Source organism: Peromyscus eremicus, chromosome 23 (assembly GCF_949786415.1).
Source record: "Peromyscus eremicus chromosome 23, PerEre_H2_v1, whole genome shotgun sequence".
Lineage (NCBI taxonomy): Eukaryota > Metazoa > Chordata > Mammalia > Rodentia > Cricetidae > Peromyscus > Peromyscus eremicus.
The window spans coordinates 42,574,356-42,644,458 of record NC_081438.1 but is presented as its reverse complement, the minus strand read 5'-3'; the positions used below and the strand labels follow the sequence as shown (position 1 = coordinate 42,644,458).

The following is a 70,103-nucleotide window of genomic DNA, read 5'->3' as shown; positions in this document are numbered from 1 at the left end:
CAGCAGTTGCCTGCCCTGGACCCTGCAGGACTTGCCCTATCAGTCAAGTAATGGTCAGGTGCTATCAGGGCCCAATCCATGACCTTGGAACAGCTGTTAAGAGGTTCTGAGAGAGGAAGTCATTGTCCCTGGTTGTGTACTCCCTGCTGAGCCCACCAGTTTCCAGTGAAGAGCACCAGCTCCAGGGTCACACACATGACCCTTAGGTCACAAACAGAATAAACAGATGTGGGCATGGGTGAGGTTTGTTGGAGGGTAGGGAGTGTGTAGCTAGATTTTTTCTGGTCCTGCCTGGCCCACGGTCAGGACAAATTTCTCTCACGCGCCAGTCCCGCAGCTGTTCAGACCCAACCAAGTAAACACACAGAGACTTACATTATTTACAAACTGTATGGCCATGGCAGGCTTCTTGTTATCTAGTTCTTGTATCTTAAATTAACCCATATCTATTTGTCTATAAGTTGCCACACGGCTTGTGACTTTCTGGTACTTTACATCCTGCTTGTCCTGGTGGCTGCTGGCAGCATCTCTCTGCCTCAGCCTTCCACTTCCCAGAATTCTCCTCTCTCCTTATCCCGCCAATACTTCCTGCCTGGCTACTGGCCAATCAGTGTTTTATTTATTAACCAGTCAGAGCAACACATTTAACATACAGATCCTCCCACAGCACTAGTGGACAGAGGTGTTAGGGAGATGAACGAGGCTAAGGATCAGAGTGTGTCTGTATGCACTTTATACATGTGGGGAATTGTTTAAGAACAAATTTAATTAATAGTTAGAAGCCACTAGGGACTGGAGAGATGACTCAGTGGCTAAGAGTCTTATTCCTCTTGAAGAGGGCCTAGCTTCAGTTTCAAGTACCCACATTGGGTGGCCCCAAGTGACCTGTAACTCCAGTTCTGGGAGGTGTAACACCCTCTTCTGATGGTGGCAAGCATCCATGTCATGTGGTGCTCATAAACTCATGCAGACACACATGTTTACACATGAATAGGAAGGGAGGGAGGGAAAAAGGAAGAAAGGCACCAGATGTTTTAGGCTCTGAAGGTCTAAAGAGACATTTTTTGGTAGTGAACATTTTAACGATTTAGGCCTTGAGTTATTTCAATTTGTCACTTTAGGAATAAAATTCCTGGGAGCCTTTTCTTTCCTTTTCAGATTACTTGACTCTCCTTGGTCCACAGTATCAACTGTGGAGGCTGGTTCTCTGTGTTCAGAAATCCCACTGCCACTGTTAAAAGGCTCTAACTTGGGGCCAGTGTTCCCAGAATTCCCTCCACACAGTATGAAAAAATGTCCACTGCTCCTCATTGGAAACCAATGACAAACTAAAGTATAGCTCCACAAATGTGTAACTTTAGGGTCAGTGAGTTTGTTGGGCTCACTTACATAGCATGGGTGAAGGGTTATCCACAGGAATGTGGGTGACCTCATGGCAGCAGCAACACTGGAAAGTCTCACCCCATCATGGCTGATGGCTTCCCCACAACTGCATAGGCAGACTTCTGTCTTCAGTCAACCTCCCACTGTCTAGAATCTACTGAAACTTTTAGTCTGTGTGCAGTTAGGGCTGTGATACTTGCAATGGACTAAGAGGTATGGTTAGAAGCTCCTGAATCCCAGGCATGAGCCCAATGACCTCCCCAACCCTTCCATCTAGGAGAGAATGTCAACAGTCACAGACTTGAACTTGAGGGTCTCTCTTGAGTAGTTACATCTGTTCTGATGAAGGTAGCAGCTGTTACACTCTGAGGATGGCATTATAGAACACGCAGGAGCCAATTCCTGTGCTGACATAGGTCTTCTCCATGGCACATGGATTTTAAATAGACAAGAGTATTCATAGCATAAAATCCCATGTCTGACAATAGCAGTGAATCCTTCAGTAGTTCGTTTCTACTGATGTGATAAATATACCCTGACAAAGGCAATGTACCAGAGGAGAATTCATCTTAACTACAACTCCAGATTTTAGTCTATCACTTCATAGAAGTCAGAGCAGCTTTAAGCAGTTAGTCACATCTACTGTCAAGAGCTAAGAGAATGAACGCTTGCTTGCTAACGATTTGGATCACTTATTTCTCCATTCTTACAGTTCAGGACAAATCAGGGAATGATGCTACCCACAGTGGGCAGGTCTAACCACTCAATTAACACAGTCAAGAATGTATCCCACATACATCTCTTGCAGGTTAACCTGAGTTAACAGTCTCTCACAAGGTATTTTCTCCAAATGATATTAGAGGTGCCAACCAGACAAAACCACCACTGTGTATTAAATATTAAAACCAGGAATTACTTTGGCTGAACACAAGAGTGACTATAAATCATCATGCCTGAGAACAATATTAAACCAAGGCAGTAGGCTTAAATCAGAGAGGATGCCATTTCTGCAAAGGCTGGGGCTGTTTCTGGCCCATCCCTATTTCAGTGGAGGAGACAGAGCAAGGCAACTTAAGTCTACATGTTATTGGCTTCATTAAAGGCTTCTAGAGGGTGGAAAAACAGCATGAGCAAGAGCACTTGCTGCCAAGCATGAGGACTTGAGTTCAAATCTCCAAAACCATGAAAAAAAAAAACAATATCAACAGATATATGGCTGCAGGCCTGTGGGGGTGGGGACAGGAGGATCACTGGGGCTTGCTGACTGACACTCTAGCTCCAGATTCAGAGAGAGACTTTGTATCAGGGAATAAGGTGGAGAATGATAGAAGAGGAGACCTGAAGTCCTCTGGCCTCTGTTCATGCACACACATGCAGATGTACCCTCACACACATAGATGTACAGTACAAATGCATATATCCATGTGAGTGTGTACACACACACACACACACACACACACACACACACACTTCCAATAGTCTACCACCGGCACACTGTATCTTCGTGTTGCCAACATCAAACCTTCCTGAAATTCATGGATGGTCTGATGTGCACCATGATGTGCCAGATGCCCAGAATCTTCCTCTAATTCTTCCAGTGCTGCTATCCAGGTCCCCCCCATTTTTCTTCCTGTGGGAGAAGTATACTTAGGAAATGAGGAACACGGATGACAGATAGAATCCATTATCTTCAGCAGTTCTGGGCACTGAGAACAGTAGCAAATGTGAGCAGCTCCAAGGAAGCAATTGTGCTGTCCAACCTGGAAGAGGCTCAGTTGAGCCTTTGAGCATCTTGTGGAGGTGGGGAGAGCATCTCAGGTTTCAGCATGCTGAGGATGCCATTTGTGCTCTTTCCATTCAGAGGAGAAGGTGATGACCAAAGACAATAGATACTCCATCAAAGAAATATATTATTCAAGCAGTGTCTGTGTTCAATAGCTTTGCAAAGAGAGCAGTATCTGGGTCTGAGGAGTTGGGGACACCTCCTCTCAGACCCTGTTACTGGCAATGTAAATTAGTGAAGCCACAGAGGAAATCAGTATGGAGATGCTTCAAAACACCCAAAGTAGAAGCACTATATGATCTAGCAGTGAGTGAAGGTATGTACCTGAAGGGATGGAATAGATGCAGAAGAGATTTGTGCATGCATACCTAATGATGTACTCATAACAAGAGCCTGAGTACCTAATGATGTACTCATAACAAGAGCCTGAGTACTTCCATGAAGAGATTAAGGACTTACAAAATAGGTGTGTGTGTGTGTGTGTGTGTGTGTGTGTGTGTGTATCACTCCATCATCAAGAAGCATTACATTATATCCTTTTCAGAAAAATGAGTTGTTTCTTGGTATCATCATATAAAGAGAAGAAATCATTAAATAATATTGGAGAAATAGAAAAGGTAGAACAGATATGTTTTGATGTAAAGACACACACACAATAGGCTCCTCTATACATACACTCAGAGAGAAACACAAAATCGTCTCTACTATAGAACACATGAAATACAGTTTTCTCAAGAACATGAGCATCATCCAGCAAGACTGACCATCTTAAATGGCACAAAATATGTCAATACATTTAAGGCTATAAAATGTGTTCATTTACTGAAATAGACCAACTAGAAATCAATTACGAATGTGATTCTCTAGCACTTGCAAATTAAACAATGTACTTTCTTTAAATTTCTTATTTCTTTCTTTTTTTTTTGTGTGTGTGTGTGTGTGTGTGTGTGTGTGTCTGTATGCATGATGGTGTGCATGCATGATGGTGTGGATGAAGAGCCCAAAGGACAACTTGTAGGAGTTGATTATGTCCTACCACCATGTAGATTCTGGAGTGGAAATCAGTATCAGGTAGCAGGGCAGGCATGTTTATCTATAACGGTTTTTGTTATCAACTTAGCACAAACTAGAGTCACCTGGGAAAAAGAAAACTCAATTAAAAAATTGTCTCGTTAGATAGGCCTGTGAGGACCTGTCTTGACTGGTGATGGATGTGGGAGAGGCCACCCCACTGGGAATGGCACCATCCCTAGGCATGTGGGCCTGGGGTGTTAAGAAAACAAGCTGAGCATGAGCCACAAAGCAAGAAAATAGTGGTGCTCTTCCATGCTTCAAGATCCTGCCTTGAGTTCCTGCCTTGGCTTCCCTTGATGATAGACCAACCAGAAAGAGGAAATAAACCTCCCTTCCCAAGCAGCTTTGGTCATTGTCTATCTCATCAACATGAAAGCTAACTAGAACATTTGCTGAGCCGTCCTACCAAGCCCCAAACAACATACTTCTAAATGATCAAGAGTAAGCCTTGAGAAAATACTTGTAAGTAGTATATCATAGAAAAGGCTGGCCATCCAGTACTGCTAGAACTCAACAAGAAGAAAATGAGAATTCTAACCTTAAGAGTTCTCAGGGTCTCAAGTTTTTCCAACCCCAACTCAAAAACACAAAGAGAAGAGGTCATTGTGTGGAAGGAAACCAGATTATCTACTTCTCCATAACAATGGAGGTGTTTTCAGACTCAAATCCACAGGCCAGCTGCTTAAACACTAATCCTCAAGAGATGAAGAGTGGGAAGGAAGGACATGTTTACCCAAGAGGATATCCTTCTGAAGAGATGGGAAGGAATTACTGTCCTGGGTGTCACCCAGCCTTCTTCTGCTGTGACAGAACACCTTCAAAAGTCAACTTAAAGAAGATAAGTACATTTGCTTTCCAGATGTTCAGTCCTTGATGGCTCAGGCCTGCTGCTTCTGGGCTCTGGTGAAGCAGAACATCATGGCAGAGAGCATGCTGATCCCTCACAGAGCCAGAGTAGAGAATGTATAGACAGTTCTCTCTAGAGAGTCAAAGCAACAGAATGATTTCTTAGATTGGCTTACGTGATAGGGCGTGGGTAGTGTTTTGATTCTGCCACTCCAGCTATATGACTGCACATGGGCAGTTCAGTAGCTAAGTAAGGGGTTTTACATCTTACATCATCCATGCGCTGTGTGAATATGTAATAGGCTTGGCATGGTCACGCAATCTGGGAATGCGTGGTGTAGCTCCATAAGCCCACCTGCGCATGTGCAGTGGAATCCTTAAAAGCCAGACGCAGACTCCTCCCCTCTCTTCTGCTCTATGCCCCCCTTACTCTGTCTCTCTGTGCACGTGTCTCTTCCCAGGCCTGGCCACTCCCTTCTGTCTCCCCATACCCCAATAAAGCTCTGATACTGGGTTTTGTCATGCCTCATGACCTTTTCACACTGTGAAAGAGCTGCATTTAAAACCAACATTAGTGCTGTGACAAAACAGGCTCTCCAGCGCTCTGCATCTGGGACCCTGTACTAAGGTTTCTTGGATGTTCTACTGCCTGTTTTTTTCATTTGCCCAGCCGGCGGGACTGTTCTGCACAACACACAGGCTAACCAGATTGGTGAGTTTTCCCTTTCTGATCCCTCACCATTTCCCACAACTGTAGCCTAAGATATATTTCTCATGTCCAGCCCCTGGGGGGTCCTCGGGCTGCATACCATGACACATTCTCTCTTGATGAAGTAATGAATGCTGTCTGGACTCCTGGGGGGGTCCTCGGGTACATATGTCCCCCCCCCCCCCCGCCCTTGCCTCTTCCGTGATGACAAGTGGGGTAACTTGTGCTGTTAATTTGTGCTGGTTCACAGATTACCTACCCTCAGGGACGCCTGGGATGGGAGTCTTGGATCCCATTTGTTATTTTAATTTTTATTTTTTTTCTCTCAGCTGCAGTCATGGGACATAGAGACTTCCTCATCTTGGTCCCACTCCTCCTCTGAGAAATGCCTTCAATATCCCCAGATACCAGTACATTTGGCCATGTAATGGCTGCTTGAACCCCGATATTTCACGGAAATTATCTAACTTCTGCCAGTAAACAGGCAAATGAAGAGAGTTACCTTATCCCCACACTTTTACTTAAGCTCTGAACCCTCCCTTTCTGAGTCTTTCTCTCCTGCCCATGAGCAACCTGAACCTAAGGAATCTCTGACTCTAAAGAACCTTCACCTACTGACCTCCGCTCTGTTCTCCCATAATGGGTGGGCCACTAAGCATGGACGGGTCTGGAAGCAGGCTAGGATACCTGCAAAAAGCTTTATAATCAGGACCCACATTGAGATCATAATCATCTGGATGGCTCTCTAGCCAGAGATCAGTTTACAGCCTGCCTCCTGGCAGGTATTCCTAAAGCTTTCCTCAAAGCAGTAAACTACCAAAAACAAAACAAAACAAACAAACAAACAAAAACCAACAAAAACAAAAACAAAACAAAACACCCAAACAAACAAACAAAAAAACCATAATTTAAGACATGGAATAAAATCTGTCTCTTGTCTCCCAGAGCTCCCTGACATCAGGGCTAAACTTAAGCATCTGGAGAGCAAGGCTCCTGACCCCACAGGTGGAAGTTTCAGCTGTGGCATTTAAGGTAGCATGGGAGAGATGAGAAAGCCTATGAACAGAACTGCCAAGTTCTGGCACACGCTATCTGAGTGGCTGCATAAAGGCTTCCAGGTCTCTGTTTTAAATGTGTGCTAGAGAAGGCCACACAGGCTTTCCTTACTCATGCTCTGCCTTACTCGGGCCATCAACTGAGCCCTGTTCAAAGTGCCACCTAGAGAGATAACCAGTCAGCCGACTGCCCTTGTGCACCTTGTGGCATGGGGACATCAAACAAAGCCCTGCAGCAGACCTCCTAGGCTTGGCCACGGGCTCACAGGGAACCCAAGATGCAGCATGGGGTGATCTGTTTGCTTCCTGTTGGACACTGAGCCACCTAATCAGTCCTGAGGGAGTTTTGGGGTCCCACCTCTCCTTCTCGTTTCGCTGTTGTTAGGGTAGGGGGACAGCCTTACCCACCTCACCAGACTTCATTGTACTTTTTAGGTTACTTAATGGGAAGAGATTTTCCAGCTAAGGTAGGAGCTTTTATTTCATTTGCTCCCTCCGTGTGCCTCACTCTAGACTGGTCAGTAGCGCTTCTCCTCCTCATGCTCAGTGACACAGAGAGGGCTCTGCTCTCTCTCAAGTTCCAGAGGACATCAAGATCCACTGCCTTGTCACCAATTCCAAAAAAATGAGGTCTTACCCCACAAACTTTTCTCTTCCTGGTTTTCTCTTCTAATTAACTACTCAGCTAATTGTTACAGGATCACCATAGAGCCGGAGTCCAAGGACCACCAAATATATACCCAGGTGGTAAAGGAATAGTAGCAATTAAAAGTTATTTACACCCACAGACCCAAAAGTGTTTGGGCTCTGCAAAAACAGACTTTAGTGTAACAATTTATTACTTTTAAATGGTCTCAACAATTGATCACCTGTGACTCCTGGATGCTAAACTAGTATAGGAAATAGGTGCCTTAAAATAAAATAATCTGTCTCTGATAAAGCTTATCTCAGGTAAAAATTAAAAACATGTTCCAATCTCTCTCTCTCTCTCTCTCTCTCTCTCTCTCTCTCTCTCTCTCTCTCTCACTAACAGTAACCAATATAAGCAGAATACTAAACACTACAATGTCATGTCATGGTCACCAGCCCAAGACGTTCAGTTTTTCATGGTTGCTTCTTAATACGTTCAAAATTTCTCTGAGCTCCAGAGAATCCACCTGGACAAGTCAGCAAGCTCCAGAACCAGCTTGAATCCACCTGGACAGCACCTTGTCAGATGATTCCCAAAGCAGCAGATGATGCCAGAATGGCTGGCTATCTCAGAAGCAGCCCCCTTCACTTCCCCCACAAGAGTCAACCAAAGCCCACCGAGTAAGCTGGAAGCATTTTTTTTCCAAGAAAAACGACACCCCTATTCCTGTTCACCCACTTTACTATAATAAGCAAAAAGCATGGAATGTTAGGATTCTGCCACTCCAGCTATACAACTGCACATGTGTGGCATAGCTCCATAAGCCCACATGCACATGTGCAGGGGAATCCTTAAAAGCAGACACAGACTCCTTCCCTCTCTTCTGCTCTACCCCCCCCCCCCCCGCAACAATCTCTCTTTCTTTCTGCACGTGTCTCTTCCCAGGCCTGGTCACTCTTCTGTCTCCCCCCCAACTCCTCCTGATAGAGCTCTGATACTGGGTTTTGTCCTGCTTCATGACATTTCCACATGGTAAAAGCACTGCATTTAAAACCAACAGGTAGTCCAACTCTGGCCATCTCCCACTAGAGAGACCTACAACCCAGTAGTTACCCAGTTTATGAGGCTGGGCGTCTCACCTGTCCCTGCCTGGCACCAAAGGCCTGGATGATCCCTGGAAAGTGACTGGTTTTTAGCTCACTTTGGAAAACTGGAAAAGATGGTTCAGCAAAGGAGTCAACAGGAGCAGCAACAGGGTAGCTGGACCTGCAGCAAGAGTCAAGGCCAACTGAGAAAAAACGAGGGAAAAGGGAAGGAATTTCCTTCTTCCAAGTCCTTTTACTAACAATATGTGACTGTGCGTGTGTATGTGTGTGTGTGTGTGTGTGTGTGTGTGTGTGTGTGTGTGTGTGTGTGAGAGAGAGAGAGAGAGAGAGAGAGAGAGAGAGAGAGAGAGAGAGAGATCCAAAACCCATGTATATCGGCAGTGACCTACTTCCTCCAAACGGGTCTAACTTCCAAATAATACATTCAAGTCTGAGCACAACAGTGGATGAACCTGTTGAGGAAGTGAAAACTCTCATGATCATCACTTCCCAAGGCCCCCCTTCTGCACTGTGATGCACTGAGGACTATGAAGGTTAATTTTAATGGTCCACTTGACCCAGCCTAGAATTACATAGGAAGAGAGTCTCAATGAAGGACTGTCAAGATCAGATGAGTCTGTGTGTAAATCTGTAGGGGCTTCTCTTGAGGTGGGTAGACCCAGTGCACATTGGGAGACACCATTCTCTAGGTAGGGGGTCCTGGAGTGCATAAGAGTGGAGGAGGGGAGCTGAACACAGACATGCATGCAGGAATCCATTCCTCTCTGTTTCTGGACTATGGATGTGAGGTGGCCAGCTGTCTTTACAACTGGCCAGTGTGACTTTCCTGACAAGATGGATGCAAACATTTTTTCATCTGCTTCTGTCAGAATATTTACAGCAGCAACAGGAAAAGAAACTAAAAAAAGAGCAAGCCTTCCAGTATGAGACACCCAGGTGAACCTGATCCCCTCTCCTCTGCCAAGATTCTTAAAACACTCAGAAGAGGGGAGGGAAGACTTAAAAATGGAGGACAAGAGCAGACAGACACACCATGTGACAGGGCTCATGCGGAGGGTTTATTAAGGGGGAGACAAGAGTTGAGAGAAGAGCAGAGAAGGAAGAAAGAGGGAATGATTGGGAGATGCACGAGGGGAGGGGAATGGAAGAGAAGGGAGAGAGAGGGAGGGGAGGGGATGGGAGAGGGAAAAAATGATTGGTTGAGGTGCAACTTAATTCTTTCAATCCAGGAGAATGGAAGGTCTTTCTATTGTCCTAATCTTTGACTTTCTTATTCAGTGTTGTGAAATTGTCATTGTAGAGTTCTTTCTCTTCTTTGGTTATATGTATTTCTAGGTACTTAACTTTTTTTTAGTGACTTTGGAATATTTTTCCTGACTTCTTTTTTGGGAACATGTTGTTAGTATATATGAAGTTTACTTTTTTTTTATATTGATTTTGTATCCTGCAATGTTACTACTATAAAGTAAGTCTAAGAGTTTTCTAATAGATTCTATAGAGTCTTTTAAGTAAAGAATCATGTCATTTCTAAATGAGGATAAGTTGATTTTTCATTTCCTACTTGTATTCATCTTGGGTCGACCTCTTTTCTAATTGCTAAAGCTAAGATTTCACGCACTGTATCAAAAAAGTAGTGGGATGGGAATCTTTGTTTTGTTCCTGATTTTATAGGAAATACTCTCAGTTTATCTCCATTTAATACAATACTGGCTATAGGTTTGTTTTATATTGCCTTTATTATTCTGAGGCATGCTCTGTCTTTTCCTAATGGCTCCATGACTATTATCCTGCAGGAACACTGGATTTTGTCAAATACCTTTTCAACATTAATTGAGATTATTATGCAGTTTATGTCCTCAAGCTTATTTATACAATGTATTACATTTATTGATTACATAAATTAAATTAAACCAATCTTGCATTTTTTGGGGTGAAGCCTACTTGGTCATAATGTATAATGTTCTTGCTGTGTTCCTGAATTGGTTTTTCAAGTGTTTTGTTGAAAATTTTTTCATCTGTGTTCATCAGAGAAACTGGTATGTAATTTTCTTTTTTATTGTGTCTTTTCCTGGTACTAGACCAACACCAGCTTAGTAGAATCAGTGTGACAGTGTTCTTGCCAGATGTGCCACACCTTTAATCCCAGCCCTCGGGAGGCAGAGGCAGGCGGATCTCTGAGTTCAAGGCCACCCTGGTCTACAAAGTGAGTTCTAGGACAGCCAGAGCTACACAGAGAAACACTGTCTCAAACCTTCTCCCCAAATTGGTAGTGTTCCTTCACCTGAGGAAAGAAATGATGAATAAGAGAAAAAGTCAGTGAACTTGAAAACAAAAAAATGAGACAGAAAATAAAACAACACACAAAAGAACTCAAAATGGACAGAGTTGGGACTTAACATGTGTGTTGCTTCATGAAAGGCATCCTGGGGCTGACAAGATGGCTCAGCAGTTAAGAGTATATGCTGCTCTTGCAGAGAAATTGGGTCCATTCCAAGAACCCAGGTGAGGCAGTTCAAAATACCTTGTAACTCCAGCTACCAAGGATCTGATACCCTCTTCTGAACTTTGAATGTACTGTACTCATGTGGCATTCCTTCACACAAACACACACAACTCTCTGGCCTCCACTTGCACCCATGAATGTGATGCACATAGACTCATGCAGGCACACATACACTCAAATGAAAACAAAACTTCTATAAAATTTGTTTTAAAATGGTTTGAATAGGAATGGGCCCCCACAGACTCATGTGTTTAAATGTTTGGCCCATAGGGAGTGGCACTGTTAGAAGGTATGGCCTCGTTGGAGGAAGTGTGTCACTGTGGGGGTGGGCTTTAAGGTCTCATACACTCAAGCTACACCCAGTGTGGCTCACAGTCTCCTTCTGCAGCCTGTGCAACAAGATGTAGAACTCTCAGCAATTTCTCCAGCACCATATCTGACCACGCACTGCCATGCTTCCTGTCATGCTGATAACGAACTAAACTTCTGAAACTGTAAGCCAGCCCCAGTTAAATGTTTTCCTTTACAAAAGTTTTCATGGTCATGGTGTCTCTTCACAGCAATAGAAACTCAAATAAGAACAAAAAATCAAAAGGTATCTTGGAATCAACATTGTGAAAAGGGGCTTGAGAACAGCCCTGCCCAGCATGACACCTGTGAACCATGACGATGATCAGCATAGCCCAGCTTGACACCTGTGAACCATGGCAATGACCAGCAGAGCAAGACCTCCACAGAGGGGCAATAGGTGGCACTCATGTCAGTGGAAACATCTCTTTAAGATCTAAGGCCCACTCAACTGGAGGGAAATAATGCCTGGTACTGAAAACTTAGCCAGCTTCCCAGAGCTAGTGAGGCCATGGATCTACCACAGATTTGCTAGAACACCATAATTCCTTGCTACATTCTAAATCTCATCCTTGTACCCAGAGATAAGTACCGCTATCACCCCTCATCAAAGATGTTTCCTTTTACAGAAAACAGAGGCCGTCCACAGGAAACCACAGCTGGATACAATTCAGAAGTCAATGGGCAAAAGGGAAGGCCGGCCCCAACAGACAGATCTACATCGCTGCTCCTGCATCTGTAGTTCAGGGAACATTGAGGAAAAGGGGGTGGAAAGATTGTAAGTGCCAGAATACCAGGAAGTCTGCTGTAAAACGCTCTCTTAGAAATGGCTGCATAAACAAGACTGGCACAAAGGCAAAGTCAATGGGCACATCAACATGGAAGGCGTCCGTGTTAGTAGACCACGTTAGTAGTCCCACCCTTAGACTGTGAACTACAGGTAACTAATGACTGCTGGGAGAATAATTAGCCACTCTCAAGGGATAATAAGAATAATAAGCCCCTTTACTGTCAAATACAGAGTTGTCAGTACTGGAACTATATACAAACAACAAAACATACTCAGCAGGTGGTAGCTATATATTGTGTACACTCATACATGCATATGTGTATAACAATAATAATCAAAGAAAAATAAGCTTGAGAGTGAGGGAGACATGAGAAGGTACCTGGCAGGATCTGGAAGTAAGAAACACGGTGAGGGTGTGGATGATGTAATTCTATTTCAATTAAAAACATACTTAAAAAATAGGAAAATCTATGGAATGCTTTTATTGTCTTTTTAGTAAGTATGTGTATAAAAAATATAGATTTCAGGCCAGAGCTGGGGCTCAGTTGGCAGAGTGAAAGCACCTAGCATGCATGAAGCTCTGGGTTCAATTCCCAGTATCCCATAAACCAGGTATGTTGATGCATGCCAGTATTCAAGGCACCCAAGAAATGGAGGCAGGGTGATCAGGAGTTCAAAGTTATCTTCAGCTTCTTGAGTTCAAAGTCAAACAAGTATATATGACATTCTATCTTATAAATAAATAAATAAATAAATAAATAAATAAATAAATAAATAAATGAATGTATGTTATCAAAATAATTCTGCAGGTAAAGGCACTTGCTGCCAAGCCTGATATCCTGACTCCAAACACACACATGATAAAAGGAGAGAATCAACTCCTGAAAGTTGTCCTCTGACCACACACTTTCCGTGGCATGAGGACACACATAGAGAAAAAACAAAAAGAAAAAGATACAAACAAATTTTAAGTAGTAAATAAATAGGACTGGGAAATGGCTCAGTGGGTAACTTGATTGCCATGCAAGCGTAAGGACCTGAGTTTCTATCCCTAGCACACACACACACACACACACACACACACACACAGCCTGTGTGGTGGTGTATATCCATAACTCTAGGGCTGAGGCAGAGATTGGAGACAGGGGATGCTTAGGGCTTGCTGGCAAGTTAGTCTAGCCAATAGGTTATGTCCAGGGTCAATGGCATATCCTGTCTCAAAAAAATCAGGTGACAATGTATTTCAGACATAAAACTCTGAAGATTCCAGCTGGATCTGACCTGAAGGCCTCCTCCTTGAGAACTAGCTTTCATAGTATTGAAGATACTATGTAAGACACCAAAGGGAGAAACCTATAAATTGTCCTACCCAACTAAGATGTCTCTGAACCACAACAATGACCAGCCCTGTAAGATACCCATAAAGGCGCAATAGTGGCACTCACACTTAAGTGCTCACACTTAAGTGCTCACGGTGCAAGTGTGAGGACCTGAGTTCATCTCTGCTACCCAAGTAAAGCATGGCATAGTAGTGTTCCTCTGTAATGCAAGGGAGATGGGAGGCAGAGACAGAACCTGCAGAAACTTGTAAACCAGCTAGATGGAGTACACAGTAGTGAACAGCGAGTGACCCTGCCTCAGAGGAGATGGAAGGCAAGGACCAGTATCTGAGGTTGCTCTCTGAATCTGAACTCAGAAAGAGAAAAGGGGAAGTGGGGACCAGCACCAGAAGAGACCAGAGGGAGGTGCTGAGCATCTGACATAGCAGGACTTCCCGTGAATTTAGGGGAGGGCTGTGGAGGTGTGTTAGGTACTTCCTTCATTGCTGCTACCAAATACCTGATGAAAACAACTCAGAGAAACACGGGGTTTCGGTTTGGGTATTGGCTAGCAGTGTGAGGGTGCAGTTCACCCAGTGTGGAAGTGAGAGTGACCACAACCTAAGGAAACTGCTCACGCTGACACCATAGGAAGCAGAGAGGGAGAAGAGAGTCGGTGTGCAGCTCACTTTCTCCTCTTCCTGCCAACCTCTGACCCTAGATCCAGGAACACTAGTGGGGACTCTGCAGCAGCTTTTCTCAGGGAGAAGTTTCTTTCTGGGCTCCTGTGCTGTCTGCAATGTCAACTGAAACTGCAGTGGAGGGCGGTGTCCACACAGCTCTGGAATGCTGTGCACCAGCACAATCCTTTCCACAGGAGTGCTGCTGCCATGTGTGAACTTGTGGTCCCCAGAGCTGTAAGGGAAACCTCACCGGAGTCTGTTGGCCCAGGTGCTGAGACAGCTCAAGGACTGAGTGTCAGTCCCTGCCCTGAATTCCTGCCCTGACTTCTCTGGATGACAGATTGCAAGGTTTAACATGAAATAAACCCCTTCCTCCCCGAGTTGCTTATGGTCACTGTGTTTTATCAGCAGCAGAGACCCCAGCGGAGACAATAGGTGACTCTAGCTTGACACAACTAATCAGCATATGGACTAGGATTTGACTGTAGGGAAACAGTGAGCTTGTCTGAGAGGCTGCAGGGCCTGACCTAGTAGATGAAGGTGGCTGTTTCTTCAAGGCTGTTCCAGCAGAAGACAGGATAAATGCAGAGTCTTAATGACAAACACTCCTTTCATCATTCACCTTCCTCACTGATGCACCTTGTCCTTCTGTTCCTTCTTTCACAAACACTTTGTGACTCTTACTCATTTATTTGCTTATTTTTAATGCACTAACCCAATTAGTGCTTCCTATATGCACATGAGTGTGTGGTCATCCACCAGGGCATGGGCAACCTACAGGGGGCCTCACCCAAACAAAAGTGACTCTCCCTCCATCAGTGGCCTTCAGCGGCCAACACCTCCTCAGCTAGTGGTAGGGCCTAGGGAGAGCCTTTTCTCTCCTTGGTAGAGTTTTTAACTGGTTTGATCTTGCACTGGTTTGATTTAGGCAGGTAAGCACAGTCACTGTGACCTCAGGAGTGCAGCAGCATGTCCTGTCCAGAGGACATTTCACAGCATTCCTCCCCATGCCTAGGCTCTTACACTCTTTGTTAGCAGTTCAGGCAAATACCTAGGCAGCTCCCAGGGTCTTAGGGCTGTAAATCACATAATCTATGCGCATGTGCTGCCTGGCTGCATAAGCCTCTACACATGCACTAGAACCCCCTTTAAAGGTAAGCTCCACCCATTCCTTGATCTCTTTCCCACTGCCCCTGGGAGAGGCAGGCAGGCAAGGGGGCCCTTGCACCTCAACCAATAATTCTTTTCTCTCTTCCCTACCTCTCCCTCTCTCTCCCTTCCCTTCCCCTCCCCTGGCGCATCTCCCAAACATTCCCCTCTTTCTCCCTTCTCTGCTCTTCTATCAACTCTTGTTTCCCCCTTAATAAACCCTCCACATGAGGCCTGTCACATGGTGTGTCTGTCTGCTCTTGCCCTCCGTTTTAGCAGTCTTCCCTCCCCTCTTCTGAGTATTTTAAGAATCTTGGCAGAGGAGAGGGGATCAGGTTCACCTAGGTATCTCAACATGGAAGGCTTGGTGTTTGTTTAGTTTCTTTTCCTGCTTTTCATACTGTATGGAGGGAATTCTGGGAACATTGGCACCCAGTTAGAGCCCTTTAACAGTGGCAGTGGGGTTTCTGAACACAGAGAACCAGCCTCCACAGTTGATACTGTGGACCAAGGAGAGTCAAGTAATCTGAAAAGAAAACAAGATTCCCAGGAATTTTATTCCTAAAGTGACAAATTGAAATAACTCAAGGCCTAAATCATTAAAATGCTCACTACCAAAATATCTCTCTTTAGACCTTCAGAGCCTAAAACATCTGGTGACTTCCTCTCTTTCTCCCTCACTCCCTTCCTATTCATGTGTAAATATGTGTGCCTGCATGAGTTTATGAGCACCACATGACATGGATGCTTGCCACCATCAGAAGAGGGTGTTACATCTCCCAGAACTGGAGTTACAGGTCACTTGGGGCCACCCAGTGTGGGTGCTTGAAACTGAAGCTAGGCCCTCTTCATGAGGAATAAGAGCTCTTAGCCACTGAGTCATCTCTCTAGTCCCTAGTGGCTTGTAACTATTAATTAAAGTTGTTCTTAAACAATTCCCCACATGTATAAAGTGCACACTGACCACACTCTGATCCTTAGCCTCTTCCATCTCCCTAACACCTCTGTCCACTCCCTACCCTCCAACGAACCTCACCCATGCCCATATCTGTTTATTCTGTTTGTGACCTACTGAATCTATCCAGGGTCATGTGTGTGACCCTGGAGCTGGTGCTCTTCACTGGAAACTGGTGGGCTCAGCAGGGAGTACACAACCAGGGACAATGACTTCCTCTCTCAGAACCTCTTAACAGCTGTTCCAAGGTCATGGATTGGGCCCTGATAGCACCTGACCATTACTTGACTGATAGGGCAAGTCCTGCAGGGTCCAGGGCAGGCAACTGCTGTTGTGAGTTAGTGATTGCAATAGTTGTGTGGATTCTAGAGAATGGCATTTGCAGCCCTTGACTCCACTTTCAGTCTCTTACATGCTCTCTGCACCCTCTTCCAGAATGTTGCCTGGCCTTAGAGGAAGATGTCTATATGTCTTTTTTAGTGCTGAGGCCACAACTATCACTCATTCTCAGCATCTTGAACAGCCACCAGTGTCTGAATTCACTGCTGTTCATAGTAAGAATGCTTTCTTAATGCCCGCCCATCCCAACCCAATCTCTTCCTAGACATCACCTATGAGAAGCTTGTAAGTGGCTGCCAGGTTTAACTTTCTGAAAAGTAACATGTTTGTTTAAAGAAAACTGAACTGTATTATAGGTCAGGATAAACTTCAACACCCCAGGTAGGAGGATAAAGGAGACATATGCTATAGATAAGAATGGCTAACTCAGGAGATAGCCTTACTGCTTATGCTCTCCCTGTACCTCTTTCCTCTCCCAATAAAGACATTAGCATACTTGGGTTTCCCAAGATGAACCTTAGATGGTGATAGCCCTGCCTGTTCCAGGAAGCCAGATGCTCAATACACCTGATTCCTTTGTGCTGATTCTCATCTCTTAAATATTGCATCTGACTGACATACTTTTCTGTTACCATGATAAAAATACCCAGACAGAAAGCAATATAGGGATTGAAGGGTTTATTTTGGCTTATTGTTCCAAAGAGATGGAGTTCATCATGGTTGTAGAGACATAGCAACAGTCAGGGAAAGGTAAAGCATGGCATCGGGAATAGGAAGCTGGCTGATCACACTTTCATCCACACACAGGACACAGAGTGAGAATAGTAGATGAGGTGAGAATATAAACTCCAAAACCCACCCCTAATGATGTGCTTTCTCTAGCAAGGGTCCAGGTGCTGAAGTTCCATCAACTCCTCAAACAGCACCACCTACTGGAGAACAAGTGTTCAAATAGGCAAGCCTCTGGGGGACAATCTCAGTCAAACCAACACAATGGTAAGCAATCCAGAATTTTCAACAGGAAAAAAGCTGAAAATATGTGTCAGAACCATAGTTTCAACCAAAAAAACTGTAGGCACAGGGGAAAAGGTGTGTGGAAAAGTAGAGTCCAGATCTATTGGTGAGAGCCCAGTATCCACAGAAAGGCAGAAGGAACTGAAATGAATGTACTTCAAGTTTGACTAAGTGATAAATAGGTTGGACAAACGATGGCCATGGAGGTGGGCAGATTTCACCTAGAGCAGGGAGATGCAGGCTTCTTGCAGATCCAGAATTTCTCTAAGGAACATGAGTTATCATTCCATCCATTTTCTGAAAAGTCTGCACAGTCTTCATCGTAAATATTGTTGGGCTCCCCTCGAGACCAATATTGGCTGAAATTGAAAATCCCCAAACATCATGAGCCTCTGTCCCAGCCTATACTGTCATTATATCTAACTTCTGACACTGAAGTGCTTAAAGTATTTGTGTAAGAAACCCATATACAGAATCAAGAGACTTCAAATTGTGAAATTGACACATTTTTATCTTCGGTTTTGCAGAATCGTGTGTCAGCTGGACCAAAGGCAAAAAATGGCTCTCATGCAGACTTGATGCAAAGCAGTGGTTTTTATATTCCTTACTGCATTTTTCTGTCCCCCTTTATTCCTCAATGGCTAAGTTCTTCAGTAAGGAACATTCTTCCCAGCATCTAGTATAGCCTCCTTCTCAAATTCCCCATTTTATTGAGTCAGGACACAAAACCTTGTCTAACAAATACCCTGGGACTTGAGATTCCCTCCCCACCATCCCTGTTACATGGACTCAGTCATATAGCAGCTTCCTGTCACTCTCTAACCCTAATCTAAACTGAGATCTCCTGACAAGCAAGTGCCAGCTGGGGAAATCTGGGGTCCAGTGTTTCCTGCTTATCTGTGATTCTTTGATGATCTCTAAAAATGTCTCATACTGAAAATGAAACATTATGACATCTCAGAGCCAACTGACATTCTGCACTAGCCTGGTTTATAATCTCCCATGTTTCTTTCCATGGACATCAAGAGAACGGCCTTGGCCTCCTTCCTTCCACCTGTTTCTTTTCATGTTTTTCATGGTATGAGGCAGTTCCTTTGTAGCTCACATGACATCATGGATCTTTAAGTATGACAAGCTGTATTTTTGTTTGTTTGTTTGTTTGTTTGTTTGTTTTGAGACAGGGTTTCTCTGTGTGGCTTTGTAGCCTGTCCTGGAACTCACTCTGTATACCAGGCTAGCCTTGAATTCATAGAGATCTGCCTGCTTTTGCCTCCTGAGTGCTGGGATTAAAGGTATTTGCCACCACTACCCAGTGACAAGCTGTATTTTTAAGGCAACCATACTCCTGTATTTAGATTCTCTTAGTACCCTGAATTGGACCATTCATTGCCTCAGAACTAAACCTTTTGAGCACAACAATCTCTGTTTTCATTGTTTCAGGTGTGTCTCCTTGCAAAATCCATCTCAATTGGTCTTGGTGGACAGTTCACATTTCCTATTAGGAGAAGTTGGGGAGGGTCATCGGATCCTCACCTGATATTCCACCCCCCAGTGAGTAAGAACTATTCACACATACCTAGGGAAGAATTTCTGCAATATCTGTCAAAGAACAGGTGGTGATATCTGAACTCATTTCATTATACATCCCTATAAACCAACTGTCATATCTAGGAATCCGAGAAGCAGATAGAAACCATAACTATTATTTAGGGCATAATTTCACCCCCAACACCATGCATTACCTCCATTTCAGTGGTGAACCATCCAACCACATCCATTTCCCTTCCTGTTTTATGTCCGACAGGCCCATCCAGGCATTGCCTATCTTCTTAGAGGTCTGCTGCAGGAAGCTCTGGAGAGGAAGGGGAAGCCATGACGGTCTCTGCCGTCATTTTCTACCTTGGTCCATAGTTCTGCTTACAGTCTGACCCTTAGCTTTCTAGTGCAACAACAAACACATATGTGTGCTTAGATACCCCACATGCTTTACATGCACACAGGCACAGGCACAGATATGACGATCAGGCCAGACCTCACACAAGTTCTCTCTGGGACAGAGGATTAAGAAGCAGTGTGTCCTGGGACTTGACAGATCCTATTGTTTGGCATCTGGCTCCCCTTTGTTGCATAAAATAATGTGACATGAAACTTGCTCTCAGCTTCCCAAACTTATAGAAGTCTGGTGTTTCCTAGGTTCTGGACATCTCTAGGGATTATCTCTTCAGAATAATAAACAGTGTGTGTGTGTGTGTGTGTGTGTGTGTGTGTGTGTGTGTGTGTGTGTGTGTGTGTAGCTCACAGGACAACTTGTAGGAGTTGGTTCTCTTCCTACCCTGCATTAACAAGCACTGTTACCCACTGATCCACCTTCCAGGCCCCAGGTCAAGCTTTGAACACCAGTGGAAGTCTTGTTACACTGGCCAGCACTCCAGAAGTGTCCCCTTCATATTAAGTGTTCCCTAGAGCAGGCATCCACGTTACCACTTGTGTCGACACACGTTCACATTCTTGGACCAGCCCCTCCCAGTCCATAGCCGTGTTATCTCCCCTTTTCATGTGTAGTGATGAATACTTATCTGAAAAATTCTACCTAGCTAAAGCCATGCCCACACAAGTGCAAAGCCCCAGCTCAACACACCTGCTCCTCATGACTCTTGATGACAACAAGTTGGGCCCCCACTTCCTGGCAGGCGGTGACAGATTCCTTCCAGTTCTGTTGGAACTTGGAGAAGAAGTAACAGTTTCCTTGGAAGAGAGTCCAGTCCCAGGGGCAGGGGCGGCACAGGCGGTCTGTTCGAGAAGGTGAGTCAGGTTAAACACACAGTGGTGTACATGTATGTGGATCAGTCCAGCCTTTAGGTCTTCAAGAGTTGTTACCCTCTCTTGAAACTGCACGTGGGGAACCATGTTCCTCTATGTTTTGTAGCGTGTGTTGTATTCTTGTGTGTTCCTGTGTGTGTGTGTGTGTGTGTGTGTGTGTGTGCGCGCGCGCGCGCGTGCACTGTTCTGTGTGTGTGCAAGTGGAGGCCAAATTGAATGTTGGAAGTCTTCCTTCATTGCCCTATATTTTTTAATTCTCATATATATGAAACAGTAAAAATAAAAGAAAAAGACCATCAATTTCAGAGAAAAGCATGGGAGGCTGACAAACAAGGGAAAGAATTTATGTAATAGTCGCTTAGCTAAAAATTTAAATTAAAATACATATTATTTATTTATTTTTAAATATTTGATATACACAGACAATATCTTTTTTGTCTTGCTTTTTAGATTATAATTTAATTAGAACATTTCTCCCTTCCCTTCATCCTTCCAAACCTTCCTATGTATCCCTCTCCACTCTTCTTGGAGTTCATGATCTTTGTAAACTGACTGTTATTGCACACACATCTGTATGCAGTCATGCACATCTGTATGCAGTAATATCTTTTGATCAAATCCTCCACTATGCCCTCCCTTCAGAAGCACCCAACCACTTGACCTTGCCAACTTCATGAACTGTTGTTTTAGCCTGAGTCAAGCTAGTGCTTCTAGCCAGTGTGTCTGTCCTTCCTTCCTTCCTCCCTTCCTCCCTTTCTTTCTTTCTTTCTTTCTTTCTTTCTTTCTTTCTTTCTTTCTTTCTTTCTTTCCTTCTTTCTTCCTTCCTTCCTTTTATATATTTGTTTACTTATTTCTACATGTCTGTTTGCCTGTTTATCTCTCTCTTTCCTTCCTGTCTTACTTTTGAGACTGGTTCTCCCACTGAACCTAGAGCTCCCAGTTATGGCAAGATTATCAAGTGAGTCCTGGAATCTGCCTGTCTCCCCAACACTCCCCCCCCCCCCCCCCGAGTAACAGGCATGTGTGACTACACTCAGCTTCTGTGTGGGTGTGAGCAACCCAAACCCAGGTCCTCATGATTGTCAAGAAAGCACTTTATTTGCTGAGCTATATCCTCAGGCACAGTCATTTCCCTATAAACTTCCTGAGTCTGTCCCCTCCAGGGTAACCCAGGAGGCCGTGGCCACCTCACATAAGTACAGAGAATAGCAGGGACTTTAAATATCAGAACAGTCAGGAGTCTGGTTTAATTGAACATGTTTTGTGTGCATGGCCCTTGTGTCTAGTGAGTGCCACCCTTAATGTTACTCTGTGTTCCCATTCAACAGATAGAGAAACTGAGGCACTGGAGGTCCAGTCTCCGAAGTCACCTCATACCCGATGGAAACCTTTTCATACTCTTGGAAATCCATTTTCTGGTCACACACCTAGTCCAGCCTTCAGTTGGTCCAGTTCCTGGTGGATGCGTTGCTTTACCTGCTCCTGCTCCTGCTCCTGCTCCTGGGAGGTAGGAACGTCAGAGCCTATGCCAAGAGAGTGAAGATGAAATCATTAAATGCTGATAGATGTAAGAGAGGAAGCCACTGGTTAAGGAAAGGAGCTGACCCCAACTCACCCTCCAGGAATTAGCTCTATTAGAAGGGCTTCAAGACTGTGCCCAAACTCCAGGTTTGGAAAGAAAACATCACTGTATGAAAACAATGTAACAGGTCCCCAAAACAAGAGAGAGGCTTCCCTTTAACACCTGGAAGAGTTTCTAGTAAGAGTAAGAGAATAGCTTTCACGACAGGATGACAGATGATGGACAGGACCACAGCAGCCTTCAGAGAAGTTCCCCAAACAAAGGAAAGATCTGACTTTTACACTTCCAGGGAGTTGCAGGAGTTTCACCCCACATGATTTGTTCAGCATAGCATAGGTGACAAAGAGCACAGAGGGGCAGGGTACATGCACTGGAGGCTATCAAGTCACACAGAAGCTTTTTAACTCTCTGACCCAGAAAAGGAGGGCTGCTAGGAGTTAGGTCTGACTGCTTCAGCTGTGGGACCCAGACTTGAAAGTGACCAGAAGCTCTCAGTACTAACCAGGGCAGCTCCTTCTTGCAGTAAGTTGTGATTGACATAGAGACTCACAGTGTCTCAATGTGCACAGGATAAGATCCTCTGGAGATGGAATCACAGGTGGGATTCTCTAACTCGAACCCTCCCCCAGGAGCTCAGGGATCATCATGAAGGGGTCAGAGAGACTGTGGCAGCCAGAGGCAGTGGAGGATGGCTGCAAAACTGTTTCCTGGACCCCACAGGCCTGATGCTCACGTGGACTCACAGAGCTGTGACTGCAGTTCAAACCTGCTCAGCTAAGCCAGAAAACATCCAAAACAGATAGAGAAGGGACCCATGAGTCCCCAACCCTAGGTGAGGAACTGTGAGCAACTGATGGCTGCTGTGGGAGGGTCTCTTACCCTCTGCCCCTAGAGGCTACCCATACTCCAGAGGCTGGTCTTACACCCATGTATCTGTAGAACAGTAACTGGATTTGGTGGATTATAAAAATGAAGGAGCACATGGAGTTGAGAGGAAAAAGTGCTGGAGACAGGGGAGGAACTGGAGGGCAGGGAGGAAGTAGTGGACTTGATCAAAATATTATATTCACATATGAAATTTGCAAATAATAATATTTAAAGGCCGGCCAGACCAGGATTTAACTAACAGTATTGGGTCCCCAGGAACATCATACTCAAGTCCCAGCATCTTATTTCAAGCTGTCTCATTGAAGATGAGGAATCCTGGTGCCCAGGGAAGCATGAACCACAGGGCAAATGGAGTCAGATCACACCCCTGAGACTACTTCCTTCCTGCCACACAGGAGTCTTGATATGACCGGTGACTAGTTCCTAGCAGGCATGTAAGACCACAGTCACAGCTCCTGCGTCCCCTCCACCCCAAGCTGAAAGGTTAGATCAGGAAGCCTTAACCTGGAAGTTTCCTGACCTTTGATAAGGACAGCCACGAGGACAGCAGCCAGGAGCACAAGGGAGATGAGCTGCAGTATTGTGGCGGACCGATGGCAGTCCTGACACCCTGAGGGAAGAAAGTCAAGTGGTCCTGCAGGCCCTTGTCCCTGCCACACCCTGAACCAGGGAGAGCCTAGCCCCTCTTTCCCTTTCTGAACACAGGATTATAGATGCTCAGTCACCATTCTCCCACTGCCTGGGATTTCCTGTTCATCATCTGCCACATGAACATCAGAAGTCTGTTTTCAGCCTCAGCTATCCCAGGACCCTGCATTTCAATCATCCCGTTTCAAACTCTCTGGCACCAATAACAAAGATCTTCAGGCCCACCACTCCATGAACTAGGAGATCAGTTCTCAGATGCCACTTTCACAGGAGCAGGACTTCAGACCCCAGCTCTACTTCTTATGATGGGGCATTCAGCACCCTCCTTTACCCCACAGGATTGGAGATTCCTGTTTCCCAGTATGCACCTCACCTAAACAGGGCTCTTCCTAGACACCGCTCCCTCAGGACACAGGAGGTCAGCCTCACCCTTTACCTCTCTAAGACTCAGAAATGAAATAATCAACCTCCTCCCCTGGAGGAGCCAGGAATACAGCCTCCAGCCCTCATTTCTTCAGGACAGAAGATTCTAGACCATCAGCTCTGTCTTGACAGGCCTCAGGATTCCAGGTTTTCAGAATCAATGTTCTTAGGACTCTGGACTCTAGAGCCCAGCCTCCTCTTCTCCAGTGTCCAGGAGTCAAGTCCTCAAGTGTTCATCTCCTCAAGATCCAGCTTTCCAACTTCACATACTCCATTCCCCCGACAAAAGGACATAAAACCGAAGTCCCAATCATCTCAGTACCCAGGGATCAACAACCCAGTCTCCCTGCCCCAGTACTGAAGACTCCTGGTTCTGTCCTATGCTGAGTACCTTGCAAACCCTTGTCTACTTCAGAAACTCTTGAAGCCATGAGGAGGCTGTAGTCCAAGGCTTCTTAGAAATAGCTGGTGCTGCAGATCACAAGCTCCATCACTGAACAGTTGTATCATCTGTCAGAGCCTGAGCAGGCTGAGACCCGAGCTGCCCTCCTGATTCTGCCCTGAGCTCCCTGTGTCCTAGCTCAGCCTCACCTGGGGAGCACAGATGATTCTCCCTCTGTTCCTTGGAGTCGTCCATGGTCCTTGTTGTCCAACAGTGTGCAGAAATCTGGAGCCCGGTTTGTCTTTGCCACTCCCTTTCCACACTCCTCTAACCTATTCTCAACCAGGAAGAGAAAAGGAGAAGTGGAGACTGTCACCAGATGTGCTACAGGAAGGAGGCTGAGGATCAACAGTGGATGAAATGGACAAGCTCCAGGGATTTCAGGGAGGTGAGCATGTTTAGAAGCCCAGAGTCGAAAGCATTGGTCCATTCTTGGCAGGACCAATCTCTTGATGCCTTTAACAAAAATATCCCATTCAGGTATAGTACTCCTGGGATCTACACAAAGGTCTCTGCATCCTACTACAGAGGTATCTAACCATCTGTGTTCATTGCTGTATCTAACCATCCATGTTCATTGCTTCTGGACTCACAATAGCCAGGAAATGGAAGCAGCCAAGATGCCTATCCACTAATAAATGGGTAATGGTAATGATAATGGTTTTACACATCCCTATACACATAATTATTCATAGTCACTTTCATGCTTATTTTAATATCTTTTGTGTGAGTGCAGATGACTGTATATAAATGTAGCCTTGGGAAGTAGAGACCGTAGTCTCCTAGAGCATGCTGCTTAGAAAGACTGGCCATCTGGGTGAGTTGTGAGTCATTCACAGACCATGCTTTGGGGAATAAAGTACAAGAGAGGTCAAAGATAATTCCCAATATCAACCTCAGGCCTCCAAATGCACCTGCCCCCCCCCACAATACCACTGCCCAGACACATGCAAATGTCATATACATATATGCACATGCTCCTTGCAAACACACATTATAATAAAATAATTTAAACTTACAAAATAGGCCTGATTTGTTATGTCTCCTGGACCTATAGTGAAGATCAGGAAGGACTTTCCTCATTCTCCCTGAAACCTATTCTTAACTGTCCCCAGGGTTTGTTGCCTTATTTTGCCAATGTCCTCATTCATGGCAGTTTCTAGTGATTGACACTTGGCACTGAATCATGTCCTTTTACATTTGTCTATTCCGTGAGATGAGAAATACCCAGAATATAGAAACTGATACAGTTCCATGTAGTCCCCACACTAGGCAGAGGAGTTTTCTTTATCTTTTAGGGTTTCAACTAATATGAAACCAAGTCCATGGTTTTGATGCAGAAAGAACTTCAGAATGAGGCAGTATCACGCTGAGTTGGAGTTTCTTAAAAATAAATGGTGGTTGGCCGAGACAGCTCAGGGGATAGAGTCTTGCTGTCAACCCTAACCTTGGATTGATCCTGGGACTCACATGGTGAAAGGAGGGAAGGATCTCCCACAAGTTCTCTCCTGACCTTCACACACTCAGCATGGCATGTGCACATTCACACACGAGCAGGCACACACACAAGAAATAAGTCAGTGAGTGGATGAATGAATGTAGCAAAAACAGAAAAATAGAGATGTGCCCAAGGAAAGAAAAAGTCACACTCCAGAGCTTCTTAAATATTCTTATCTAAGTATTTTAACAGGGACTGTAGCATTTTGGAACCTTTTTGAATTTCATTCCTTTTCAGGATTCTTGAGTTTCTTTCAAAAAGTTTCTGTCTGCTAGCTTGTGAGTGTGCCTTTTATGATTCTTGCTTCCTTTCTGTTAGTGACAGTGAACTCTGTTGACCTGAAACTAACTGCTGCCTACATTGTCCGAAGGTGAGGCAGAGGCAGTGACCACACACTGGGGATGAGCTGCCTGATGTTGCTCTGCTGCCCCTGCTGCTCCTTGACGGGCATCCCCTTCAGAGTGGGGGCTGGAAAAGACTCCATTACATCTCTGTCCTTCAAACACACACCTTCAAAGTAATTTAAAAATTGAGATTATAATATAGTTCCATCATTTTCCCTTCCCTGTTCCCCTCCAAACCATCCCATATACTCCCCTTGATCATTTCAGATTCACCTAAATACCTGAATATAACCTGCCCAGTCTGTATGAAGTTCCTTGTGTGTATAGTTTCATTGCTGGCCATTTCATCTTGGATAACCAATTGGTGAACTCTTCACTGGAGAAGACATTTCTGCTCTCAGTATTCATTAGTTCCTGTCGTACTTTGTTCAGGGTTAAGATCTCATGATCTTTCCCTGATGCACTTTGGCATGTCTCTTGTTTTGTACCTGTTCAGCTCATGTTCAGGGGTCATGTTGGTGAGACTTTAAGGGTATAACTTCTGACATCACTAGGAGACATAACCTCACAGCAAACTCCCTGTTCCTCTGGCTCATACAACATTTATGGCCTTCTTCCACACTGTTCCCTAAGCATTAGGTCTAAGTTTTATGCTGTCGATGTATCCATTGGAACTGTGCTCCACAACTCTGCTTTTTAATTGGTGTGGTTTCTTTGATGGTCAGTGTCTATTTCATTGAGAACTTTCCTTGACAAGGGGTAAGAACTACACTTGCCTGTGGATATAAGAACAGATGTTTAGAGTGTAGTTAGGGATTATGATGATTTAGTGGAGTCTTGGTTGTGGTTTTTCTTCCAAGATGTATGACATCTCTAGCCCTGGGTAGCTGGATAGCTTTCCAATACCAGGCATGATTTCTCTCTTTTTGAGGGCTCTCAAGTCCAATCAGAGAGCTGTTGGTTGTTGCCAAGGAATTAATGCCACTACTGCTCTCTTTAGTTATCATGCCATGTTGTTCATTGTTGTGGTTCATAGGCAAATTTTAAATTTTTTTTATTGAAAATAGATTCTTTGTCATTCTGTGCCCCTCCCCCCAGCCATTGAAGCCCCAGGGACCAGGCCGCTGCCTCTACTCCCACCCCCTCCCCAAGAAAACAAATCCCTCTGACACCAAAGACCACCAGACTCATAAGCCCACCCTGTATTGATTGGCAATAGCTGCCATCTGAGACACAGAATCCATCAGCACTGATTGGACCAAGAGCCCGGATTTGACCAAGACTTCCTATTAGACCAACAGTATCATTCAGACCAAGAGAGGCTCCCTCAGACACAGACAACACTTGCACAGAGTAGAGGAAGAGATGGGTAGATGCCAGTACCAAAACACCGTCAACAACATAAAGACCAATATGAACCTAGTGGTTCTACATCAGCAAGACCTGAACATCCCAATGCAGAAGAAGCAGAAGTAATCGACGATAAAAATGACTTTAAGATAATGATAGAGGCCTTTAAAGAGGAAATGAAAATTTTTTTAAAGAAATTGAAGAAAAAAACAAACAAAAAATTGGAAGAAATCAATAAATCCTTTAAAGAAAGCCAAGAACAAGCTATTAGACAGGTGAAGGAAACAGTCCAAGATTTGAAAATGGAAATAGAGGCAATAAAGAAGACTCAAACTGAGGGAATTCTGGAAGTGGAAAGTCTGAGTAAATGAACAGGAACTATAGATGCAAGCATAACCAACAGAATAGAAGAGATGGAAGAGAGAATCTCTGGCATGGAGGCTACAATAGAGGAAATAGATTCACCAGTCAAAGGAAACACTAAAGCCCAAAAAGTCATAACACAAAACATCTAGGAAATTTGGGACACCATGAGAAGACCAAAACTAAAAATGATAAGAATAGAAGGAGAAGAATACCAACTCAAAGGCACAGAAAATGTATACAACAATATCATAAAAGAAAACTTTCCCAACCTGTACCTGGAGTTTTCCTGCCTGGCCCACAGTCAGAACAAATCTCTCTCACCTGCCAGTCCCACAGCCGCTCAGACCCAACCAAGTAAACACAGAGACTTATATTGGTTACAAACTGTATGGCCGTGGCAGGCTTCTTGCTAACTGTTCTTATAGCTTAAATTAATCCATTTCTATAAACCTATACCTTGCCACGTGGCTCGTGGCTTACCGGCATCTTCACATGCTGTTTGTCATCATGGCGGCTGGCAGTGTCTCTGACTCAGTCTTCCACTTCCCAGCTTTATTCTCCTCCTTGTCCCGCCTGTACTTCCTCCTCCTAACTTCTGGCCAATCAGTGTTTTATTTAGTAACCAATCAGAGCAACACATTTGCCATACAGAACATCCCACAGCACCAACCTAAAGAAGGAAATGCCTATGAAGATACAAGATGCTTACAGAACACTAAATAAACTGGTTCCAAAAAAAGTTCCCTCTCCACATAATAATCAAACCACTAAACATACAGAATAAAGAAAAAATATTAAGAGCTGCAAAGGAAAAAGGACAAATAACATATAAAGACAGACCCATCAGAATAACACCTGACTTCTCAATGGAGATTCAGAAAGCCAGAAGGTCCTGGACAGACGTTATGCAGACATTAAGAGACCATGGATGCCAAATCAGACTATTACTCCCAGAAAAACTCTCAATTGCCATAGATGGAGTAAACAAAATATTCCATGATAAAACCAGATTTGAACAATACCTATGCACAAATCCAGCACTAGAAGGAAAAATCCAACCTAAGGAAGTTAGTTACACCCATGAAAACACAGGCAATAGATAATCCCACACCAACAAATACCAGTGAAGGGAAACACACAATACTACCATCAAAAAATAACAGGAATTAACAATCACTGGTCATTAATATCCCTGAATATTAATGGACTCAACTCACCTATAAAAAGACACAGGCTGATAGAATGAATAAGAAAAGAGAATCTATCCTTCTGCTGCATGCAAGAAACACACCTCAACTTCAAAGACAGGCACTACCTCAGAGCTAAAGCCTAGGAAAAGACTTTCAAATCAAATGGACTTAAGAAGCAAGCCGGTGTAGCTAATATCTAACAAGATAGACTTCAAACTAATATTAATCCAAACAGATTGGATGGTCTACATATTTATCACAGGGAAAATCCACCAAGAGGAAGTCTCAATTCTGAACATTTATACCCCAAATACAAGGGCACCCACACTTGTAAAAGAAACATTACTAAAGTTTAAATTGCACATTAAACTTCAAACACTAGTAGTGGGGAATTCAACACCCTACTCTTACAAATGGACAGGTCTGCCAGACAGAAACTTAACAGAGAAATAAGGGAACTAACAGATATTATGACTCAAATGGACTTACAAGATATCTACAGAACATTCCACCCTAACAAGAAAGAATATACCTTCTTCTCAGCACCCCATGGAACCTTGTCTAAAATCAACTGCAGAATCAGTCACAAAGCAAATCTTAACAGATACAAAAAAAAATGGAATAATCTCCTGTATTTTATCAGACCACCATGGCTTATAGTCAGATTTCAACAACAATAAAAATTACAGGAAGTCTACAATCTCATGGAAACTGAATAATGCCCAATTGAATCCATCACCAATGGGTCAGGAAGAAATAAAGAAAGAATTTAAAGACTTCCTAGAATTCAATGAAAATGAAAGTACAACATACCCAAACACATCAAACACTATAAAAGCAGTGCTAGTAGGAAAATTCATAGCACTAAATGCCTACATAAAGAAGTTGGAGAAAACTCATACCAATGACTTAACAGCACACATGAAATCTCTAGAAAAAAAAGAAGCAATCTGACCCAGGAGGACTCAATGCCAGGAAATTATCAAATTGAGGGCTGAAATCAATGAAATAGAAACAAAGAGAACAGTACAAAGACTCCATGAAACAAAGAGTTGGTTCTTTGAAAAAATCAACAAGATAGACAAGTCTTTATCCAAACTAACCAAAAGGCAGAGAGACAGCATCCAAATTAACAAAATCAGAAATGTAAAGGGAGACATAACAACAGACAATGAGGAAATACAGAGAATCATCAGGTCATACTTCAAACACCTGTACTCCACAAAATTGGAAAACCTGAAAGAAATGGACAATTTTCTGGATATGTACTATATACCAAAGTTAAATCAAGACCAAATAAACTATTTAAATAGACCAATAACCCCTAAGGAAATAGAAACAGTCATTGAAAGTCTCCCACCAAAAAAAGCCCAGGACCAGATGATTTTCAGCGTAGAATTCTACCAGATTTTCAAAGAAGAGCTAATTCCAATACTCTTCAAATTTTATCCACACAATAGAAACAGAAGGAACCTTACCAAACTCTTCCTATGAGGCTACAGTTACCCTGATACTCAAACCACACAAAGATGTAACAAAGAAGGAGAATTACAATCCAGTCCCCCTTATGAACATTGATGCAAATATACTCTGTAAAATATTGGCAAACTGAATCCAAGAACACATAAAAAAATTATCCACCACCATGACCAAGGAGGCTTCATCCCAGAGATGCAATGATGGTTCAACATACGAAAATCTGTCAACATAATACACCATATAAACAAACTGAAAAAAAAAACCACATGACCATCTCATTAGATGCTGAAAAAGCCTTTGACAAAATCCACCACCCCTTCATGATAAAGGTCTTAGAGAGATCAGGAATATAAGCAACATACCTAAACATAATAAAGGCAATTTACATCAAGCTGACAGCCACCATCAAATTAAGTGGAGAGAAACTCAAAGTGATTTCACTAATATCAGGAATGAGACAAGCCTGTCCACTCTCCCTGTATTTATTTAATATAGTACTTTATGGTGGTATTTTATTGGTACTGAATTGTGATTTTAATTGTATGTTAATAAATAAAGTTGCCTGGGGGTCAGAGCTAATAGCAAGCCATAGCAGAGCTGGGCATTCGTGGTGCACGCCTTTAATCCCAGAACTTGGTAGGCAGAGCTAGGTAGATCTCTGTGTGTTCAAGGATACAGCCAACAGACAGTGACGAGGCAGTCATGTGGTTGGTTTTACAACCAATGAGAAGTTAGAACAGAAAGTCTATATAAAGACAAACAGACAGGAAGTAGGTCTCTTTCGGAGAGGTCTCTTGGCTGAAGAGGCTAGCTGCAGCAGGCAGGTAAGGCTGTTAGCTCTGATCTCTTGGCTTTCTTCTTTGCATTGGTTCTGTGTTTCTTATTTAATAAGATGGTTGGTTACATCTACAGTACTTGAAGTTCTAGCTAGAGCAATAAGACAACAAAAGGAGATCAAAGGGAAAAAATTGGAAAGGAAGAAGTCAAATTTTCACTATTTGCAGATGACAACTATTCTCCCTTTGATGTCTTTCAAATAGCAGCTCTTGGCCTGCTATTGGGCCTTAGTGGAAACTGAGCATTGAGAATGAGCCACCAAGTTATCACACAACATGATAATAGGGCATCTCTTGGTGCTACCGTGCACTGTGATTAAAGTCAATGTGACCTCCAACAGCCTAATCCAGACAGGATGACAAAGGGCACAGACATATCAGGAATGAAAGTATGGATGGCTCCAGGAAAAGAGCCAAGGTTTGCTGAGTTCTTGCACAGGGTGGAGGAAACACAGAATGGGTAGTAGAGGAAGAAAGTTATAGATACCAGCAAAGGCCATGTGAGCAGTTGCAGAAACAAGGATTAGAGTTTACATGAATAATTCTGTTTTATTGTGTTAAGACTGTCTTTGTATAGATATTTGTGTTTTATTCCAATTTCTTTATTATGTATTGTAATATCAACTTAAGGAATATCAATGTTCTTCATATTTAAGTTTGAAAAACTCAAAGAATGTCCCCAAGTGACATTGCTATCTATTCTAAATTTATAATGCATTTACAGTTGTACAAGTGACAGTAATATCATGTTATGCTTAATTATGACCTGGTTAAATATATAATGTGTTTGTGTAGATGTAACCAACCTTCTTATTAAATAAGAAACACAGAACCAATGCAAAAAAGAAAGCCAAGAGGTCAGAGCTAAGAGCTAAAACCTTACCCATCCTCCTGCAGTGGTCCTACCTCTCCAAACCAGAGCTACCCCTGTGTTAAAGTCTTTACATAGAGTTCCTGTTCTGCCTTCTCATTGGTTGTAAACCCAACCACATGACCGCCTCATCACGGCCTGTCTGTATAAACCTCCAGGTTTTCTATGATTGGTATTGAAATTAAAGGCATGTGTATCCAATACTGGCTGTATCCCTGAACACACAGAGACTTACCTAGCTCTGCCTACCAAGGGCTGGGATTACAAGCGTACGCCACCACTGCCCTGCTTTCCTATGGCTTGCTAATAGCACTGACCCCCGGGCAACTTTATTTATTAACATACAAATAAAATTTTAATACAAATAAAATATCACCATATTTCCCCTTTTCTATTTTAATAAAAAGAAAAAAGGAAAAAGCTTATAACTAACATAAGAAAAACTATATACACAAGTACAATAACTATATGCAATATATACAAGTAATAAATACCTAAACAATGTCTAGTTCATTTGTATTTGACAAATTCAGAGAAAATAATTCCATTATCTATCCTATTGTATCTAATTCACTTTCTATCCTAATTAATCTTCAACTATAACTAACTAATCTTCAACTCCCTCAGAGACCCAAGAAGGAAATAATATTAGCTAACAAAAATAAAAACAGGAAGTACATGCAAGCAACTTCCAAAAAATTGTGAGTTAACAGAAACAGCCAGCTGCCTGGACAGTCATCTGAGGTTTCTCCACAGTGTTGGGGCATCATCTTCAGCCTATAGGCTTAGCGTATCTGACAGACTCATTTGTGAAGTAGGATGTACACAAGGTCAACAGTTCAACCTCACATTGGGTGAGAGCAGTCTATATACCAGAAACACCTGAATTCCACTAGTGTCATGTCATGATTCAGGATTTTAAATTCTGGAAATTGTTCATGTTTTTTTAATTCAGCTGTCCATTCTTCTTGGCTATGTGTGTATGTGGCTTCATCTCAGCATAATGTTCTTCTCCACCTCCCTCTATTAAATGCCATTCTACTATTGAGAGGTGTGAGCTTAGTTACTCTTCAAGAATAACTGTTTCAGCTACTGTCCCATTGCACATCAGAAGCCATCGGCCCACTGCCTGTTAAGCTGCCTTCGAAGAAAAGGGCACTGTACCTTTTCCGGATTGCAAAGGCCACTTCAGGGATGGTGCCATATTGTCCTGGCCTCAGAAGATGCCTTTTGATAAAGCCATAACCACACTTGTTTTGACAAGAATCAGTAGTCCTTTGTTTTGTGTCCTGTCTGTCCTGTTTGTCAGCAGTTGATTCGAGGATACTTTGTTGTCCAGTGGCTAACTTTTGCCACAATGAAAGTTAACTCCAATTGCAGTTTTTTCAATGTCCATATTTTCTCTGAAGTAGATTGGTACTGCTAGGAGCCGACAGGTCTCATAGTCATAACAAAAAAGAAAAATTTTCTAAGTTATTAAAACATTTTAAATGCCATATAATGTAGATCTCTGAAGGGTTTGAAGATAACCTGTCTATCTAAAATATATCTACTCAATCTTGAAAACATACCTAATATAACTACAAGTTCTATTATAATGTCTAACTACTAACTTTCATTTCTTTACATCCTAATAGTTGGTAATAACAACATTCAAGGATCAGAAAATTGCAATACATTGTTAAATGAATGGTACAATTAGAAATATACATATAGCATTTTCTAGCAATATCAATTTCAATATATATAATTTGTATACAATATAAAATGATCCAATCCAATGTAAAATATTTACATTTTTCTTTTCTTTTCTTTTTTTTAAACAAGAACCTTAAATCTAATCTCCTTTGCTTAGCCCTTTTCCTAACCCTTGACAACAACTTGTAACCAATACCCCAATCAATGAAAATTACCCCAGACCCAAAACCCATTAAAAGACCAAAAAAGGGCTGGAGAGATGGCTCAGTGGTTAAGAGCACCGACTGCTCTTCCAGAGGTCCTGAGTTCAATTCCCAGCAACCACACAGTGGCTCACAACCACTTGTAATGAGATCTGGTGCCCTCTTCTGGCCTGCAAGGACACATGCAGGCACAATACTGTATACACAATAAATAAATAAATATTAAAAAAAAAAAAAAAAAGACCAAAAAAACCACCCGCCCCACACCACCTCTTTGGGAATGTGGGCGTCGTATTCTTGAAATTGCTTCCTGCTGTCTATGGGAGAAGGTATCTTTATCCTGAAAAGAAAAATTTTAGGTTAATTGTCAAATTCTAGGAAAGGTAACTATATCCTTCATTATCCAGTCTGTGTATAATGCCAAAGTTCAGGGTTTATCTCAAATCCTTATTCAAGTAGTCCTTGAGACTGGATCATCTCAGCTAGCTCTCTCAAAATTGCTCTGAGCAGTTTGTAGTTCAAAGCTGATCTGTAGATGATGTTTGTCAGCTTAGTGATGTTATTATTGTCCACGTGGAATTGTTGTTGTTGTGGGGCCCCATCTTCTTCCTGGAGACTTCAGTTGATGTTAGGCCTGGTCGTGATTTCCTGCAGAAAAGTGATAAGAGACTCGAACACAAAGACATATATATGCAGCTAATTGAAGCCTTTTTTCTTTCTAGAATTAGTTAGTACTCTATATGACCATTCATATCTTAACAAAGTTTAAAATGTATATATATATATTAATCTTGTAAATTTTGATATAAAATTCATACTTTAAGAAAAGTTTAAAGAATCATAATAGAATCAAAGAGTTGAGATTAGTAATAGAATAGTCCCTTAATTAATTTGGCTTTTCTCCTGTCCCATGTCAGAAGATGGCTCTTTTCTTCTGGCATGATACAGGGAGTTTGCATTTTCCTTTTAACAACATGCTTGAGTTTAAAGAAGGAGAGAGCCATTCTCCAACTCAAAGACAGCTTTAAATTTTAATTGAACTGGGACTATTAGAAGACCAATAGTGTTAAATTTTTAAAGAAACAAACATTTAGGAAGACAAAATTTTTTAGATGATATACCCATATGCCATTTCACTATGTTTCCTGGGATAGATGATTTGTCCCTTTTCTTCAGTTGTTTCATTTGTCCAGTGTTCTTCAAATTCCTTAACCTTCATTCTCCTAAAAGACAAAAACAAAAACCTTTCCCCAAGACTAATTTTGGGGATGTTCCTTTTTGGCAAGTTATTATCTGATTAAATGAAAAGGCATGTTTTACTGGTATAAGTTAGTTTAAATTGGATGTTCATGATAGTTGATGAACTATCACCTCCTCTGATTAAGAGGTCTCTCTTGTTCAAATCGAACCTTTATCAATTTTGATAGTACCCACAGCTTATCTTCTCCTGTAGAAACAAAAGCAAAACCTCGTCCCCAATGTAACACATATCCTGGTTTCCATTCTGAGGTCAGCACATCCTTAAAGTATATAGGCTGATTTAATTCTGTAGTTTTTTTCTGTTATCCAATGTCTCTCTGCAGCTATTGTTCCTTTCTCATTGGCACTGAGAAAATTCAAAGTTAATAGAGCATTATGTAGTCTATTTCTGGGGATTTTTGTTACCCCTATCTGTTTATTTAGCATATCGTTTAGAGTTCTGTTTGAGCTTTCTATAACTGCTTGACCTGTAGGATTATGTGGTATACCTGTAATATGGTTTATATTATAATAAGTAAAAAACTGATTTATTTTAACAGAGACATATGATGGAGCATTGTCAGTTTTAATTTGTGCAGGTATACCCATGATGGCCATAACTTTTAGCAAATGAGTGATTACAGAATCAGCTTTTTCAGAACTCAAAGCAGTTGCCCATTGAAATCCTGAATAAGTATCAATGGTATGGTGTACATATTTCAATTTTCCAAATTCTGCAAAGTGAAACACGTCCATCTGCCAGATTTCATTCCTCTGAGTACCCTTTGGGTTACATCCTGCTGGTAATGGCATTTGATTGTAGAAGGAACAAGTAGGACATTTCTTTACTATTTCTTTGGCTTCTTGCCAGGTTATGGAAAAATCCTTTTTTAAACCTTCACTATTGACATGATGTTTTTTATGACATTCTGAGGCCTCCACATATTTCCTATCAATAATTTATCAATCTCATCATTGCCTTGTGCTAGAGGGCCTGGCAGACCAGTATGGGATCGGATGTGAGTTATATATAAAGGATGACTCCTTTTCCTGATTGTATCTTGTAATTGAATAAATAGTGAAGTTAATTCTGAAGCATCAGGGATAAATTCTGCAGTCTCAATATGTAATACTACTCTTTCTGCATACTGAGAGTCAGTTACTACGTTGAGAGTTTCTGAAAAATCAATTAATACCAACAGAGTAGCATACAATTCTGATTTTTTAACTGAATTATAAGGACTTTGAACCACTTTACTTAAATTTTCTGATTTGTAACCTGCCTTTCCTTGTTTGTTGGCATCTGTATAAAATGTACAAACTCCAGATATGGGTTTTTCCCGTACAATTCGAGGCAAGATCCAATCAGCTCTCTTTATAAGATCAATTCTACTGCTTTTGGGATATTTGCTGTTAATTTCTCCCAAAAAAATTACTGCAAGCTCTTTGCCAAGGTTCACTTTCTGTCCATAATTTTTCAATGTCCTCCTTAGTTAAAGGTACGACAATTTCTGCTGGGTCTATTCCTGCTAATTGACGAAGTCTCAATTTTCCTTTCCAAATCAAGTCAGAGATTTTTTCCACATAAGTTTTTAATTTTTTGTTTGGTTTATTTGGTAAAAATATCCATTCTAATATAATATTTTCTGTTTGCATTAATATTCCTATAGGAGAATGCCTAGAATGTAAAATAACCAAAATGCAATCCAGCTTTGGATCAATACAATTCATGTACTATTCATGTACTTTCTTTTCTACCAAGGCCAATTCTTTCTCAGCTTCAGGTGATAATTCTCTTGGACTATTTAAGTCCTTGTCACCTTCTAAGATTTTGAACAAATTATTTAGTTCATCATTTTTTACCCCAATAATAGTTCTTAGATGAGAATGTCTCCCAATAATCTTTGAAAGTCATTAAGAGTCTGTAGTTGATCTCTCCTAATTTGTGCTTTTGGGGTCTAATTTTTTGTAGCTCTATTTTGTATCCTAAATAATTAATAGAATCTCCTCTTTGTATCTTTTCAGGAGCAATTTGTAATCCCCAGCAAGGCAAAATTTACTTCTTCAAACATTCTTTCTAAAGTATCTGCATTTGTGTCAGCTAAATTAAATATCATCCATATAATGATAAATTATAGATTTAGGAAATTTTTTACGTACCACTTCCAATGGCTGTTGTACAAAATATTGGCACGGAGTTGGGCTGTTCAATATTCCCTGTGGGAGAACCCTCCATTGAAATCTTTTAACTGGTTGAGAATTATTATAAGTAGGCACTGTGAAAGCAAATCTTTCTCTGTCTTTTTCTTGTAAGGGTATTGAAAAGAAACAGTCTTTTAAATCAATAACCATGAGAGGCCATCTTTTTGGTAACAGAGTAGGCAAAGGAATTCCAGATTGTAGAGAGCCCATTGGCTGAATTACTTTGTTAATTACTCTAAGGTCTGTTACCATTCTCCATTTACCAGATTTCTTTTTAATAACAAATACAGGAGAATTCCAAGGGCTGGTTGATTCTTCAATATGCTGAGAATTTAACTGTTCTTCTACCAGCTCTTCTAAAGCCTGGAGTTTCTCTGTTGTTAAAGGCCATTGCTGAACCCATACAGGCTTGTCTGTTAACCATTTTAAAGGTAGAGCTGTTGGTGTTTTTGGAAGATTATCAGTTGTTGTGCCCTGTTCTTGTATGACATGGATGGCTGGTGAGCACTCATTAGAATAATATCTTCTAATATTTCTCTCAGAAACATGTACTAGTTTATGATTTGTTTCTGAGATTGGAGGGATATTAATCTGAGTATTCCATTGTTGTAACAAGTCTCGACCCCACAGGTTCATAGCTATGTTAGCCATATATGGTTTTAATTTTCCTTTCTGTCCTTCTGGACCTATACATTCAAGCCATCTTGCACTCTGCTTCACCTGAGATAATGTCCCAATTCCTAACAGTTGAACGTTTACCTCCTGAAGAGGCCAAGTTGGATGCCAAAATTCTGGTGCAATTATAGTAATGTCCGCACCTGTGTCTACCAGACCAGACAACAAAACACCATTTATTTTTATTGTTAGTTTTGGTCTTTGATCATTAATAGAAGTTTGCCAAAAAATTTTCTTTATGTTTTTTCCTGAATTTCCTATTCTCTCTGTTTCATCATCTAGACCAACATGATTTATTCCAATAGGCATTTGGTTATTTAGTTGCTTTGAGTAGGGGTTTCCTCTACAACTGCAGGAAAGGTTTGAACTGGATTTACTGTGGGGGCCTGCCTGAGGCCCCTCTGAGAGTTTCTCGAAGCTCAAGGCAAAGGATTACCCTGTCTGTCCCTTGTTGAGCTACATTCGTTGGTCCAGTGTTTTCCCTTACCACACCTTCTGCATACTCCAGAAGGAAGGGGCATTCTGTTGCCAGTGTTCCTTGAAGAAACATTATTTCTAGGAATGACCTGTTTACAATCCCTTTTCAAATCCACTTTCCACATCCAAAACATCTAACATTTCTCAAACCTTTTGAAATTGCTTCTCTTACCCACATATCATCATGGTCATAAGCCTCAGCAATAACCGTGTCTCTAATCCAATCTCCCAAAGGTGCAGATCTTGCCTTTAATGGCATGATTATTCTTTTGCATGCTGTATTTGCATTCTCAAAGGCCAAAGATTCAATTATTATCTGACTAGCCTCTGAATTCGGGACTATTCTCTGTACTGCTGAAGTCAATCTTTGTAAGAAATCTGTGAAAGATTCTTTTGGGCCCTGTATAACCTTTGTAAATGACTCAGTTTTTTTTCCTGGTTCTTCAACTCTGTCCCATGCATTCAAGGCCTCTGTTTGACATAGAACTAGGGTTTGGACATCATATAAACATTGTGTTTGTAGTGAAGCATATTGGCCTTCTCCAATAAGCTGATCCTGGCAGACTTGTATTCCGTTATCCCCCCATTGTTTTTCTATATTTTAGCCTCATTATTGAACCATATTTTCCACTGGAGATTTTGTCTGGGTTCAAGAACAGCCTGTGCCAAATCCCGCCAGTCCTTTGGTAGAATCCTATTACAAGTTTACCAAGTGTTTAACATTTGCTTTACATATGGGGAATGCATGCGATAAGATGCTATTGTCTCCTTAAATCTTTGTAAGTCTAACATTTTAATTGGAATCCAAGTATTTTGTTCATTCTCTTCATCAGGTAGCTGCTGTATGGCTACCAGATAAATTAAGGGTGATTGTGTGAAAACTGGCTTTCTTTCTGTAACCTTATGATCCAATTTTGAAACAACTTCACTGTTAATTTCTTCTGTCTGAATTTGAATTTCTTTATAGTTCATGTTTACAGGTTTAACAAGTTTTTCTAAGACTGTTATCCTGGCACTTAAATTGACTATCTTTTTAAATAGTAAAATGAGGATAAGAAAAATAATAAACTGAATAATTCGATCAATATTAATCTTCTCATATAGTGGTTCCATTGTCAGAGTACCTAAAATTTCAAACAAAGCCCAATTTTCTTCCAATGTACACATAAAGCCCATTTTTTTAATGTAGAAAAAAAATTCTCTTTTAAATAGATATGTTAATTGACTTACCAAGTCTGCGTAAAACAGTAGAAATCCGAGGGAATTTCAAAACAGCCACCTGGTGTTCAAGGTGTGAATCCAGAGAGAGAGAGAGAGAGAGAGAGAGAGAGAGAGAGAGAGAGAGAGCAAGAAAGCGTAGTTGCTTGAGCTGAGTCAAGAAAGCGTAGTTGCTTGGCTTTACAGGCCGGGGCAGGCCTGAGTTGTTTGTAGCAGTTGCAAGTAGCTCCAGCTGCGGGTCAGTCAGACCTGGGCCTGAGCTAGGGAGCCGGGCCACCAAGGCCGGAAACCGGATCTGCCGCCAAGCCAAGCCAAGCGGTTTTTAATGGATTCTTGTCACATTGGGCGCCAAATGTAGATGTAACCAACCTTCTTATTAAATAAGAAACACAGAACCAATGCAAAGAAGAAAGCCAAGAGGTCAGAGCTAAGAGCTAAAACCTTACCCTTCCTCCTGCAGTGGTCTTACCTCTCCAAACCAGAGCTACCCCTGTGTTAAAGTCTTTACATAGAGTTCCTGTTCTGCCTTCTCATTGGTTGTAAACCCAACCACATGACCGCCTCATCACGGCCTGTCTATATAGACCTCCAGGTTTTCTATGATTAGTATTGAAATTAAAGGCATGTGTATCCAATACTGGCTGTATCCCTGAACACACAGAGACTTACCTAGCTCTGCCTACCAAGGGCTGGGATTACAAGCGTACGCCACCACTGCCCTGCTTTCCTATGGCTTGCTAATAGCTCTGACCCCCAGGCCACTTTATTTATTAACATACAAATAACATTTTCATACAAATAAAATATCACCATAGGCAAAAGCTGAGGAAATGCACATGCCTCTAACCTCAAGACCATATTCATGCAAAACCCACACAAAAATGGCACTGTGCCATAAAGGGTTAAATAACAGATTATATTACTATTTATATTTGGGTTCCCTGAATATCCCATTTTAGCTATTTTTTGATGACTCATACCCAGGGCCGTGTGTCCAGCATTAGCTATCTGAGCCCATGACAGATATTCACATCAGTGCCACATCATCAAAACATCAATTGGTCCCTGCACCCCTCTGTTTCCTACACCCAGTCAACACCCCTCCTCCCTGCAGGTCCCTTTGCCATGTTCATATTTTCTTGTTTGTTTTGTGACCATAGAGTTTAATCAGGGTTGTCTATGTGACTGTGGATTTGAAACTGTCCCTTGGAACTGGTAGATTCACCTGTGGTCCTGAAGACAATGACTTTCCGACCCCCAAATCCACAAGTAATCAATAGTTCAGCAGAGAGGGGTACGGCCTCCTGTGCCCCTCCCCAATTCATGGTTAACAGATACAGCCATGTCATGCCCAGAAGGTGGCATTTCTCAGCCCCTCCCCCTGACTTCTGACCATTGCATTCTTTCTGCTCAATCTCCTACTGTATTCCCTGTGGGAAATATATCCATCCCAGAGCTCCAGCTTGAGCATGTGGACTGAGCATGCAGAAACATGGATTGTGCAGATCTGTACAGCTCTCCACCTTGGTCAGAGAAGCTTCTTATTGCAGGGGGAGTGTAGCTAGAGTTTTCTTGCCTGGCCCACAGTCAGGACAAATCTCTCTCACCTGCCAGTCCCATAGCTGCTCAGACCCAACCAATTAAATACAGAGACTTATATTGCTTACAAACTGTATGGCTGTGGCAGGCTTCTTGCTAACTGTTCTTATATCTTAAATTAATCCATTTGTATAAATCTATACCTTGCCACATGGCTCATGGCTTACCGACATCTTCACATGCTGCTTGTCCTGGTGGCGGCTGGCAGTGGCTCTCTGCCTCAGCCTTCCACTTCCCAGCTTTATTCTCCTCCTTGTCCCACCTATACTTCCTGCCTGGCCACTGGCCAATCAGTGATTTATTTATTGACCAATCAGCAACACACTTGACATACAGACCATCCCACAGCAGTGGGAGTGCTTAGTACAGAGACTCAGTACTGTTGAAAGTGCTGAGAATAAAAGACTCAGTCACAGATGGGATGTCAATATCAGCCTCCCCACTCCAAAGCAGAGGTGAAAGAGTGTAAGAGCCAGCGGATGGAGAGGACAGCTGCATGATGCTGTCCCCGGGACAAGACATGGCTGTTATACTCACCAACTCACAGCAGCTATAGTTACCTGCACAACATCAAGCCAGTTAAAGATTCCAGTATGGAGGCAAAGGAGCTCCCAGGGCCTCATCTCCAGGCTGAAGAAAAAAACAGTCACTTTAATTTGAGGGAGTGGCCATTGGTATGTTCCCCTTGCCCCAATTGCTTACCACACACCCATGGACATGTAAACAACACTAATCAGACTCAGTGGGATAAAAATTAATTTACTGATTAATTTTAAAGAGAAAGCATGGAGTCAAGAGAGAGAGAGAGATGTGATGGGGGAGTTGGAGGGATGGTGGGGACTAGACATGATCAAGACACGTTGTTGTGCTAATATGTTTTCTTGTTTTTGTCAGCTTGACAAAAGCCAGGGTCATCCGGAAAGAGGGAACCACAATCAAGAAAAACACACTGGCCTGTAGGCAAGCCTGTGGGGCATTTTCTTGATTAACAGTTCATGTGAGAGGGCCCAGCCCACTATGGGCGGCACCATCCCTAGGGAGGTGGGCCTGCATTGTATAAGGAAGCTGGCTAAGTATGAGTCTGGAATGGAGTCTGAGAGCAGGCCAGTGAACATGTAGGATCTTACACAGCTCCTGCTGGTCTTTCTCACTGTGGGTGAGTTTCCTGTTGGGAGGTAATGCTTCATGGAAGAGCAAGCCGACCTGCCTTCAAGTTTCTACCCTGACTTCCCTCAATTATGAGTTGTGACTGGGAAACAAAAATAAAATATCCCATTCTTCCTCTAAGTTGATTTTGGTCAGTGTTTTATCACACCAATTGAATGAAACTAGGACTCAGAGATAAGGGCAACACTGTCACGTCACATGCCAGCCTAGTTTAGATTATTCTCCCTCTCTGTCTCTCTGTCTCTGTCTCTGTCTCTGTCTCTCTCTCTCTCTCTCTATCTCTCTATCTCTCTCTCTCTGTGTGTATGTATGTGTGTGTGTGTGTGTGTGTGTGTGTGTGTGTGACTATGTGCATGTGTTCAGAAAAGCCAATGTCAGGTGTCTTCCTCAGCAGCTCTCCACCTTTGTGACAGGTCTGTCACTGAGACTGAATTTTGCTGAACTTGCACCTCACTGATTCAGCTACTGGCAAGGGAGACCCAGGGCCCACCTGTCTCCACCTGTCATCATTGGAATTACAGATACATACCACCTTACCCAGCATTCACATGGGTGCTGGGGATCTGAGCCTAGGTCCTCATACTTAATCTGCCCTCTTCCCAGCCTCTATTTTAGATCACTTTTACACTGCAAATGTGTAAGTTTGATTGTTCTTTTTCTCTCCCCTTTGCTCAGAACGGTACATTTATAAAAAACAAAACAAACAAACAAAAAACCCTGCTTTTGGATAACTGCTCAAGTAGACTATTACAGGAGAAGAAGCTGATAAGCACCAGTCCCAAGACCATCTAATCAGTCATCTCTGTCTAGTAGTTCAGAACCCAAAACATCTGGCATCTTCAGATAACATCCAAGGGCACGGCAGGGACTTGCAAATTCTGTTATTTAAGGAATAATGTTGCAAGCCTTCCTGCCAGGGGTAGTTGGTACTGTGCAGCCTTAAGTAGGAAGCCTCACCTAAAGAACCACCACCTAAAGAATCCATCCCTTGACTGATGTGGGAAGCAGCCCAGATAAAGAAGGTGTGCAGAGGGAAGCAAGGCTGCTGTTGCTCCTCAGGCCTCCCACTAGCACCAAGTTGATTGACCTGTTGCTGTTGCTGCTGGTTCCTTAGCAACAGAGTCAGCATCTCCCAGCTTTTATCATGGAGCAGGGACCAGCAACATCTGGAACTTTGCAGGCATTCAGTACCAGATTGGGACTACTGAGGCACCCCATCTTGCAGACCTAGTTACCATGGGATTCTCAGCCTCTCTGGTGTGTGAAAGATTTACAACACGCCCCCACGGTCAGGCGTGTTCGCATATGCCTGGCGGACACTTCCGCCTAGCCAGGCCCAGGTCAGGATAGCCATTTCCGGGTCAGGGCATCTTGCGGGACCGAGATGCGTGACGTTTCACTGGCCACGTAAGCGTGCAACGTGGCCATGTGATCTACGCGCTTGCGTGTAGTAGTGACGCTGATCTGTCCACGCCCAGCCTTTAAAAATCAGGCGCCATGCTCCTGGTTCCTTCTTCTCCACACACGTGTTTCCCGCAGGCCTGTTCACTCTCTGTCCCTTTACCTTTAATAAAACTCTTTGTTAGCGGATTCTGTCGTGTTTCGTGGCATTTCCTTGCTGGGTAAGAACACAACGCAGCCAAAAAACTAACATTTTGGTGCCGAGACCGAGCGGGTGCTTCCAGGAGCCCTGCGACTGGAAACCCGTAAACCGGGGACTGCAACACTCTGCTCCGTACGCGACAGACCGCTCTCCATTTCGCCTGACCGCAAAAATTCCATGCAACACCGCTTTCTCCGATTGGTGAGTCCCCCCATTTTTTGGCCAGCGTAAACGGTTTCCTGAATTTGTGAGAACGACCGTTGATCGTCTGGCGCCTCACAATTGTTCTTGAGACCGGGGGAACCCCCGGCCACGGTCTTCATTGGCTACGGTCGGCCCCTATCGCAGGCCTGAGATTTCTAGCCCTCTCCCACGTCTGCAGCCTGAGATATATCTCGCGTTGGGACCACCGCCGTTGGGTGCGTCCTGGGGGCCACGTGGGGCCGACGCGTTCATCCGACTTGACGAAGCGGCAGACGCTGTCTGGATTCCCGGGGAATCCTTTCCTCACGTGGCGGGAGGCCCTTGCTTCTGTGGCTGACGAGCCAAGGAGCAGCTTGTGCCTGGTATCCGTCCTTGGCCTTGGGGACGCCTGGGGCCTTGGCTCCGGATCACGTTTGTTTTTTTTTTCTTTTTTATTTTTTTCTGCCTCTCTGCTGCAGACATGGGAAACAAGGCTTCCAACCCTGTTACTCCTTCCTCTCCGTTAGGCTGTCTTGTTGAAGCTTTAAAACCTCTCAGTTTAATGCCTCACATAAAGATTCCTAAGCTAATTCATCTATGTTCTAAAAAATGGCCAAAATATGCTTTAGAAAACAACAAAAAATGGCCGCCGAGCGGCTCTTTAGATCCCGATATTTTACGGGAGTTATCTAATTACTGTCAGCGCTCAGGCAGATGGAAAGAGTTTCCCTACATAATTGCGTTTTTCTTTCTCAGTGCTAAACCGTCTCTTCTGGATTCCTTCTCTCCCACACCCAGGGTGGCTGTCTAGCCAGAGATAGGTTTATTACCTGTCTCCTGACAGGTCTCCGTAAGGCTGCCCTAAAACCAGTAAACTATGAAAAACTAAAAATGGTTATTTAAGATAAGGACGAAAATCCGTCTCATTTCCTAGAGCGGCTCACCAAGGCTCTACTTCAGTTCACTAGCTTAGACCCAGAGAGCCCGGAGGGCAGGCAGCTGCTAATGACCCACTTTGTCTCACAGAGCTTCCCTGACATTAGGGATAAACTTAAACGTTTGGAGAACGGCCCTCTAACTCCACAGGCAGATATGCTGGCGATAGCATTTAAGGTGTACCATGGTAGAGATGAAAAAGCCCATAGAAGGAGCTGCCAGATGCTGGCAAGCACTGCCCGACCGGCTCCCCGAAAGCCGTCTGGTCCCTGTTTCAAGTGTGGGAGAGAAGGCCATTGGGCCCGGGCTTGTACCGCCGGCCCACGAAGGGCACCGACAAAGCCTTGTCAAAACTGTGTCCTGAGAGAGTTTTGGGGGCCCACTTCTCCTGCTCGTCTCCCTATTGTCGGGGTTGGGGGACAGCCTTATCTACCTCACCAGACACCACCACTTAATTGCATTTTCAGGGGCGTCCCTCTCACACACACATTCTTAGTGGTGCCAAGCTGCCCTGTACCTTTAATGGGGAGGGATCTTCTAGCTAAGGTAGGAGCGTCCATTTCTTTCGCTCCACACATTCGCCTCATCCCAGACGCGCCAGCAGCTCCTTTACTTCTAGCTACTCACTCTTCTGACTCTAAAATTCTTTTCCCCTACCAGATTCTCAGGTAGACCTCTCCTAGCTACTCACTCTTCTGACTCTAACAATTCTTTTCCCCTACCAGCTTCTCAGGTAGACCCAAAAGTCTGGGATACCCAGAACCCTTTTATTGCTAGGCACCATCAGCCTGTTATTATCCAGCTACAAGATCCTGCCAGGTATATCACCCAAGCTCAGTATCCCCTCTCACTCTCAAGCTCCAGAGGACACCAGGATCCACTGCCTTGTCACCAATTCCAGAGGAATAAGTATCTTGTCAAACAGAAGGTTCCTAGCCACAGCACGGAAGGTTCTCAGCCACAGCACGGATGGACAGCGGCAGAACTTCATTCCAGGACCTGCCCACCATCATTCCAGGACTTCACAAGATACTCTCTCATCCCCCTGCCCCCAAGAGCCAACCAACGCCCACTATTCAGCTGGAAGCAGTCTTTGAGAGAAACGTCGCCCCCATACCCAGTCAACCACAATTTTTTTTCTTTTTTAAAAAAGAAAGAGTCAGGAATGAAAGATTTACAACACGCCCCCACGGTCAGGCATGTTCGCATATGCCTGGCGGACACTTCCGCCTAGCCAGGCCCAGGTCAGGATAGCCATTTCCGGGTCAGGGCATCTTGCGGGACCGAGATGCGTGACGTTTCACTGGCCACGTAAGCGTGCAACGTGGCCATGTGATCTACGCGCTTGCGTGTAGTAGTGACGCTGATCTGTCCACGCCCAGCCTTTAAAAATCAGACGCCATGCTCCTGGTTCTTCCTTCTCCACACACGTGTTTCCCGCAGGCCTGTTCACTCTCTGTCCCTTTACCTTTAATAAAACTCTTTGTTAGCGGATTCTGTCGTGTTTCGTGGCATTTCCTTGCTGGGTAAGAACACAACGCAGCCAAAAAACTAACAGTGTGATTTGGCTAGCATTACTATTTTAAAGATCACGTAATAAATTCCGTTCTTATTTGTTCATCACCTTCGTTTTGTTCCTATAGAGAATCTGACCAAAACACTGTCCCTGCCTCTCTTCTCCTCCCAATAAAAATCTTCTCATTTACCTCAGTTTCCCTAAGATTTTCTCTGCATGGGAGACACAGTTCTTGTATGGTGCTGGAGAAGTGGTTCACTCAGTAACATATCCGCTGTGCAATTCAAGCACCTGAATTCTGATCTCCAGTGTTAATATCCTGTTCTGCTTGATGAAATCCAAACCCTTGGGGCCACCCTGCATCCTAACATAAAGGAAACCCCCTTCCTCTCTCTCTTCGACTTTCACTCCACTCCCACGAGGTGTGCACCCCTTGACATCCCTTCTCTCTCTCCCTCTCACTTTCTCTCCCTTTTTCCTAGCTTCTCTTCATCTCTCTATTATCATAAACCATTTCTAAGCAGATGCAGCATCTGGGTTGTGAATGTCCACCTGCCACTGACATGCCCACATGGTGCAGGGTGCCTGCCAGCCTGCCGCTACATCTGCCCAGCATGCCAGTGTGTTTCCCTGCACATGCAGGATACCCTCAGGGTCCCCCAAGTGCATAATTCATAACACCCAACACCTCCATGAGAAGCAGGGTGCAGCAGCACCTATAACCACTGGGCTGAGGAGGGCCTGGGACTTGCTGGTCAGACAGCCCAGCTGGAAGAGTGAACTCCAAGTTCATTCAGAGACCTGTCTCAAAAACTAAGGTAGACAACCATAGAAGAAAATACTCCCTGTCAACCCCTGGCCTCCACATGCATGCATGCAACATGTGCACATATGTGAGCATAGATACATGCATATACTTCCCACACACATAAAATCTCCAGAGTCTCACGATCGTGAGGGTGCTGATGTCTACTTAATCACTTAATCACTTGGCTTCTTGACTCTCAAACATTTCTTCCTAAAACCCCACCATGAGCTTCAGTCAGAGACAACATCACCAAGAGGGGGAGAGGTGTTTCAGATACTTCTGCCTCGACTACCCACAGGCTGAAGTTTATACGCATGCGCCTCCAATTGGAAAGAATGACTACCTTTAAATTGAGCCCTTAGTATTTTAAAGTTGTACAGGCTGTAACTTGCGCTTCATAACCATGAGGATGAGGGTTCAAGTCTCCAGCACCCACATAGCCAGGCAAGGCTCTGTGTGTGCCTGTGAGCCCAGTGTGGAGGGGGCATGGAGACAAGAGGATCTCTGGGGGGTGCTGGCTACCAGCCTCACTCCAGTTTCTGTAAGACACCTTGCCTCATGAGAATGGATGGGGAGTGATAGAGTTGGACATCCTGTGTCCTTCTCAGAACTCTGTGCACAAGCAGGAGTGCACACATCTGCACATACATGTGATAAATACACCACACATACACTTACACACAAAGAAATCTGTGGCGCACGCCTTTAATCCCAGCACTCGGGAGGCAGAGCCAGGTGGATCTCTGTGAGTTCGAGGCCAGCCTGGGCTACCAAGTGAGTTCCAGGAGAGGCGCAAAGCTACCCAGAGAAACCCTGTCTCGAAAAACCAAAAAAAAAAAAAAAAGAAAAAGAAAAAAAGAAATCTGGGGCTTTTGGGGGGTGTTGTTTGGGGTTTTCTTGTTTCTTTGGTTGGTTGATTAGTTTTTTGAGACACGGTAGCTCTGGCTGTCCTGGAATTCCCTGTGTAGATCATGCTGGCCTCCAACCCACAGAGACACACCTGTCTCTGCCTCCTGAGTGCTGAGATTAAAGGTGTGCACCTGGCAGGAATTCCTAAAGATAAATAAAATAAAGTTGTGACCTTGAATCCTGCATCCGTTGTATATGGGCTTACTCTCCCTCTAACCCTCCCAGTCCTCCTCCTTCCCTTCAGAACCCTACACAGTTCTACATCTGTTCTCATTTCATATTTACACACATGATTTTATGTACCTTTGAAAAAACTAGGAGCCACAAATGAGAGAGAATCACTATTTGTCCTTCTGAACTAGCTCCCTGTGATGGGATGGTCCCTGGTCACACCCACTTTCCCAAAAGACACTCCACTCCTCTTTACAGCTGAGAAACTTCCACTGTGCAGACCAGTGACATTTCCTTTGTCTGTTCCTCTCTTGGACAACACCTGTTGGTTCCATAGCTCAGTTGCTGTGACCAGTGCTGCATCACACACTGGTGTGGGAGTGTCCCTGCAACCTGTGGGTGTGGAGTCCCTTGGGGAAAGACCCAGGAGCAGTGTAGCTAGATTATACAATGACTGTTTTTAAATTTTCTTTATTTTCAATTATGGAAATGTGTGTGTGTGTGTGTGTGTGTGTGAAGAGGATATCAGATAGCCTAGAGTTAGAGTCACAGGCAGCAAGAACTCTTAACCTCTGAGGCAACGCTCCAGCCTCTGTTCCTAGGTTTTTGAGAAATGTCCACATGGACTTCCCACAGAGGCTGGACTAGTTTACCCCCCTTAGCAGTGTCTTAGTGCTCTCTTTTGTCCACTCCTTTGCCGCATCTGTGGTTATTTGTTTGTTGTTGTTTTGGTTTTGTGTTTGGTCTCACTGTACAGTCCTGGCTGTTCTAGAACTCTCACTGTAGACCAGGCTGGTCTTGAGTTCACAGGGATCCTCCTGCCTCTGCTATCACACCCTGCATTATTTGTTTTCTTAATGGTTGCTAAGGAATATCAAATTTTAAAAAGTACCCCAGGTTCCCAAACCACCTTTTCTGGGTAAGTGTCACCACCACCCCTCTTCAAAGAAGACTCTCTTTGCAGCCAATGGAGACAACATAGAGAACTGAAACTGGACACAATGCAGAGATCAACGGATGTGGGGATCCGATCCCAATGGATCCATCTACATCACAGCTCAGGGAACATGTACACCACAGCTCAGGGAACATCTACATCACAGCTCAGGGAACATCTACATCACAGCTCAGGGAACATCTACACCACAGCTCAGGGAACATCTACACCACAGCTCAGGGAACATCTATACCACAGTTCAGGGAACATCTACATCAGAGTGTTGTAGAGATTGTAAGATCCAGAATGTCAGGAAGTCTCCTAGAGGTGGCTTCATAAACAAGACCAGAACAACACCTATATCAGTGGACATGTTGACACTGAAGGGGGACATTCACAGGGTCCCAGCCCTAGACAAAGAACTGCAGGCAAGTAATGACTGCTGGGAGAAGAAGAATTAGCCTCTTCTAGGGATGAGCCCCTTCCTAGTTTTCCAATGTAGAATACACAATACACACACATAAATAACAAAAACAGACTCAACAGGTGGTGTGTGTGTGTGTGTGTGTGTGTGTGTGTGTGTGTGTGCATGCACATACATCCATATATATGTATGCGACAATAATAAAGAAAAAGAAGCTATCAACTTCAGAGTTCTGGAAACAAGAGGGGTCAGAGGGGGGATAGCTGGGGGCTGGAGGGAGGAAAGAGAGAGGGAAGTAGTGTAAATCTGTGGTGTATTGTGTTCCCCAATATATTGTGTACCCTAATAAACTTATCTGGGGTCAGAGAACAGAAAAGCCACTAGATAATTAGGATAGGCAGTGGTAGCACATGCCTTTAATCCTAGCTCTCCCAAGACAGAAATCTATCTGTTCAAGGATACAGCCAAGCATGGTAACTCACGCCTTTAATCCCAGAAAGCGAGCCTTTAATCTCAGGGAGTGATGGTAGAAAGCAGAAAGGTATATAAAGGTGTGAGGACCAGAAACTAGCAGCATTTGGCCTGGTTAAGCATTTGGCTGGTTAAGCTTTTAGGCTTTCGAGCACAATTCAGCTGAGAGCCATTGGGATGAGGACACAAAAGCTTCCAGTCTGAGGAAACAAGACCAGCTGAGAAGTTGGCCAGGTGAGGTTAGCTGTGGCTTGTTCTGTCTCTCTGACCATCCAGCATTTCACCCCAATAACTGGCCCTGGGTTTGATTTTATTAATAAGACTCTCTAAGATTCATGCTACATAAATCTATTTCAATTTCAATTAAAAGCACAGTCAAAAAAGGAAAGGACTCTAAAGGACAATATCAAATCACAGATTATTCTTCCCCAAAGTCAGCCGAACTTATTCAAAGATTCCAGCAAAGAAGCCTAAAGTAGATCTGAAAGTCTCCACGAAAACTGAGCCCAAGCTGGTGAGATGGCTCAGTGGGGAACAGAACTCACCACTGAGCCTGACATGTGTTCAGTCCCTTGAACTTACTGGTAGAAAGAGAGAAGAAAGTCCCAACAGTTAAATTAACCCATTACTATTCATCTATGTTCTGCCACATGCCTCGAGGCGTTCACCTCTCCTCCTGCACATCCTGCTTGTTCTGTGTCTCTTCACATCTCCACCTTTCTTCTTCCCAGAGTCCTCTCTGTCCCATCTAACCTTTTCCTGCCTAGCTATTGGCCATTCAGCTCTTTATTAAACCAATCAGAAGGAGCCTTGGCAAAGACATATCTTCACAGTGTAAACAAATATTTGGCAACAAATAAGCAGCACCCCTCTATGGCCTCTGCATCAGTTTCTGCCTTGAGGTTCCTGCCCTGCTTGAGTTCCTGCCCTGACTGTCACTTGGAAGTGTAAGATAGATTGAACCATTTCCTCCCTACATTGCTTTTGATCGTGGCCTTTATCACAACAATAGAACCCCTAACTAAGACATGTGCTCAGGACAGAACTTCGGGAAATGTATGTAGTGAGAAAGGAGTCAAGAATGAGTGGGGCTGGAGAGATGGCTCAGTATTTATGAGCAACTACTGCCCTTCAAGATGACCCCAGTTCTGTTTGTAGGAGATTTTACAGTGTCCTATAACGCCAGTTCTAGGGGATTCAGCTTCCTCTTCTAAATTCCACAGGACATGCAGCATATACTCATACACAAACATAACATTAAAACAAATCTCTTTGTTAAAAAATGGAATTTGGGCAGGGGAGATGGCTCAGTGGTTGCTCTTCCAGAGAACCCATGTTCAATTCCCCAGCACCCACAGGGCAGCTCACAACTGTCTATAACTCTAGTTCCAGGGGATCTGACATCCCCTGTATGAGGATCTGAGGATGTCAGATCTGACATCCTCATACAGACAAACATGCAGGCAAAAACACCAATACACATGAAATGAAAATAAATAACTTTTAACTGGGATTTTTTTTTTTTTAAATATTTGGGATCTCTACCTAAAAAAAAAAAAATAAAGCTTCATCACCTCCTGCCATATCTCTAAACTGGTGATTTTTAAAACTCAATGTTAAAGCAAGTAACTGGGCTGGGGATGTGGCTCAGTTGGGGTAGTGCTCACGTAGCAGGCACAAAACCCTGGGTTCCATCCCCAGCACCCCATAAACTAGATGTGATGATGCACATTTTTAATCCCAGGACTCAGGAGGTAGAGACAGGAAGATCAGGAGTCCAAGGAATCCAATAGCCACATAGCCATTTCAGGGCCAACCAGAGCGACATGAGACCCTGTGGTGGCATGGGTTCAGTCAGCTGTATTCAGATTTCTCTCTCAGTTTCATAAGCAACTATCCTGAGGGACCGGATTAACTGTCCCTCTTGTGAGGCAGGGGAAGTTCCTGGTAAGCAGAGGTGCCTTTGTTTTGTGTCTTCTACTTGAGAATGTTGTAACAGCAGAAACAGAACTAAAGCGTGATTAAAGGAGGCATCTTCAAAAGCCATGGCTCCTGGGGAGGATGAAAGGAAAAAGGAGAGAAGAGCTAGAAGGAAATAAACAGTCCCATTCAAGACAAAACAGAAGCAACCTTAGCTGTGCCTACATCACAGCCCACTGCAAGGAGAAGGCCTCCTCCTAAGCTAGCCAATGCTGCTGCAATGACAGGTGGGGGAGCTTAGGGCCCAGGTACCCTGGGAACTCTGGGGTTTTGTTTGTTTTGGTTTCTTTAGAATTAACTAAAAAAAAAAAAAGGTAGGTAGGTACAGGATGTAGCTCAGGGGTAGAGTGATTGGCTAGCATGTACAAGGTTCAGATTTCAATCTCCCAGCTTGTAAGTTAAAAAAAAAAATAGAGATTTGTGGGGAGTATAGAGGGTAGCATGCCACTCTAGAATATGTGTGAAATTGTAAATTAATTAATTCAAAATAAATGACAGGATGAAATTTCACACCAGGGCCAGGAACATAGTTTCATGGTAGAGTGCTTAGCTGGAATTCATGAAGCACCTGAGACACACACACACACACACACACACACACACACACACACACACACACACACACACACACACCAGTAATGAAAGGAAGCAAGGAAGGAAGGAAAAAACAAGGCAGGCAGGAGGTCTGTCCATATGAATTATGGAGACAGGGAGATCAGGAGTTCAAGGCCATCCTAAACTACATAGTAAGTGCCAGGCCACATGAGGCTGGTCAGAAAGAAAAGGCTCATAAGAACCCATTGCCACAACAGTAATCAAAAGTAAAACATTTAAGTCAAGAATTAAAGATAGTCCAGTATATTAAAGGCTCATACCCAGGTGAGGCAAGAGAGGAATCCATGCAGGGAACCAGGGAGGTGGGAGGTGCACAGACCACCGGGCAAGTGCAGAGAGGGGCAGTGATCCCTGACCAGGGAGGTTGTTGTCCCAGGGACAGGCACTCTCTTTGGTCCTGAGGACAGTGAGGGAAGCCAGGCATCCCTTGGGAGGTCAGAGGCAGCAGAGCAAACACAACAACGCTTTCCATGATGTCGGGCGCCACCCAGAGGACTAACGAAGAATTTTCCTCAGAGATGCTAAAAGCTACCTTAGGCTTCAAGACACTAGGGGGCGCTGAGCCTTTGGCATCAGCAGGGAAAGGAGCCTTCCTGGCTGGGGTGACAGCAGGCTCTGGAGACAGCTTTCCTGAAGGACGGGGCAAAGTGCTATGTGGAGCTCTTCCTCCTTCCCCTGGCCTGCAGTGGCAGGAGGGACAGAGGCTCCAAGAGAAAGAGACCATGTGACTATAAATGACTATGAATGCACTCAGTGGGTGTATATTCCCAATACAAACTCAAAGAAACCTGATTTCTCCAGGTGTGGTGCTGCATGCTTTTAACCCCAGTGCTTAGGAGGCAGAGGCAGGTAGATCTCTATGAGTTATGAGTTCAAGGTTAACCTGATCTACATTTTGAGTTCAAGGCCAGCCAGAGGTACATGAGACTCTTGTCAAAAAAAAAAAAAAAAAAAAAAAAAAAAAAAAGAGAGAGAAGAGTGCTTCACAACCAAAAGATAATGTAGACACTAATATCCTAGTTAATATCAAACATTTTAAAGCTTTATTAGTGAAGACAGTGTCCAGAAATAGACAATCTACTGAATGGAACACATCAGACCACGTGTGAATTTTTGTTCATTCTTTATTCTAGTGCTGGGGATGGAACTCAGAGACCCACTCATGATCAGCACACTGCATGTCATTGAGGTACAGCCCAGACACATGTGTGTGACTCTACTGAGGGGGTTCATGGGCAGAGAAGAGCAACTGAGATCATCCATAGAAGAAGAGGGAAGAGCTGCAGGGGAGGGTGTCTCAGGGACTCTCTGGATCCCTAAGGACTCAGAGCAGGGACACTGGGGATGAACAAGGTGGCTGGAACTAGAGCAGAGTGCCCCTGAGTTGCCTGCACGCCCAGGGGAAGCACAGACCGTCAGTGATGAGGGCAGGGAGTCGAGGGCTGCTCACACACCCAGAAGTTTTGCTCAGTGCATTTATTAACATTCCACTCATCTGTGAACAGCTCCACGCAGTCCTCATCCCCATCATTGTTGGGCTTCCCATCTTTCCAAAAGCTGAAAACATCATCAGTCATCAGAGACAGCCATCACACACAGAACCCACCCCATAAACAGCAAAGAAGACCTGGACAGAGTCTTCCATGGTAAAAAAAAAAAAAAAAAAAAAAAAAAATCATGAGCCAGGCAGTAAGAGTGCATGGAACAGCTTTAAGAAAATGTGGGCTCTAATCTCATCACCACCAGAATCAGCCCAGCAAAGCAAAAATGAGGAGTCTGGATTTTGGACTTAAGCTGGGGAGTGAGAATGCCGAGGTGATATGGGGTTATAGTTATGATTTCTGGGTGTTTTCAACGGTGCAGGATGTGTTTAGAGTGAGTGTCATCTCCCTGTCAGCTACTTTCTGAGCCATGGATTCTGAGAGTTCACCTGAGCTGAAGAGGGGTGCCATCCACCCACTGCCAGGAACCTTCACGTCTAAGGTCACTGAGGCCAATCCAGGAGCGTTGGTTCTTCCTCACATTCCAGTATTCCATAAATCTCTGAATGGATGCAGCAGTCCAGAGAAAGGTCTATGATGCCATCATCCATCCATAACCCACTCTTCCCTGCCTCCCATAAAAGCTTTTCTCCTCCCAAGCTTAGTTAGTCAAGTTGTGTGGACTGGCTTGTGAATGCATGCCATGGGTGCAGGTCAAAGTGCACATGTGTGAAATATCTCAGCTCAGAGGTGTGTCCCAAGAGGATCACATGAAATTTCAAAGCTCCTCTGACTCCCTTCACACCTAACCCACCTCTCATGTATTCCTCCCCTACAGGACCTCCCCACTCCATTGTGCCTCCTCCTACAGGAAGCCCCCTCTGACTGCATCTCCTCCATGTCCCTCAGCCTCCCATCTGGAATCCAATGCCTAGGACAAAGTGGTAGGATTGATGTGGCCCCACTCACCTGCTCTTCAACACTGTTGATAATCACCAGGTGGGCTCCAAGGTCCCGGCAGGAGGAGGCTGAGGCTTCCCAGCTGCCCTGAGTCTGGGAGAAGAGGTAGCAGCTTCCCTGGAAGAGCTCCCAGTCCCAGGGGCAGGGCCGGCACAGGCCAGCTGCAGAGTGAACAGTGCAGTGGGGACACATGAGCTCAGGGCCTGGGTTCTCTTCTCCCCTCTGCCTTGGGCCTTAGAGCCCAGGCCTGGGCTTCTATTTCGGCTACCAACACAGTGCTCCCAAAACCCGGACCACAATCCCTGTGCTCTATCCTGCCTGCCTCGGTGGAAGCCCAGAAGGCAGATGCCAACACCTCTGATGACCCCTGAGCTCCCTCCTAACTCAGGCCCTGTAGCCTCACCAAGCGAGGCATTGATCTGAGTCAGCTGCTGCTGGATCTGCTCCAAGCTGTGTGTCTGCGCTTGAGGAACAGCAACTACAAGAAGAGGTTTGCAACAATTAAGCACCAACTGTGTGCCTGGTACAGAGCTGGACCCAAAAGATCACTGTTGGTTGTCACAGTGACCCTAGGACCCCATTTCACAGGCCAGAACACGGAGTCTCACACCCTGTTAGTATCAACGCTGTCAGGACACAGAAGGAGACACAGGTCCATAGCTTCTCACATTCTGCCACACCCCCAGCATGCCTCTGCCCATGCTTGCCCAGCCTCAGATTCGTTTCCCAAGAAGCCCCAACCTTGAAGTTTCCTGACCTTTGGCAAGGACAACCACGAGGAGAGCAGAGAAGAGAAGCAGGGAGATGAGCTGCAGTATCATGATGGACTGATGGTAGTCCTGACACCCTGAGGGAAGAAAGTCGAGTGGTCCTGCAGGCACTTGTCCCTAACACATCCTTGAACCAGGGTGATCCTAGCCCCTCTTTCCCTTTCTGAACACAGGATTATAGACGCTCAGTCACCATTGTCTCACTGCCTGAGTTTTCCTGTCCATCATCTGCCACATGAGCATCAGAAGTCTGTTTCCAGCCTCAGCTATCCCAGGACCCTGCATTTCAATCATCCCATTTCAAACTCTCTGGCACCAATAACAAAGATCCTCAGGCCCACCACTCCATGAACTAGGAGATCAGTTCCCAGATGCCACTTTCACAGAAGGAGGATTTCAGACCCCAGCTCTACTTCTTATGATGGGGCATTCAGTACCTTCCTTTACTCCACAGGATTGGAGATTCCTGTTTCCCAGTATGCACCTCACCTAAACAGGGCTCCTCTTCCTAGACACTGCTCCCCCAGGACACAGAAGGTCAGACTCACCTTTCACCTCTCTAAGACCCAGGAATGAAATATTCAACCTCCTCCTCTGTAGGAGCAAGGAATACAGCCTCCAGCCCTCATTTCTTCAGGACAGAAGATTCTAGACCATCAGCTCTCCCTTGACAGGCCTCAGGATTCCAGGTTTTCAGAATCAATGTTCTTAGGACTCTGGACTCTAGAGCCTAGCCTCCTCTTCTCCAGTGTCCAGGAGTCAAGTCCTCAAGTGTTCATCTCCTCAAGATCCAGCTTTCCAACTTCACATACTCCATTCCCCCGACAAAAGGACATAAAACCGAAGTCCCAATCATCCCAGAACCTAGGGATCAACAACCCAGTCTCCCTGCCCCAGTACTGAAGACTCCTGGTTCTGTCCTATGCTGAGTACCTTGCAAACCCTTGTCTACTTCAGAAACTCTTGAAGCCATGAGGAGGCTGTAGTCCAAGGCTTCTTAGAAATAGCTGGTGCTGCAGATCACAAGCTCCATCACTGAACAGTTGTATCATCTGTCAGAGCCTGAGCAGGCTGAGACCCGAGCTGCCCTCCTGATTCTGCCCTGAGCTCCCTGTGTCCTAACTCAGCCTCACCTGGGGAGCACAGATGATTCTCCCTCTCTTCCTTGGAGTCATCCATGGTCCTTGCTGTCCAACAGTGTGCAGAAATCTGGAGCCCGGTTTGTCTTTGCCACTCCCTTTCCACACTCCTCTAACCTATTCTCAACCAGGAAGAGAAAAGGAGAAGTGGAGACTGTCACCAGATGAGCTACAGGAAGGAGGCTGAGGATCAACAGAGGATGAAATGGACAAGCTCCAGGGATTTCAGGGAGGTGAGCATGTTTAGAAGCCCAGAGTCAAAAGCATTGGTCCATTCTTGGCAGGACCAATCTCTTGATGTCTTTAACAAAAACATCCCATTCAGGTATAGTACTCCTGGGATCTACACAAAGGTCTCTGCATCCTACTACAGAGGTATCTAACCATCCATTGTTCATTGCTGTATCTAACCCTCCATGTTCATTGCTTCTGGACTCACAATAGCCAGGAAACGGAAGCAGCCAAGATGCCTATCCACTAATAACTGGGTAATGGTAAAGGTTTTACACATCCCTATACATATAATTATTCCTATTGTCTTTCATGCTTATTTTAATGTCTTTTGTAAGTGCAGATGACTGTGTAAAAATGCAGCCTTGGGAAGTAGAGACAGTAGATCCCTAAAGCATGATGCCTAGAAAGATTGGTCATCTGGGTGAGTTCTCGGTCTGATTGACAGACCCTGCCTCAGGGAATAAAGTACAAGAGCAGTCAAAGATGATTCCCAATATCAACCTCAGGCCTCCATATGCACCTGTCCCTCCAAATACCACTGCCCAGACACATGCAAATGTCATACACATATATGCACACCCTCCCTGCCAACACATTAAAATGAAAAGTTTTAAACTTACAAAATAGGCCTGATTTGTTATGTCTCCTGGACAATAGTGAAGATCAGGAAGGACTTTCCTCACTCTCCCTGAAACCTAATCTTAACTGTCCCTAGGATTTGTTGCCTTATTTTGCCAATGTCCTCATTCATGGAATTTCTAGTGACTGACACTTGGCACTGAATCATCCATTTACATTTGTTTATTCCGTGAGATGAGAATAACCCAGGATATAGAAACTGATAGAGCTCCATGTTGTCCCCACACCAGGCAGAGGAGTTCTCTTCATCTTTTAGGGGTTCAACTAATGTGAAACCAGGTCCATGGTTTTGATGCAGAAAGAACTTCAGAATGAGGCAGTATCACGCTGAGTTGGAGTTTCTTAAAAATAAATGGTGGTTGGCCGAGACAGCTCAGGGGATAGAGTCTTGCTGTCAACCCTGACCTTGGATTGATCCTGGGACTCACATGGTGAAAGGAGGGAAGGATCTCCCACAAGTTCTCTCCTGACCTTCACACTCTCACCATTGCATGTGCACATTCACACACGAGCAGGTACACACACAAGAAATAAGTCAGTGAGTGGATGAATGAATGTAGCAAAAACAGAAAAATAGTGATGTGCCCAAGGAAAGAAAAAGTCACACCCCAGAGCTTTTTAAAGATTCTTATCTAAGTATTTTAACAGGGACTGTAGCATTTTGGAAACTTTTTGAATTTCATTCCTTTTCAGGATTCTTGAGTTTCTTTCAAAACTTTTCTGTCTGCTAACCTGTGAGTGTGCCTTTTATGATTCTTGTTTCCTTTCTGTTAGTGACAGTGAACTCTGTTGACCTGAAACTAACTGCTGCCTACATTGTCCGAAGGTGAGGCAGAGGCGGTGACCACACACTGGGGATGCCTGATGTTTCTTCTGTTGCCTCTGCTGCTCCTTGACGGGCATCCCCTTCAGAGTGGGGGCTGGAAAAGACTCCTTTCGATCTCTGTCCTTCAAACACACTCCTTTAAAGTAATTTAAAAATTGAGATTATAGTATAGTTCCATCATTTTCCCTTCCCTGTTTCCCTCCAAACCATCCCATATACTCCCCTTGATCATTTCAGATTCACCTAAATACCTGAATATAACCTGCCCAGTCTGTATGAAGTTCCTTGTGTGTATAGTTTCATTGCTGGCCATTTCATCTTGGATAACCAATTGGTGAACTCTTCACTGGAGAAGACATTTCTGCTCTCAGTATTCATTAGTTCCTGTCACACTTTGTTCAGGGTTAAGATCTCATGATCTTTCCCTGATGCACTTTGGCATGTCTCTTGTTTTGTACCTGTTCAGCTCATGTTCAGGTGGTCATGTTGGTGAGACTTTAAGGGTATAACTTCTGACATCACTAGGAGACATAACCTCACAGCAAACTCCCTGTTCCTCTGGCTCATACAATATTTATGGCCTTCTTCTACAATGTTCCCTGAGCATTAGGTCTAAGTTTTATGCTGTCAATGTGTCCATTGGAACTGTGCTCCACAACTCTGCTTTTTAGTTGGTGTGGATTCTTTAATGGTCAGTGTCTATTTCATTGAGAACTTTCGATGGTAAGTTGTGAGAACTACACCTACCTGTGGATATAAGATGAGAGTGTAGTTAGGTATTATGGTGGTTTAGTGGAGTTTTGGTTGTAGTTTTTCCTCCCAGATGTATGACGTCACTAGCCCTGGGTTGTTAGATAGGTTTCCAATACCAGGCATGGTTTCTCTCTTTTGGAGGGGTCTCAAGTCCAATCAGAGAGCTGTTGGTTGTTGCCAAGGAATTAATGCCACTATTGTTCTCTTAGTGTTATCATGCCATGCTGGACATTGTTGGGCTTCATAAGTAAATCCTACACATTTAAAAAAATTATTAAAAATAGATTCTTCTCTCATGCAATACATCCTGACCACAGTTTACCTTCCCTTCAGTCCTCCCAGCTCCCCCAACAGCCCTTCTCCCCTAATCAACTCCTCTTCAGTTTCCTCTTCAAAAAAGAGTAGGCCTCCAAAGAACACAACCAAACAGGACAAAACCAGATACAATAACACAAGGCACAAGCCTTCATATTGAGGCTGGACAACTCAACCCAAGAGGAGGAAGAGTCTTGAGAGCAGGTTTCCTGTGCCCAGTAAACATTACTGTTCAGTAAGCTAGCTGCAAGAAAAAATTTTCTTTAGCAGTGACTTAACCTCCATGCCTTGTCAGTAGTTAATCTTCCATTACATCTCTGCTGCACAACCTGCCTTGGTTTTATTTCTGTTGCTGTGACAAAATACCCCAAGAAAGGGATGTTTATGGAAAGGAAGGGTTATTCAGCTTACCGTTCCTGGTTACAGTCCATCATTGTAGGGAAGATAAAGAAATGGGAAATTGAAGTAGCTAGTCACATCCATAGTCAAGATCAGAAAGAGAATGAACATATGCATGGTTACTCAGCATGTAGGGAATGGCGCCACTCACAGTGGACTGGATCTTCCCTCATTGATTAATGCTTGTAATCAGGACAATCCCCATAGATACACCCACAGGTAAACCTGATCAAGACATCCTTAAGACTCTCATCTCAGGTATTTCTAGTTTATGTCAAGTTGACAATTAAAAGCAGCCATTTCACAGTCTTTCAGAATTTTACCAACTAAGCAAAGATATAAGGAAGGATGTCTAGAGATTTGGGGTGACTATATATGGGCCACTCCTACAGTAGGACAATTTAGTCAACTGGCTCTTCTTTGTTCGAAACAAAGAAATCATTCATTTATCCAAAGTAGAAATTACATTTGAGCTGGAAATATGGCTCAGTATGAAAGAGTGCTTGGGCCCAAGTCTACGGACCAGAGTTAGGATTCCCAGCACCCACATACAAAGCCAGGAATGACTGCATGGACCTGTAACCACAACACTGAAGAGTGAGGTAGAGACAGGAGAATCCTGAAAGCTTGATGGCAGTCAGACTAGCTCAAAGGGTGGGCTTCTAGTTCAGCGAGAGAGAGACGCTGTCTCAAGGCAATAAGGCAGAAAACAAGCAGAGGAGACATGAGGTCTTCTGATCTCTGTGTGTGCATGGAGAACACACAGCTGCACACTCCTGTGCATGCACCACACAGGCAAATGAAAATATTGAATTATTTGAGACTTTATACAATGTGCTTTGATCCTATCAAGCTGCCACTCTTCTCCTAATTCCTCCCAGGTCCTTCTCCCACCTCACTACCTTCCAATACTATGTCCTCTTTCCTTTATTGTTTTGAGACAGGGTCTCACTATGTAGCCGTGGATGTCCTGGAACTTGCTATGTAGTCCAGGCTAGCCTCTAACTGACAGATTGGCCTGCCCACCCTCCCAAGTACTGAGATTAAAGTTGTATCCCACCATAATCTCACCATTTTTCTTTTATTAAAGATGGACTTTTATACAATTTATCCTGATTACAAGTTTCTGCTCCCTCTACTACTCCCAATTCCTCCTGACATCCTCTCCCATGTGTTTCTCATTAGAAAACAAACAGAATTCTAAGAGATAACAATAAAATAAAACATAAGATGAATTTAAACCTGAAAACTAACACACCAGAGTTGGACAACTAACTTGTGTCTATCTCCTGTATAACTTGCATAATAGCATTGTAACCACATACACACAACCCTACTTTAGTTCCTTTCTACTTTGCAAATTGACCTTTTTAAATAGTCCCTTGTCTCTCCCTTTCACCAAGATTATAAATTCTAAAAAAAATTGCCTGTGAGTGACAGACATTCTAACTGCTGGTGTGGAGGATTACAGGAAAAGGAAATAGATAAGCCCTGGTCACATGATTGCTTAGTTGGTCATAGTTCTCTAGATCTTCAGATCTCAGAACCTGTAACAGTCTTCAGATCACATCAGAAAACAGGCCAGGGACCTGCTAATCTCGAACTTTTTAAAGTCCTGTAATAGGGGTTGGGGAGTTCCCTCAGGAGATAATATTGGACCTGAGTTTCCATGAAGAAGGAAGGGTGGGGCCACATCTGTAATCTAGGCACAGTGTGTGCATGTGTGCATATGCCACACTGCACACACAGAGAGGAGAATAATGTTTAACTTACAGAGATATAAAAAATGTGTCTGAAGAATTGTAGACACCGACCTAGAAGATGAAGTTCAGTTGTATGATGATTAAATTGTCAACTTGACACAATCTAGAGTCACCAGGGAATAGTCTCAATGAGGGAGTGTTTAGATCAGGTTGGCCTGTGTCTATGTCAGGGACTGTCTTGATTGCCTTAATTGATGTGGGAAGACCCATCCATCCACTGTGAGTGACACCATTCCCTAAGCAGAGGATCCTGAACTGTAAAAGAGTAGAAAAACAAGCTGACTACTGCCATCCATGCGTTCCCTGTTCTGTTCTTGATTATAGAACAGATGTCATGTGATCAATGTAAGCTCATGCCACTGTAACTTCCCTGATCTTTTGGACTGCAGCATGGAACTGTGATCCAAAAAGACCCCTTTTCCCCAGGAAGTTGCTTTTGGAGGGTATTTTTTAAAGCAACAGGAAGCCAAACTATCATAAGCTGTCCCGAGAATATTAAAATAGAAGGGAAAACTAATGTAGGAAAATGATGATAAAGGCATTGAATAGCACATGACCATCTACCCTCTGCCACCTGAAGCTCCATTCCTTCCTTTAAGGCTAATCTCTTCCTCCTTAGTTTCCTTAGAAAGCCTTTCTTTGCAGATTTATTTTTCAGATATAAAACATTCTTCAAGCCAGGCTGTGGTGGTGCATGCCTTTAATCCCAGCACTTGGGAAACAGAGCCACGTGGATCTCTGTGAGTTTGAGGCCAGCCTGGCCTACAGAGTGAGATCCAGGACAGGCACCAAAACTACACGGAGAAACCCTGTCTTGAAAAACAAAACAAAAAAATCCTTCAAAGAAGCCTATATCAAAGGCTAGTAATCAGTGCAGTAGCAGTGATCAGACGTACTTCTTTAAAAGGTGATTAAATAATAGAGACTTAATTTGATAAATGTATTAATACATCAATTAATTTATTGCTGAATGAACTGTTATGAGGTAGGACCCAGTTGGAGGAAATGGGCCACTGGGCACATACATAGAAGTTATTTTTTTGTCTCTCCCTTTCCTCCTAATTTATCTCGTCCTCTTTCTTCTTTTCATTTTCCTCTATTTCTACTCTTTATCCTCCTCTTCTGCATTCTTTAGTTAAACACATGCATATACTGCATTTAATCAAGTCCATCCATTCCTGCTTCTTTTGCTCTCTTTGCTTTTTAAAACCCACTGACTTCACTTGGTGCTTGGCTGTGTATGCATGGGTTTAGGACCATCTACCAGAGCATGGGCAGCTTCTCAGGGTCCACAACCCTGAAGAAAACAAACTCTCCTTCCCCTTCAATTGCCCACACATTCTCAGATAGCCTTGGGACTTCATGACACACTCCCCTGTTCAAGATGGGATTTTGCGTGACTCAATATCCTTGCATGCAGTCACAGTTGCTCAAGTTCATATGTGTAACAGTTCTCTCATGCTGAGCAAATGATGTTTTACTGCAGACATTCACTACCTGTAACTATTAGCAATCTTTCTGCCCCTTCCTTGATGATGATCCCTGAACCATAGGTGGACATATCATATAGATGTCGCACTTAGATCTGAGAACAACAGACCCTTACTCTCTGCATGTTTACCTGTTGTGTTTCTCTGTATTAACACAATCTACCCATGAAAGAAGCTTCTCTGAGAAGTGTTGAAAGATTCACTAATCAGGTTGGGGATTTAACTCAGTGGTAGAGTGCTTGCCTAGCAAGCGCAAGGCCCTGGGTTCGATCCTCAGCTCCAGAAAAAAAAGAAAAATGCACTAATTTATAAATATAAAGATAAAAATTTAAGTGCAGGTTAATACTATGTTCATTTAACAGAATAAGAAAATTAGGTTTTCCTGTAGGTCAATGACCTACCTACTTACAGGTTATTGGTCCCAATAATGGTGCCAGTATGGTCCAGATAATGGTGCCCACTTGTGGAGTAGGCATGAAATCTAATCAGAAAGTGGTTGGTTACTACTGTGACATTCATCCTACTACAATACTGGGGGGCATGTCTTTTCAGGCCAGCCATAACTGAAGTTCTCAGAATTCACAGCTGGGTGACGTTGATGGCTACTTTTATCCCCTGGTAGCATTCATAGTACCTTCCAATGCCATCAAATCTGTTCCCTAGAGGTGAGGCTTCCAGGTGAGTATCAACTTGATTTCTCCAAGTTGAATTCTCACAATCGTGGTATCTTCAATAATAGGGTCTTATCATCAAGTTATTAGGGAGGGTAACTGTAAGCATTACAACTTGGCTGGAAAGGTATCCTGGCAGCCAGTAGCCAAGGAATACCACAAAGTCACACTGCACAACAAACCTCACACAAGAGATTTATTGGGAGTGAAAAAACCAGGAAGGTGGCTGCCTCTGCTCAGATGAGAAACAGCAGCAAACTGAACAGGATACAGGGCTTATATAGAGTTTCTTGGGAAGGGGGTAGAACTTTTCAGGGTGAAGCTTTCAAGAGTGGAGATTGGTGGGATTTCATGTCCAGAGATTGGGCTTTCTACTCTGTAGGGTGATGGGCAGGGTCTCGCAGTTAGGGCAGTTACAGTATTCAGTTGGTGAAACCTAGCAGTTAGAGGTCCTTGGGGGAGTAGTCTGGTCACTCCTGTAGCATGAGGGGCTTACAGTAACCAAGAACAGTGGCCTGGAATATTTAGGGGCTCTATGAGATTTCACTGACCAACAACTCCAATAAAGTTAGCCCATTATTGGCATTTGGCTCTTTATTTGTTAGTATGTGGGGTCTAATAGGGCCCTGTTCCCCCATTGTAGAGTAACTCTGTTTAAGCTTGTTTTGTATGTTTGTATGTACATATTTTAGAAAGTTTCCACAGTAGTAGATTTCCATTCTAAAAATTGTAACAGAAGTTTGATGAGGATTACATTGAACTTGTAGACTGCTTCTGGTGGGATGGCCATTTTCACAATATTAATCCTACCAATCCAGGAGCATAGGAGGTCTTTCCCTCTTCTGGTATCTTCTTCAATTCCTTTCTACAACGTTAAAGTTTTCACTATATATGTATTTTGCTGCTTTGGTTAGATTTATTCTAAGATTTTTTTTGAGGTGGTTGTAAATGAGATCGATTTCTTCTGATTTGTTTTTCTGTATGTTTGTATATAAGGAGGTACCAATTTTGTGTTAAGTTTGTATATTGCTATGTAGATAAATGTATTTATCAGATTCAGGGATTTTCTGTGGAATCTTTAATAGAATCATAACATCTTCAAATAAGGATACTCTTCTTCCTTTTTTATTTGTATCTTATTTTTCTCCTCTTGTCTTATTACTCTAGCTGAGAGATGAAACACTGTCTTGAACAGGAACAAGGAGGGTGGCATCCTTGTCCTGTTTCTGATTTTAGTAGGAATGCTTCAAGTTCTTATCTATTTAAGGCTATGTTTACTGTGGGTTTGTTGTATACTGACTTTATTATGTTGAGATATATTGATTCCATCCCTAGTCTCTCCATGGTTTTTATCATGGAATGATGTTGAATTTTGTCAAAGGCCTTTTCTGCATCTAATGAGGTAATCATGTGGTGATCCTCCCCCAAGTCTTCCCAGATCTTCCCCACCTCCCACCCAACTTCATGGTCTTTCTATTTCTTTTTTTCAATTAATAACTTCTTTATTCTGGAAGAGTGAATCAAGTTCATATTCATATAAACACTGAAATTACAAAGTACAGGGACAAGGAGAAGGGGAAGGAACAAACCCTATACAAACCTACTACCACTGTCTTGCTATGGGATGTCCTTCTGTACACTGTGGATATGTGTTGCTCTCATTGGTTAATAAATAAAGCTGTTTTGGCCAATAGCCAGGTGGAATAAGGTTAAGCAGTACATTCAAACTGAAGACAGAGATGAAGAAGGGCAGAGTCAGGCAGCTGCCCACAGGTGCCAAAGGAGCAAGATACCAGAGCACCAGTAAGCCATGGGCCACATGGCAATACAAAGATTATTAGAAACGAGTTAACTTAAATGTAAGAGCTAGTTAGTAATAAGCCTGAGCCATTGGCCAAACATTTATAATTAATATGAGCCTCTGAGTGATTATTTGGAAATGGCCAAATGGGATGGGGTGGGACAGAGAAAAGCCTCCATTCACTAAACACAGCAACATGTCCTGCATTCAATTACTTATATAATAAACTACAAATAAAACCTCTGGATGATATACTGCTGGTTTTTTGATGGCAAGGAAAAGACCGGAGCTTGCAGTAGGAGGCTTTATTCTTTTGGGAGATCTCAGTCGTTACAGATATTTCTTTACTGTTAATATAAATGATAAGTTCCTTTGTAATGCATTTTTTAAATCCTATGGATTGGATAGCTAAGGATTCAGCTCAAATATCTCTGTACATATTTCATCACCCCCCTGATCATTCCCTGGATTATTTCGTGGTTGTTTTCTGGGTTGATGCTATTCTCTGCTTGTGAGCTTCTGTGGTCTCAGCTTTTTTGTCAGGCCAGATGTCTTTGGACTGAAATCTTGGGATCCACATGCTCTACTGGCATTCTGGATGAAGCTGGAGGCATTTCACCTCCAGAGTACTGGGCTTGCAATTCGAAAGGAGCTGACAAGCTATTGTTACTACACTGTCAAGGAAGTCATTGGTGATCTTCAACAGCACCTCTTCCATATCTTCAGCCCACTGTTCATTGGGATCCACTTCTCTTATGAGGGCCAGTAACATCATCTTGATTCTTGATTGTTTTCAGGGTGTATCTTTACCACAGGAGTACTGTTGGCCGTGGATCTTGTGGAGGTCTGCTGGCTGGTTCTGGTTTTATAGGTGAGAAACTGAAGAGACTGATTAATGCTAAGTGACAAACTTGTTTATAATCTGCCATGCTTTGGACTTCAGCTTGTAATCCTTATCAAACCCTGTTCCTCTTGGAGCTCTGAGGACCAAAGGCAATCAGAGGCATTAGTGTCACCATGATACTCCAGTGAAGCTTTTGTCTCAGCAGTCTTGCTCTCCGGCCTCTTTCTCTTAAAACAAAACAAAACAAAAAAACAACAAACACAACTTCAACAAAACAAAATTAAAGAAGATAAAAACTCACCAAATAATAAAAAACACAACAACAATAAAAAGTACACATATGGAGTCCATTTTGTGTTGGCCTACTACTCCTGAGTAAGGGGCTTGCCCTGGAATGTGGTTGGTATAACCAGTGTCACTCCACTGGAGAAAACTGGTTTTTCCTTCTCCCAGTGGCTATCTACTACAATAGATTCTTGGTTAGGGGTGGGACTTTGAGTCCACTTCACAGTCTCAGCACTGGGACTTTGTCTGGCTTCAAACTTCAGATCTTGTGCATGCTGTGACAATCTCTGTGAGTTCATATGTGCATCACTCCTGTTGTACCTAGACCCATCAACTCTGTCTCTTATAATCTTTCTACTTCTTCCACATGGATCCCAAGTCTTGAATGTGATAAAGACCTTTCATTTAGAACTGAGTGTCGCAGGTTTCTCAATATCTACAGCTGTGGGTCCTATGTTAATTATTATATATTGAATGAAGCTTCTCTGATGAGTTGAGTGATGCAGTGATCCATGGCTATATAGTAGCACAAATGTTGAGGGAATAACCAACCACGTTTAATGGACTTAAGGCACAGTCCATGTTATGGATCACACATTTGACACTGTTAATGAGTCCAAGAACCTGAGGCTAGATAGCTTCTGGGCCCTAGTGGGAAAGCTACTGCAATTATACTCAATGGACACAGCAATAACATTATTCCTAATGATGTATTGTTATGTTTGATTATTTATACATGTTGAAATATCCTTGTCTCTCTGGAATGAAGCTGACTTGATCATGGTGGATGATTTTTTTTGATACTTTGTTGAGTTATGTTTGCAAGCATTTTATTGAGAAGTTTGTGTCTATGCTCATCACAGAGATCAGCCTATAATTCTCTCTCTCTCTCTCTCTCTCTCTCTCTCTCTCTCTCTCTCTCTCTCTGCGTGTGTGTGTGTGTGTGTGTGTGTGTGTGTGTGTGTGTGTGTGTACCTTTGTCTGGTTTTTATATCAGAGTATTACTGACTTTATAAAAATAATTTGGATGTGTTCCTTTTCTGTTTTAAGGAATAATTTGAGGGTATTTGTGTTAGCCCTTCTTTGAAGATCTGGTCAAATTCTCTGTTCCTGGGCTCTTTTTAAGTGGGAGATTTTTAATCACTGCTTCTATTTAACTGGAGTTGTGGATCTGTTTCAATTATTTACTTCAACTTGATTTAAATTTAGTAGGTTGTATGCATCAAAGCATCCATTTGTTTTATTTAGACTTCCCAGTTTAGAGGAATAGAGTTTTCACACTGTGTCCTAAAGATTGCCATTTCCTCAGTGTCTTCTGTAACAGTTCCCCTTTCATATCTAATTTTATTAATCTGGATCCTCTCTCTCTCTGTCTCTCTCTGTCTCTCTCTGTCTCTCTGTCTCTGTCTCTCTCTCTCTCTCTCTCTCTCTCTCTCTCTCTCTCTCTCTCTCTCTCAGTTAATTTAACTAAAGGTTGTCAACATTGTTAATTTCCAAAGAACTTACTCTTCACTTCATTGATTCTTTGTAATCGTTCATTTCTATTTCATTATTTTAGCCCTGAATTTGGTTATTTCTTCCTATCTACTGACTTGGGATGTTGTTTGTTCCTACTTTTACAAAGCTTTATATCACATAATTACGTGATGAATTAGAGATATCTCAGTTCTCTGATGTAGGCATTTAGTCCTATAAACTTACCTCTCAGGACTGCCTTCACTGTTCACATAGATTTTGGATTTTTTTTATTTTTCACTGAATTATAGGAATTTTAAATTTCTCTTTATTTCTTTCTTGACTGAATTATCACTTAGCAGTGTGTTTTTTAGTTTCACTGTGTTTTGTACTTTCTGTAGTTTCTTTTGCTGTTAACATCTAGCTTTATTTCATTGTGGTCAGATGGAATGTAGGATGTGATTTCAATTTTCCCAAATTTGTTGAGACTTGTTTTGTATCTTAATATATGTTCACTTGGAGAAAGTTTCATGGGCTGCTGAAAAGAATGTGTGTTGCTAGGCTGAATATGTTGGTGTATGCTTTTAATCCAACACTTGGGAGGCAGAGGTTGTTGGATCTCTGTGAGTTCCAGGCCAACCTGGTATAAATATCAAATTCCAAGACAACCAGGACTACTGCATAGAGAGACCCTGTCTCGTTAACCAAAAGAAAAAAGAAGAATGTGTGTTCTTGTGCTGGTAATTTTATGTGGACTTGACACAAACTAGAGTTATTTGAAGGGAGGGACACTCAATTGAGAAAATGCTCCATAAAAACTGGC

The 70,103-nt window shown here is 43.3% G+C and overlaps 1 protein-coding gene and 1 pseudogene across 1 annotated transcript; both read right to left on the bottom strand.

The window, feature by feature from the left end:
• Positions 1–17,904: 17,904 nt before the first annotated feature.
• On the bottom strand, positions 17,905–57,845 carry LOC131897958 (CD209 antigen-like protein C). The gene is made up of 9 exons (XM_059248987.1): positions 57,800–57,845; positions 56,654–56,743; positions 56,300–56,374; positions 55,906–56,057; positions 23,498–23,579; positions 21,935–22,030; positions 20,326–20,477; positions 19,430–19,539; positions 17,905–18,046 (listed from the first exon to the last, which is right to left on the bottom strand). Exons 1-9 carry the CDS (start codon positions 57,843–57,845, stop codon positions 17,905–17,907), a joined length of 945 nt encoding a protein of 314 aa, XP_059104970.1.
• A 9,308-nt stretch (positions 57,846–67,153) lies between these two features.
• On the bottom strand, positions 67,154–67,742 carry LOC131898484 (transcription initiation factor TFIID subunit 12-like; annotated as a pseudogene).
• Positions 67,743–70,103: the final 2,361 nt, after the last annotated feature.

What these genes read in the sequence shown, in the direction of transcription:
- LOC131897958 (XM_059248987.1), bottom strand. Translation starts at nt 57,845, where the DNA reads ATGGATGACTCCAAGGAAGAGAGGGAGAATCATCTGTGCTCCCCAG. An exon ending in GAATCATCTGTGCTCCCCAG is followed by an intron (nt 56,744 to 57,799) that starts GTGAGGCTGAGT and finishes TTCTTCCCTCAG; the next exon opens with GGTGTCAGGACTACCATCAG. An exon ending in CGTGGTTGTCCTTGCCAAAG is followed by an intron (nt 56,375 to 56,653) that starts GTCAGGAAACTT and finishes CTCTTCTTGTAG; the next exon opens with TTGCTGTTCCTCAAGCGCAG.